The sequence below is a fragment of the Pistacia vera genome, unplaced genomic scaffold, assembly GCF_008641045.1.
Source record: "Pistacia vera cultivar Batoury unplaced genomic scaffold, PisVer_v2 Contig55, whole genome shotgun sequence".
Taxonomy (NCBI): domain Eukaryota; kingdom Viridiplantae; phylum Streptophyta; class Magnoliopsida; order Sapindales; family Anacardiaceae; genus Pistacia; species Pistacia vera.
This window is the reverse complement of record NW_022196390.1, coordinates 629,408-701,496: the sequence shown is the minus strand read 5'-3', so window position 1 is coordinate 701,496 and position 72,089 is coordinate 629,408. Positions and strand designations below refer to the sequence as shown.

The window sequence follows — 72,089 nt, the reverse complement described above, 5'->3', positions numbered from 1 at the left end:
ATTACTTTAGCCAATGGGTTTACTGTACCGATTATGGGTTGTGATACTGCTAATCCCACCAAATCTATGTCTCTCTCCTCTATTCTGTGTCTTTCTCACTTTCCCTTTAATCTTTTATCTGTTAGTCAAATCACTACTACGTTTAATTATAATGTTTATTTTTTCCCTACTCATTGTATCTTTCAAGATCTTGGGATGAAGCAAATTATTGGTAGAGGTCGTGTCTCAAGTGGCTTGTATGTGCTTGATGACATCTATACTCTAGTGCTACCACATGTTACATGTACCGGTTATTTGTCCTCATCTCTTTTCCATGGTCGTTTTGGTCATCATTCTCTTTCAATCCTGAAGAAGTTATGTCCTCGTTTATTGTCAATGTGACAACTTAACTGTGAAGTGTGTCAATTTGGGAAACACTATCAAGTGTCTTTTAATCCTAGAAAAAGTAAACGAGCTATTGCTCTTTTTGATGTTATACATTCTAACATTTGAGGTCCTTGTCCTGTTTTATCCAAATCTGGTTATAAATATTTTGTTACTTTTGTGGATGATTTTTCATGTGTTACGTGGCTATATTTTATGAAAAATCATTCTGAATTATTCTCTATATTTTGTGCATTTTATGTTGAGATACAAAATCAATTTGCTTAATCTATCAAAATTTTGCGAAATGATAATGCCAAAGAATGTATTTCTGCTTCTCTCTTTTCTTTTTTGTCCACCAGGGGTATTATTTATCAGTTGTCTTGTGTGTATACACCTCATCAAAATGGAGTTGTCGAACGAAAAAAATGGTCATTTGTTAAAGGTCGCTCGTTCACTTCTCTTTCATATGAAAGTCTCTAAAGAGTTTTGGGCAGATGTTATTTCCACTACCTGTTACTTAATTAATCATATGTCTTCATCTATTCTGTCTGGCCAAATATCTTACTCCATTCTTTTTCCTTTTCAACTTTTGTTCCCTCCACTCCCAAAATCTTTGGGTGTACTTGCTTTGTGCAAGACGTTTGCCCTCATCTTTCTAAATTAGACCCTAGATCCCTCAAGTGTATATTCTTGGGTTACCCACGATATCAAAAGGGCTATTGTTGTTTTTCTCCTACTTTAGGTAAGTATATTGTCTCGGCTGATGTTTCATTCTTCGAAACTACTCCTTATGTTGATAATTCCATTCCATCTTCTTAGTTTTCCACCCCTGTCTCATCCTCCAATCACTCAGATATACTCTCGCTGCCCTTCACCATAGCAAGTGGCACCAGTATCGGCATCTGAGACACCTGAGACATTGCCCCTTCTACTTGCCTTGGCCCCAGATTTGGATCCTTTTCCTTCTGACCTAGATCTTCCCATTGCTCTATGTAAAGGTAAACACTTTTGTACTTATCCTATTCCTCTTTTGTTTCTTATAACTCATTGTCTCTATCTTCCAAGTCGTTTGTTGCCTCTTTAGATTTTGTGTCAGTTCCCCGTTTAGTGTCTAAAGTAGTTGCTCATGATGGATGGTGAAAGGCTATGGAAGAAGAGATGTTGGCTCTTGAGCATAACAGTACATGGGATCTCATTGATTTACCTGGTGACAAAAAGTTCATTGTGTGTAAGTGGGTTTTCACGGTGAAGGTTAATCCTGATGGATCTGTGGCCCGATTGAAAGCTTGGTTGGTTGCTAAGGGTTATACTTAAACATATGGTATTGATTATTTGGAGACATTTTCTCCTATTGCTAAGATGACCTCTGTTTAGTTATTTATTTCTATTACAGCTTCCTATGGTTGGCCCCTTCACCAACTTGATGTTAAGAATGTCTTTCTTCATGGTGATCTTCTTAAGGAGGTTTACATGGAGCAACCACCAGGGTTTGTTTCTCAGGGGGAGTCTGGAAAGGTATGCAAACTGAGGAAATCTTTATATGGTTTGAAACAATCTCCACATGCTTGGTTTGGGAGATTTAGTGATGTAGTGACTGAATTTGGCTTGCATAGAAGTGCTTATGATCATTCTGTCTTCTATAGACAATCTAGTTCTGGTATTCTCCTACTTGTTGTTTATGTTAATGACATTGTAATCATTGGTAGTGATAGTGTTGGCATTCATAATTTGAAAATCTTTCTGGCTTCCAAATTTCACACGAAAGACTAGGCTCTTTAAAGTATTTTCTAGGAGTTGAGGTTTCTCGAAGTAGGAGAGGGATTGTCTTGTCTCAACGTAAGTATGTGTTAGATTTGTTGACTGAAACAGGTCTAATTGGAGCTAAGCCTTGTGATACTCCTACGGTTCCTAACATAAAATTGAATGCTGAGGATGGAGAGGTGTTTGATGATCCAGAGCGATATAGATGAACAGTTGGAAAGTTAAATTATCTTACAGTAACTCATCTAGATATTGGTTTCTCAGTGAGTGTGGTAAGTCAGTTTATGTCATCTCCTAGGACACCTCATTGGGATGCGATTCTTCATATTTTGAAATACCTCAAGGGGCCTCCTAGACATGGGATCCTTTATAGTAATCATGGCCACAGTAAAGTAGAAGGATTTTCATATGCAAATTGGGCAGGATCATCAGTAAACAAGTGTTCTGTGACTGGATTTTGTGTTTTTTTGGAAGGAATCTTATCTCTTGGAAAAATAAGAAACAACCTGTTGTAGCTAAATCAAGTACAGAATCTGAGTACCGAGCTATGGCATAAGTAACTTGTGAGCTTACATGGACAAGATATCTCCTTATAGAAGTTAAAATTGGTGATCAAGAGATTATGGACTTGTGGTATGATAACTAAGCAGTCATACATATAGCCAATAATCCAGTTTTTCATGAGTGGACAAAGCATATAGAAGTCGATAGTCATTTTGTGCGAGAGAAACTTGAATATAAATTAATTTCCACTAAGCATGTTTGAACAGGGGAACAACTAGCTGATTTCTTTACTAAATCTCTATTTGGAAAAAGAGTAACCTGTATTTGTAACAAGTTGGGCATGATAGATAGATATGCTTTAGCTTGAGGGGGAGTGATAGAAGTTATGTGTATAGAGTTAGGGGTATATGTGTAAATGTAAGGTAGTGAAAATATATATAGGGTGTAATATTATTTTATTATGATTATTGAAAAAACTACAGTAGAATATTTTATCACACCCTTAATATAAAATAACAAAGATAAAAATAACTGGAAAACGCTAGATTACCAAATTTAACACCAACCAGCATGATTTAATTAGACTACCAAACTATACTATTAAATACTAGACTATCTAGTCTAGCATAGTCTAGCATTTTACATTAAGAAAAATTCATTTGTTGTTTCNAGTTGATTGTCATTTTGTGCAAGAGAAACTTGAACATAAATTAATTTCCACTAAGAATGTTAGAACAAGGGAACAACTAGTTGATTTCTTTACTAAATCTCCAGTTAGAAAAAGGGTAATGTATATTTTTAACAAGCTAGGCATGGTAGATATATATGCTCTAGCTTGAGGGGGAGTGATAGAGGTTATGTGTATAGAGTTAGGGGTATATGTGTATAGAGTTAGGGGTATATGTGTAAATGTAAGGTAGTGAAAAAATATATATGGTGTAAATTATTTTATTTGATTATTGAGTAAACTACAGTATAATATTTTATCACAATAACTTTTTTCCCAAAGCCATCCTTGTTCCACCAATTTTAGTAAAAGCACTTTCACTAAAACAAAGAGAAACACTCCCTACTACACACTTCTTTGTCCCACTATTTTTAGTAAAATCACTTTTACTTAAAATAAGATTACTTTCCCCAATTCATTCTATTCGTTTTTAGCACAATTACTTTTCCCACAAATAGAATCAAACTACACCACCATTACCTAAATACCATACCATACCACACTTATTGACCAAAATACCCTTGGCCCAAATGAAACACAAAACCCATCAAACACTTAAGCGCAAATACATAACCCAACCCAATTGCTTCGACCACCATTACACATCACCGAAGAAGCTCCACCATTGCTCAGTGAGTATTGTTCCGACTAGAACATTGTTCATAGAATTACCCAAAACACCTTGTTTTTGCCCTTATTTCACCATAAACACTAGCCTAACCCATCCTATACCCAAATGGAAAATAGAAGTAGCTCTTTTTCACCTCCCCACTATGGGAACTTGCCAACATGAGGATGCAAGGAGAAGTTGATGACATTAAGCAAAACATGGACACCATGATGAAGATGATGAGTAACATGTCCAATGATATAGCCAAATTAACTCAATCATAGCCCATAAACAACCAATCCGTACACCACACACCCCCCCTCATGAAACTGTCAACCAAACGAGAACCCCCAAAAACAAGATTATCAATTGAACCAAAGAAGTCACGCACACTATCACCAAAGAATTATCATTGGGATACCACCTTGTGAAGAAGAATTTGAGGGCAACCTTGATTCCTCTAGTAAATCTGAAATGCATGGAAGAAGGAGGAGGAATTTTGATGATGATAGGGGTTTAAAAGTGGCTTTGCCTGAATTCAATGGGAGTCTAGAGCCTAATGACTTCATTGATTGGTTGCATGAAATTGAAAGAGCATTTGAGTTTAAAGGCTTCAATGAAGAGAAGAAATGTAAGGTAGCCATACTGATATTTAAAGATTATGCTTCTTTATGGTAGGAAAACACAAAAAATAAAAGAGCAAGGGAAGGAAAGGCTCCAATTCATTCTTGAGATAAGTTGAAGAGAGTGCTTAAGAAAAGGTTCTTGCTCGATCACCATAAACAAGACATTTATCTTAGGTTACATAATTTGAAGCAAGGAGATAGGAAGGTTAAAGAGTACATTTGGGAATATGAAGGAATGTTGAGGAGTGATATTCCTGAAGTACACCATTGCTAGTTCCTTGGTGGCTTGACTAGGGATATAGCACATAAGATTGAATTGTAAACCTACTATTCCTTTGAAGATGCGTGTAAGCTAGCTACAAAGGTAGAAAAGCAATTGAAGAGTGTGAAATCGGTAGCTCCTAAGAAGTTATTTGAAGAGAGTTCATATCAAAGGGATCACCTTCCTATGTTGCACCCACGGGTTATAGTAAAAGCAAGGTGAATAAGATACCAAAGGAGAAGCCAAATTTTGCCAAGAATGAAGTTCCAAGGGCTGACCTAAAGAATAAGAAGTGTTTCAATTGTTAAGGCTATGAGCACTTTCAAGCAAATTGTCCAAATCGGAGAGTTATGACCCTTAAGGAGATTGAAGCAATTGATGAAGGTTTTCAAGAAGAATTCAACAAAGAAAATGAAGAAAATGAGAGTGAGGATGAGGTCATTGAAGAGGCCGATCAGGGAGAGTTGTTGATGCTTAAAAGGTTGTTGCATACTCAAGTAAATTCCCAAGAAGATCAAGGAAAGCTTGTTTCACACTTAGTACACCATCAAAAAGAAAGTATGTCGGTGATTGTGGATAGCAGGAATTGTACCAATGTTGCCTCTACCACACTTGCTGACAAGTTAGGATTCCCTACTTAGTCATGCACATCCTTGTAAGTTGAAACGGCTAAGTAATAGTGATATGGTTCAAATTACTAAACAAGTGGTTATACCACTCTCCATTGGTATGAGGTATTCGAATGAGGTGATTTGTGTCATAATCCCCATGGACGCATGTAACCTCCTACTTGGTAGACCATGGAAATTTGATCAAGAGGTAACTCATGATGGCCGAAAGAATACTTACTCATTTAAGTTCCACAAGAAAACCATCACCCTAGCACCATTTGCCAACCCAAACACCATGCAAATCATAAAAGCCTTCTCCTAAGCAGTGCCCAATTAGAAAAAGCCTTCCAAAAACAAATGAAGAAATTCCATGTAGTTATGAGACTTCAGATTGTGAGAGCCATTGAGACGATGATTAAAAGCAAGACAAATAAGTATTGAAAGCCTAAACTCTTTCCGCCGGGTAATTTGGTGTGGGTCCATTTGGGAAAGGAAAGGTTTCCGGGCAAGGAAGAGCACATTGGTACCTAAGGCAGATGGTCCATTTGAAATCATTGAAAAGGTGAATGACAATGCTTACAAGGTAGAATTATCTAGTGACTATCGTGGAGTATTGACGACTTTTAATGTGGGTGATCTTAGCCCATACTTGGAGGACGATCTGGATTTAGGGAAAATCCTCTTCAACCCAGGGAGGATGATCTGTTTATAAGTCCTAAAACACTTGTGAACTTGAGTGGAAACGAAATTGCGAGTAATAACACACTTGCAAATTCGGTTGAATAAAAAATAGTCAATCCAAGTCCTAAAACACTTGGCACATGGCATGTGGATTACAAGAATTGTAGTTCGGCCCAAGCCTAAATAGGGAAGCTAACCCAAGTTGTCTAAGAATGTAAGTCAGATTCGGCCCAAGCTCAAGGAGAGAAATTATGCAAGGAAACAACTCAACCCATGTGCAAAAAGGAGACATCTCGGCCTAAGCTCATTTAAGCACAAACACATCAAGTAAAGTTCAAGTCCAATAAAGAAAAGGCCCAAACATTTAAGAAGTCCAAAACAGCCCATTATCCAAGCCCAAAGAGCATTCACATGCTATTTCATTTTGGGCCCCCTTCAAGGAATTCCAAGCCCCAAACTCATGTACTCTTATTAGCTAGATTTAATTAAGTATTATTATGTTTAATTTATTATCCTAGATGATATATTTATTTTACTTAATTAGTTATTTATCATTGTAATGCTACTATAAAAGCAAACTCTCTCTCATTTTGTAAGGTTGAACAATGAGATTGAAAATTAAACACTTGAGAGGAATGACTTTCCTTTTGTCTTGAAATCTTTGTCCAAGCCTTGACAAGGGATTTGGTGGTGATTCAACTTCAAATTGGTGAAGAAATCCTCTATGCTTAGAGATCTCTTCTTGTCTTTATCCCTTTTTATTCAAGTAAGTGTTCTTGTGTTTCATCTTACCTAGGCCGAATTTCTAATGGTGGGTAGTGTTGTTCAACTTTGGTTGTATGTGTTTTGTGTTGTGTTTGCATGATTGTGGAGTTGAAATACCCTGTTGAAGCATGAATGAAGGTTGTGAAAAATCTTGCTTGGCGGATTCTACATATGTGATGTTGTGATGTTTTGTTGAGTTTTCATGGTGGTTTTGGATCATATTCTTATAGCAAAATGCATTAATATATAGATAATTTGTAACAGAGACGGAGGTATGAATATATATTAAAATTAATTTATAAGGAAATATTGGGTTAACCCCAAGCAATTGGCTTCCTTAATTGACTATCTGGGTTTAAATTACCTTAGGACCACCTATCATATTTATGAATAATTTGGAATATTGAGCTTGTAGGATGTTCAATGAGTCACAGAGATTAGTTGAAGTACATACAAACTGGCCCTAGTATCCCGGTTATATATATATCACTTCACCCTTTTTCATTTTTTTCTACATCAAATTTAGTGAAATTCATGATTGTTTACTCCTTTTTAAAAGTTGTATCTGCAGAATGTTAAATAATTATATTTTATCTTTCTTCTTAATATTTAATTATCTCTTTCCTAAACATAAATTTTCATTTTAAATCCATATTTTAATATAAAATTGTTAATCTATAAAATGACACATCCCTTCATAAAATTGTTAATATAAAATTTTCTTCTTAAAATAATATATCCCTTCATATGTGAATTTTAGTATGTGTAGCATTACTTTTTTTCTTTATTGTGAACTTTTGTTAATCTATAAAAGGGTGTGAGTAAAATAATTTCCATACATAAAATATACAACCGTATGACAAGGAATTGATATTTAATTAAATGAAATTCCAGTTTACATTATGGTGAAAATATATTATTGATATTTAATGGAAGACGATAAAATTTTCAATTCCGCTTTGTAAAGTTTTTAGTAAAAGAATTATGAAAGTTAGTTACAAACTATTGATTCCCCTTTGTTGATTTAAGACGAAATCAATGCAATTGGTTTTTAAAAATCAGTTAAACAAGTGGCACCGGTCGTCTAACAGCTAAAGTTACAGAAGGTTGTTAAATTTGGTATTACTATAACAGAACTTGACCATCTCTGTTAATTGCTGTCTATTGACTCTATTCATGAATCAAAACACAGCGTTTTGATTTCACAATGAAGCTTAGACTTAGAGTATACAACAAACAAAGAATCAAACATTCTGCCCCTTGTTTACCAACTCATTCTCTTTGACACGTCAGTCTTCACTCTCTAGACCTTTCTTTATTTTGTTGATGAAATAACAATTTCCTCCATGTAGTTTGAGGAAAATACAACGCTCCAAGGTTTCTGAAAATTCACAAATATATCCAAAATAGTTGCCAAATCTTAACAGAATCTCAAATTGTTTTGAAAAGACTTTAATACCCTTTGTCTTTTATACTTCCCCTCCTATTTTATTTTATTCAAATTTTATTTTAAGTTTCGAATTTAATTATTTTTGATTTAGTCTGTATGTAATAATTTTACTGTTAATTAAAATAAACAGTAAATCTCATAATAAAAAATCTATTCACCTTCTCCTTTCCCACCTCATATGTGTTCTTTACATGTCATATTATATAGTTGAAGTAAACATAGAATATAAAAAATAAAAAAAGGTTATTATAGTTTTTATATGAGAGAAAATCATTCACCACCTGGAAATCATAACTCAAATGATGACTTTTCTAGTTTTAATCAAACTCTCTTGAATTATTAAAGAATTCATCATTAACTACTCCAAACCTTGACTCTGTTATAACTAGAGCTGGGCATTTGGGACCGGGCCCAAAAGCCCAGCTCCAAAACCCGATCCTAGGACCGGTCCTTGAGAGGACCGGTCTTAGGAGGCCTGGTCCTAAAACGTGACCAGGCCTAAGGAGGAGGGCCCGGGCCCTCCACTGGGCCCTCCTCCAAGTCCCAGGCCTGGGCCCAAATTTTTTTGTATTTTTTCAATATAGCTCCCTGCCAAATTACATCAAACCCCCTATTAATTTTAAAATAAATATAAATTACGAGGGTTAAAATGAAATTTTACAAAATTTATAAAAAAAAAATCTTCCAGGTCCAAAAAATTTATAAAATTTATAAATTTTACCCCTAAAAAATACTAAAAACCCCCTATAAAATTTTGTTTTGCCCCCAAAATATTAAAAAAATTGAGGGGGGAAAATGAAATTGTCCAAGCCCATGGGACCGATCCTAGGACCGGTCCTGGGCCCACGGGACCAGTCCTGACCAGGCCTAGGGCCTGGTCCAGGTCTTGGTTTTTCTCATGGGCCTGGGACCGGTCCCAGGCCCATGAGTGACTGGTCCCATTTGGGACCAGTCCCAAACGAGCCCAGGCCTGGGCCCGCAAGGGACCGTCCCTTGCCCACCTCTAGTTATAACTTATACTCTAATTGATAAATTTCTGTAAAATGATTTATTTACCCTTATTTTTAACATTAAACACTAACTATATATATATATATAATATATTATATAATCTATTAGAGAGAGAGAGTAGAGAGAGAGAGAGAGAGAGAGAGAGAGAGTAAAGTCTTTTTATAATCATAATGTTTGGACTAACTAATTTTATTACTATAAAGAGATTATAACTTAATGAAAGTGTACTTACAAAAATTATAGTTTTGATTTCTTATTTTATAATTCATGTTTTAGTAGTATGATATTTGGATTTCAATTCATATTTTAGTAACGTTAGGATTTCAATACAACGTTTTAATTGCCTACTTTTGAAACGGATAAAAGATTGTTTCTTAGAACCAGCAAAAATAAGTGTCATTGATGGAACTATAAATATAGACAATTGTCAATGGTTTTAAGTGCTGCAAAATTAGGACTACTAATGTCAATGAATTGTAAGTTACAAATGAAGTGGATAAGAAATAAAAGAGTCACTATAGAATTGAGTGATCAGATTCGACAAATTCACTACATTAATCAAATGGATATTAATGTCTTCTTTGATTATCCAAATGAGCAACAAATCGTGTATATTTTAATCAAAGGAGAAATCATTGTTGCAATTAGACGAGAAGAGAAAGGAAATAATTATAAGGATAATAATGCAGAAATACAAAAAGTCTTGTGCCATGAAGCTCTAAACATGCTTAAGAAACTATAAATATTTTAGCTTCAACAAGAAGGTATCCATGCTAATGAGCTATTACGTACTCGTAAGATAAAAGATGTGATAACAACTCTAAAACATAAATCATTGTCCCAAACAATTTTAAATAAATATTTTATTTCATTTTAAACCTTTAATTTTACATAATATATATATTTTTATAATATACAGATAATTATTACTATGTAAAGGCAACTTTCCTTAAGGTGGGAATTAGAAAAATTATAATTTATTACAATGTAGAGTTTATTCTTATTTATAACTATCTCAAATTAGGACTAAAATTTTTTATGACTATGTAGAATTTATTCTTATATAGAGTATCATTATAGAGAGATTTTATTATATATATACACACATATCGCACCAAAATCAGAACGCATCCCATTCTAAGCCACCACCATAGCAGGCCCACCGCTTTTCGGAAATATTTGTATAATCATCCATCAAGCAACCCACCACAATAGTGTTCACCCACACAACCAAGCCACACCATAATCCCACCCTATACATCACAGACCCCCACCCACCTCTCCAAAAGATACCCACCATGAAATAAATCAACCGAACACAACACGACCAAATAAACCCAAATTGACACCATCAATTATTTTTATAAAAAAAAAGAAAGAAAAGAAAAATGGTCTATATATACGATAATATATATGTATATATATATATATGTGTGTGTGTGTGTGTGTGTGTGTGTGTGTGTGTGTGTGTGTGTGTGTGTGTAATAATTCCATACTATAGTCTATATATATGATGATTCTTTAATAAAGACATCCTGATATAATTTTGTTAGAATCATGTCTTAGAATAATTATGATGGGTAGTCATCAAATTTCTGACCTATAATTTTTATATAATTAATTAATAATAATAATTTCAATTTAGGTACAATATTATATTAAAATACTAAAAATGGGACCGAAGTTTCACATCGATCAATTTAGGGATATTAAACAATGAAACTCTATTGAAATTTAACTATAAAAAGGAGAAATCACTTTCGTCTTCCTCTTACCTTACCCAGGAAAAAATATTTAGGTTCAGGAAGATTTTCATGGAATGTGGTTGTTTGATTTGACAGGTTGAAGTCATTGGGTCATGATGGGTTAAGACGTTATATTGTGTTATTTTATGTTATTATGTTTTCTTTGGTGCTTGTGATCACTTATTTTGTGTATCTCTTTCGGAATGGAAGAACAGTATTTTTGTTCATTATTCACTTGTTCACTCAAACACAAACTAAAAGCTCTCTCTCCCTAGCCAAGGCCACTCTCTAATCCTCTCAAGGTGGTGTTAAAGTGTGGAGGTTTCATCCTTTTGAAGCTAATCTTCATCTATCTAAATCAAAGGAGTAGGTATAATCTCATATCCAAGCTTTGTTTGAAAACCGGTTTTTTTTTTAATCCAATTTTTTTTATGCTTTCTTCTCCATTTCCACCACTCTTCATGCATGCATGCTGATCTTTCACATCCATCATAAAAGTTGTGTGGCCACTCCTTAACAAAATGGTATTGTTGAGCGAAAACATCAACATTTGTTAAATGTGGCACGGGCCCTTCTTTTCCAAGCTAGTCTTCCCTTAATTTACTGGAATGAATCCATACTCACTGCCACATATATTATTAATCGACTTCCCACACCCCTCTTAGATAATAAAACCCCATATGAGCTTCTTTTTCACAAACCACCTGAATATGCCCACATGAGAATCTTTGGTTCTCTTTGTTTTGCTGCTACTCTTTCCCATAATCGAAAAAAATTTGACCCTAGAGGTCGGGCTTGCATATTCGTTGGTTATCCTTTTGGAACCAAGGGCTATAAACTTTTGGATATTAAAACTAGCACCATTTTTATTTCAAGGGATGTTTCCTTTCATGAAGTTATTTTTCCATTTCAGACCACCAACTTACCCGTCTCCACTAATCCTTCTCTACCTTTTTTCTCTTCTTTCCCATCTCCTCCTCCTATTCTAAATCCTCCTACTGTTATGGTTCCAGCTCCACCTCTCTCACAGCCTACTCCAGTCACTTCCCCTCCACCACATATCCATAATTCCCCACCCTCCACTTCCACTTCCCCTTCCCCTTCCTCTATTCCTACTTCTTCTTCCTATCCAACCACAATTCAATCTCAACCTCTACCTCCACCAGTTCGAAAATCCACCAGAACCAAAAATGCACCTCAATACCTCAAGGATTTTCACTATCAGCAAGCCTTGCTTGACTCACTTTAACAATCGGTTTCCACAGCAGCTCCTTTATCAAATGGTAAGTGCTCTTTTCTCTCTAATTATTTGTCTTACAAATTTTTTAACCCTTCTTTTCAAGCGCTTTCTTCTTCCATATCCCTTAAATCCGAACCTACTTCCTATAAACAAGCAATCAAAGATCCTGAATTGTGCAAGGCTATGGATGCTGAAATCGCTGCACTGGAAAGTAATCATACCTGGACACTCACTGATTTACCTCAAGGGAAGGCTGCCATTGATTGTAAGTATGTCGATCGCATTAAATTCAAGTCTGATGGTAGCATAGAAAGACTTAAAGCTAGACTTGTGGCCAAGGGCTACACCCAACTATAAGGCATAGATTATCATGAGACTTTTTCCCCCGTTGCCAAACTAGTTACTGTTGAATGCCTTCTTAGTGTTGCTGCTATCAAAGGCTGGTATTTACATCAATTTGATGTAAATAACGCTTCCTTAATGGAGATTTACATGAAAAAGCCCCCGGGATACACTAAGGGTTCTCCAACTCAAGTTTGTAAGTTGCTTAAGAGCCTTTATGGCCTTAAGCAAGCATCACGGCAATGGAACTCTAAGCTTACATCTTCTCTTCTTGGCTTTGGTTTCACCCAATCCAAATCTGATTATAGTTTATTCAACAAGCATGATGGAGACACTTTTATAGCTTTGCTGATTTATGTTGATGATTTCCTGGTTGCTAGTAATTCCACTGCTACTATTGCCTCTCTCAAAACTTTTTTGAATAGCAAATTCAAGATTAAAGATCTTGGTACTCTTCGCTATTTCTTGGGTCTTGAAATTGCTCGATCTACTAAGGGTATTCATCTTTGTCAACGCAAATATGCGTTGGACATATTAGCTGATTCGGGTATGCTTGGTTGCAAGCCTCTCAAACTTCCAATGGATCAACATTTTAAGATCAGCAAATCTGAAGGCACTCCATTACTTGATCCCAGCATTTTTCGAAGATTAATTGGTCGCTTGTTGTACCTTACCATAACTCGACCAGACATCTACTTTGCTGTCCAATTACTCAGCCAATTCATGGATCAGCCCTCTTCATCTCATTTAGCTGTTGCATACCTCATTTTGATATACATTAAATTGGCATCAGCTCAAGGCTTTCTACTCTCCTCTACATCTCAGCTTCAACTTTAGGCCCACTGTGACTCGGATTGGGCCTCATGCCCCGACTCTCGTAGATCCACAACCGGATATTGTGTCTTCTTGGGCCAATCCCTTATTTCTTGGAAGACCAAGAAGCAATCAGTTGTCTCAAGATCTTCCGCCAAAGCTGAGTATCACTCCATGGCAGCAACTTGTTCTGAGCTTACATGGCTCCGATTCATCCTCCAAGATCTTGGCATTTCTCATCCTCAAGCAGCCACTTTATTTTGTGATAACCAGGCAGCTTTACACACCGCTGCAAATCCGGTTTTTCATGAAAGGCCCAAGCACATTGAGCTTGATTGTCACCTCATTAGAGACAAGATTCAAGATGGAAGTATCATTACTGCCCAAGTCTCCTCTCAATCTCAGTTAGCCGATACTTTCACCAAACCACTACCCTCTTATCTCTTACAAGCTCACTTATCCAAGATGGGAATAGTAAAATACTATTCTCCATCTTGCGGGGGGGTGTTAAATGATAAAGGATAACCTAGTAGTCGTTTACTTGTATTGTTAATTGTCGTTTTTACCCTGTTCTTATTCTTTTATATTTTCCCTGTATATAGGTTTATTAGCTGGCAGAATGCCATGGGCTTGGTTTGTTAGTCTGTTAGAATCTTTTCTGTATATATGCACGTTGTTGTGCATCATTCTGAGTGTACTGTTTTACTAAATAGTGGAATCATTTTCCAGCCATCGCATTGCTCTCTCTGTTTCCTTTGTTTGATGTTTCTTTACATAGTGGATTCGAGACTTATTACTCATGGATTTTTGAGCCGCTGCACTAGCATATCTACTGCCTATCCCGAATCTACTGCTTATTTTTTCTCTTGTCCGACACACCACACTTCACAAACAAATTCAATTCAACTAAAAATAAACAACGAAAAGCCAAAATTTACTCCTAAAAAATGATATTATCCTCTAGAATTCATCAAAATTTCATCGAGCTCAAAACAAACAGTGATTTTCTCAATTACACATCCATTTAAATACCATAAAGAAAAAAAAAAGAGCGAGAGAGAATTCGATGGACCTTAAACGTTCAAGCAGTCCATGTGACGTGAGCTATGATTGTGGCATCAGAAGATTGTGGTCTCGCCACTGGATTTTCTTTTCCCTCCAATTGTTTAGACGAAATAAAGTGAGAGAGAATGGGAAAGAACTCCCTCCTACTCTTTTGTATTAAAAGTGCGTTTGGTTTAAGAAATATTGTATTATTGGGGAATATTGTTATATTATTGGAAAGATAGATTATTAGGAAATTTTTAAAGAAATATTTTTGGTTGGTTGGGATAAATTGATGGGTATGTTATAATAATATGTTCGTTAGAAGGATAAATTCGTATTTTTCCCGTATCCGAATTTTATGGCCGAATTTTTATAAACGTATTTTTCACTGTTTGCCGTATTATACCCATAAAATTCCCGTACCCTTTTTTTGCCGTACCCGTATTTACTAACTAGGCCTAATTGTACTATGGAATTGGGTTATGTGAGGATTGTCTACATGGAAAACAAAATCTAGTGAGTTTTCAATCAATTAGTACAAGGGCAAAGGGGATTTTAGATTTAATTCACAATGATATGTGTTATGCCTGGGGGAAATAAGGGCTGACGTGGGAAAGTCACATGAAGGGTGACCTGCTCCCGTCAGGGCAACACGCACACGTCAGACCTGCTACATGATATGGGGCTCACACGCGTCCCTTTCCCCTACAATAAATCATGCGAAATCAGCTTGGGAAGAGAGCAATGGGACATAAAGCCGGATTATATCTTACAATCACACCAACCCATAGATTTAATGATAATTACACTTCAGCTTGGTATAAAATGGGAAGACCCCTTCTAAGGGGATTCGGCCATTTTATAAAGACTCTCTCTCTCCTGTAAACACATTGACTTTCATAATTCCTCTGTAAGTCAGTCCGCTTTGCGACCTGACCCCACTAATATCAATACAAATTAGTGGACGTAGGATTTGCTACCTTAGCATCCGAACCACTTTAAAAGCTTTCTTGCATTTAGTTCACTTGGTATATTCATTATCACGTGTGTAATCCACCAATCAGCAATACGCACGTGACAATTAGTGGTGCCAAAAATTAGCATCAACAGTTTGGCGCTAGAAGGAGACCTGATGTGTGTCTACCCTTCATCAGGAGAATCTTTGACCTACTGGTCCTGCAACAGCAGATGGCCCGCCAATCTGAGCCAGGACAAGCTAATCAGCGTACTGAAGAAGTTCCAGTTTCACAAAATGTGCGGGGGATGTCCCGCAGCTCCACAACTTGACCCTCCATCAGAAACTACCTGGAGAGGTTCGACAAACTCTCGACGGTCAACCAAGGTTGGACCGTTTGGCCAAGCATGTCATCTAACACAGCTAGGGCGGTGCAACCGCCAAAACGTCTGCAGGTCGCGCGAAAGCGCGGCAAAGGGCAATAGCCCTGCCGCGAGCACTGCAACGCGTAGGCTAAGGGTAAGCAAGTGGCGAAAAGTAAGCCTACGGGCTCCCAAGGACCAGCGAACGCAAAAGTGCCCCGAGCAGGGTATCGGCAAAGCTGAGACTCGGCAAAAGAGTGATCCCGAGCTATCCCATGCCACGTCGCAGACAAACCAAGCGAAAATGCTGGGCGCGATGGTTCTTATCACCACTAGCAGAACGACCCCGATCATCATCAGGCGGGTGGCTCCCACACCTCGCGGGACGGTTCGTACACCGCGAGGGTCGTGAAAATGCCCCGCACAATACACCGCCCTCACACGCCTCTAGTTCAGCGTGTGTCAGTGCGGCCGGAAATGCCGGCCGAGGCGAGGAGAAATCCAACCTCCGACCTTCCTGAACCGCAATCGAGAAGGCCGAACTCGCATGGGTGAAAGCAATCCCCATGGCTCCGTTACCACAATAAGGAGCTATACGAGCTCTGGACAGGTTGAGGGAGCAGCAAAATGAACAGGCGCAGGTCGCCTCTACATCCCCTTTCTCTCCCGAAGTGCTAGCTGCTCCCCTTCCCCAGGGTTCGAATGCCAGATATGCGGCGTTTGACGGGAACTATGATCCGCAGGATCATTTATATGAATTCAACGACCGATGGAACTCCACCAGGTTCCAGACCTTGCGAAATGTCGTTGTCTGGCCTGACGTTGACTTCTCACGCCAAACGATGGTTGAGGTCGCTCCCGGCGGGATCGATCAGTTCGTGGCCTCAAATGAGCGTGACATTCCTGCGGCATTTCCAGCCAATCGAAAATTCTCGATGCCTCTAAGCTACCTCAGCAAACATAAGGCAAGAAAGAGATGAATCCCTGCAGTCTTACATTGACCGCTTCCACAGGGAACTCAACAAGGTGGCTCATGCCCCAGAAGAGTCCATCCGAACTCTTATAATAGCTGGAGTTCGCCCGCAAACCGATCGTGGAAGGAGCTGCAGGCTGAGGACGATATTTTCCTCACCAATTCTACAACCTGGGCGAAAAGTATCTCCGAATAGAGAATTCATTGGCGGCACTTCGCCGTCGCGATCACGGCACTTCAGCAGTATGTCAGGTCGGGGAGACAATAGGCGAGCTGATCGCAAAGGAGACAATGACGATAGCAAAAAGGGAAAACCCCCGCTACGAGCAGAAAAAGTCCTATGCTCCTGTCCCCCGTCACGACCCGACCGCGACAGGACCCAATACACTCCACTGAATGTGTCCATATCTGCGATCCTCGACAAATCCGAGGAAGCCAGCTGCTCGGTGAGCCAGAACCCATGAAAACTCCTGCTACGGCCAGAAACAGCAAAAAATACTATCGTTACCATCGGGATAACGGGCATCACACTGATGAATGCCGAGCCCTAAAGCAGGCTATCGAAGAGCTCACTCAAGAAAGGCACTTCAAGGAGTACATGATGACTCCCCAAAAGAAAACCAAGGGGAGCGAAAGAAAAGCGACGTGATCGCAGCGGATACAGCAATGTGAACCTAATTTTCGGAGGTCCGCCACCTCGCTGGAAACACGCGAGGAGCACAGGAAAGGTTATGCTCGCGAAGCGCGTCATGACCCATCAAGGTAATGAGCACTTCGCAGCGACCTCAAAAAGCCAGGAAGGAGGAACCAGTCACCTTCTGCGAGAAGGAGGCAGCTCGCTTACCCATCCTCACGAGGATGCTCTGGTGTATCACACCCTGATGGTGTCATAATGTCTGCAGAATGCTTGTAGACAACGGAAGCGCTGTGAACATCCTGTTCAAGTCAGCTTTCGATAGAATGAACCTGGTCGAGGCCGACCTGAAACCAGCCTCAATCCTCTGTACGGTTTTACAGGGGATCACCTGATCCCCAAAGGAACGATCCAGCTACCAGTCACGCTCGAGATTACGACGAGGTGACTAGGGTTACTGAATTTTTGGTCGTGGACTGCCCGTCGGCCTTTAATGGAATCTTGGGGCGACCTCGATGAGAACCTTCAGGGCGGTCACTTCCATTTTCACCTCAAGATGAAGTTCCCCACTCCAACGGGGATCGGAGAAGTGAGCGGGGTCGCAATGCGCATCTCGCGAATGCTACGTAAAACGGTACAGATGGCAGGCAAGGGATTTCGCAATGTGTGCCCCGCCAGGCTATGACGATCAGCCGATCGAGCCACAGCTCGGTCCCGCGAGGATAACTTAGATCCGCGGATCCAAGAATTCCCCCCAGCGGCCCGGTTGAGGATCTATCCAGATTCCAGTCGATCCGAAAGAGCCAGCCGATTGTTAGGATTGGAAGCTGCCTCAACCCACAGCTCGCTTCCGAGTGGTAAGCTTCTTAAAGGAGAACATTGACGTGTTTGCCTAGTCGCACGCAGATATGGTCGGGATCAGCCCGGACATTACCTCCATTCGTTGAATGTTAGCAGTGAAGCCAAGCCAGTTCGGCAAAAAAGAAGGGCGATGGATCCGGAGCGGTACCCCGCGCTAAAATCAGAAGTGGAGAACCTTCTCCGGAATGGATCCATCCGCGAGGCTCTCTACCCGACCTAGGTTGCCAACCCGGTCCTGGTAAAGAAGCCGAATGGCGAGTGGCGGACTGCGTAGACTTCAGCGACCTCAACAAAGCTTGCCCAATGACAGCTTCCCCCTCGAGAATCGATCAGCTCGTTGACGCCACCTTGGGTACAGCTGTTGAGCTTCATGGACGCGTACTCGGGATACAATCAAATCCCGATGTAAGACCAGATGAGGAACACATGACCTTCATTACGGACCGGGGGCTATACTGTTATAAAGTCATGCCCTTCGGCCTCAAGAATGGCGGTCGACCTATCAAAGGTGGTCAATCGGATGTTCTCCGACCAGATCGGGAGGACAAGGAGGTCTATGTACGACATGCTGGTCAAATCCCAGGTCGCCTCAGAACATATTGCGCATCTCGCGGAGATGTTTGATATACTCCGACTCTACAGAATGAAGCTGAAACCCTCTTAAATGTTCATTCAGGGTATCATCAGGAAAGTTCCTGGGGTATATGGTCAATCAGCGGGGCATAGAAATGAACCCGAAAAGATTCAAGCTCTGCTCGATATGAAGAGCCCGACCCAAAAAGCAGGTCATGAGTCTGAACGAGCGGATAGCGGCACTTAGTCGCTTATATCAAGGCTAACAGACCGCTGTTTACCATTCTTCAATGTTCTGAAGGCCAATAAGAAATTCGAGTGGACTCCCGAATGTGAGCAGGCATTCCGAGTATAAAAGAACACCTTGGGAAGCCACCTCTCCTCTCTAAGCCTCTTCCACAGGAAATCCTGCATCTACCTGTCCGTCTCCCAGTTTGCGGTCAGCGCACTTTAATACGGGAAGAGGAAAGGGTTCAGTGGCCAATATATTATGCAAGTAAACGTCGTCGGATGCCGAGGTGCGGTATCCGGAAATGGAGCGACTAGCTTTGCTCTGCTGGTCGCGTCCAGAAAGCTGCGACCTTACTTCCATGCCCATACAATCACTGTGATGACAAACTACCCCCTCAAGCAGGTCCTTCAGAAACCAGAAGTCTCGGGTAAACTCCTCAAATAGGCCATGGAATTGAGTCAATTCGACCTAAAGTACAGGCCTAGGTCGACCATTAAAGGGCAGGCTGTCGCCGACTTCATCTCGGAATTTTCTTATCTCCCAAGCGAGCAACAGCCTAGCGAAGCCGCGCAAGAAAGTATTCAGAGCCTGTCGACTTGGAACCTCACGTCGATGGGTCTCAAACAGGAAGAGAGCTATGCGGGTCTCCTCCTTGTGAGCCCCGAGGGGGCACGAATTCATGGTATTCTCCTGGTTCGGGTTTAAGGGACCAACAATGAGGCCGAGTACAAAGCTCTGCTCGCCGGGTTACGACTTGCCAGAAATGGGTGCAACCACGATCAACATTTACAGCGACTCATGCTGGTCGTCAACCAAATTCTAGGGGAATACCAAGCCATGGAAAGAACATGGTCCGCTACCTGAAAGAGGCTAAGACCGCGTTGGGGAGGTTTTAAGCACTTTGAGATCGCTCAGATCCCCAGAGACAACAATTCTATAGCGGACGCCCTAGCAAAGATAGCCTCCTCGCTGGATTCAGAGGCTCCGGACAACATTCCTGTTCGTTTCGTCGGTGCTCCGACTATCAGCTCGACCGAACAGGCCGTAAATGTGGTTCAACCGGACTCCTGGATGACTCCCATTATCCAGTACCTTAAGGATGGGACCTTGCCAAGCGACAAGGTCGAGGCAAGGATCCTGCGAGTAAGGTCTGCTCGCTTCACACTCATCGGGGATCAGTTGTATAGAAGAGGATTCAGCGCCCCTCTCCCCGATGTGTAACCAGTGAAGAAGCAGATTACATCATGAGGGAAATCCATGAAGGGATCTGCGGTAACCACAGAGCTGCTCGATCCCTTGCGAACAAGGTTGTTCGTCAGGGATACTATTGGCCCCGGATCCAAAAGATACACATACTTTGTCAAAAAATTTGACAAGTGCCAGCGGTTCGCAAACATTCCGCGAGCCCCTCTCACGAGCTGATTACTATATCTAGCCCCTGGCCATTTTCCATGTGGGGGATCGACCTTATCGGCCCCATGCCAGTTGGAAAGGGAGGAGTCAAGTATGTCGTGGTCGCGGTAGACTATTTCACAAAATGGTTGAAGCCGAGCCGCTAGCGGCGATCGACCAGACGAAAGCTAAAAGATTTCGTTTTCAAGAACATAGTGTGCCGCTACAGAATTCCTCACACCCTTATCTCGGATAATGGGAAGCAATTCGATAATGAAGAGTTCAAGCAATTCTGCGACGAGCTGGGCATCCATAAAAAGTTTCCTCAGTCGCCAGACCGCAAGCGAATGGCCAAGTTGAAGCAGTCAACAAGACCATCAAGCACACTCTGAAGGCCAAGCTCGGGGCAGCCAAAGGAAATTGGGCTGACGATCTCCCCGAGTCTTATGGGCGTACAGGACAACTCCAAGAACCTCCACCTCGGAAACCCCTTTTTCGCTAGCCTATGGCTGCGAAGCGATGATCCTGTAGAGGTCGGAACTGTTTCTTCGGAGGGACTTGTATGATGAGGTTGAAAACGAAGCTCTTATGAGGGCAAGTTTGACCTCGTTGAAGAACGTCGCAGTAAGGCTTCGCTAAGGATAGCAGCCTACCAGCAGCGAGCAAAGAGGTTTTTTGATTCAAATGTCAAGCGAAGAGACTTCCAGGTCGGTGACCTTGTGTTGAAGGAAGTTCTCCTCGGAACCAGGGAACCGAGTGCAGGAGTGTTAGGACCTAACTGGGAAGGTCCATATCGGGTCGATAGGTGATCAGACCAGGGACTTCCATCTCAAAAGACTGAATGGTTCCAAAGTGCCCCGAGCTTGGAACGCCGAGCACCTTCGACCCTACTATCAGTATCCCGAACTCATTCCTTGTATAAGTTAGTTCGTTTTTGTTAAGTTCCTGTATTTGTAAAGCATTATCTTGTTCGCTTAGCGTCCGAGCTTACCCTGTTCGCTTGTAATACACGAATGACATTGCCTATGTATTTAAACTAACATGGCGAACAAGTACATATGTATGAAAAAGCAAGTTGTAATTAAAAAAAACAAAATGTATTTCCATTGTATGTACAAACAAAAATCAAGCCCACTTCCAATGGAGCAAGGCCTATTACACTACGGCTGGTCGGGGGGTCCTTCGAAGCAGAACCCGAACCCCCTGCCTGGTCGGACCCCTTGGCGGCCGCCGCTGTTGCTGCTTCGTCCTCCTCTGCCAAGAGCCGCAAGGTCTCTTGCCAACCTGGTGGGAGGACGGACATGTCCAGACCCGGGTTCATTGGTCGCAGGTGTGTAAATGGCCCCGATCGCCCAGTCGGCGGCCTTTTCCTCCGTTTCCTCCAACTGAACCCGCACTCCTCAGTCAGCGAAGCGACCTTTCTCTACTCTCTGGAGTTCAGCTTGAGAGCTCGCTTCTCCTGTTCGGAAGCCTCCCTTTCCTGCTCGGCCTTCTCAGCCCAATCGGAGGTCGTTTGAATCACCTGGTCCTTCTCCCCGACCTCCTTGGAGAGCCTGGCGTTCGTCCTTTGCAGCTCCTTCACCTCCTCCGCGCGTGCGCTCGAGCTCCGCCTTCTGGAAGTCCACGGTTCGCAAGGCGACATCCTTTTGCATCAGGTACCTGTTCGTCGCATCGAATGCCTCCTTCCTTTCAGCTTCGGCAGACTCCAAGCTTTTCTTAAGCTTCGCGATCTCCTCTTGATCGCTAGACTCCTTTGCGGCCCCCAGCCGGGTCTTCTCCATAGACATCCTCATTGCAAGCAAAGCCTGAGAATAAGAATGTGATCAGAAATGAACCAGTTTTAAGAATAGCTCGCTCACCTCGCTTAGATGCAGCTCGTTTACCTTGCTAAGATGCTGGAACGACGTGGTCAGAAGGTCGTCGCCCGTGTCAGTGAACTCGTCAAAAGACTCCGATAGTCCACACTCGAGCAGAGATAGACTATCGGTTGCAGATACTCGAGCAGGCCCCCCAGTGAGTCAAGCACTGGTGTATCCTTCGCGATCGCCTCGCCCACGGGTTCCTTTCCCAGCCTCCTTGAGTCCTGTCGCGACCTCAAGGGCTCCTCCTCGGATTCAGTCTCAGACTCGTCGGCCTGAACCTGTTCCTTTTCTTCGACCTTTGAGCTGGAGCCTTACGCTTTGGACGGGCCGGGGGCCCTGAGTGACCTGCTTCGCCCTGGTCGCTCCTTGCGTGGTTGGGCCGTGAGGGCGCGATAGCCCGTGTTGGTTGTGCTGGGACGGGACGAGCAGCTTCGGTCACCCTCTCATTCCTCGATCGAGGAAAGACAAAGGTGCCCGGCGAGACTGCCCGGACTCTTTCGGAGGCATAGTTTCTGCACAAACATAAGTATTAGTAAACAAACTTATTCTACGACCAGAAAGGAACCGGTATAACTTACCTTCTGGGGGTTCTAACGACGCCTTGTCGCTGAAAAAACCGTACTTCCGCAAGTTCGCGGTTGTCACAAGCTTCCTCGTGTCACGGCTCTCCTCGTCCAGTACTCCGAATGATACAAGCCTGTCTGGGTCGGCGAGTATCGCCTGCGCGGTCGTTCTATTAACTGCAAAAGAAAACAGGTCGTTATTATGGATCAGGCGAGCAGATAATAAACCCAGCGAAAGAAAACCTACTTGGATCCTGAAAATGGCAGTAGCCGTTATAAAAGAAAAAGAAGAACTTTGTCTCGTAGGCCCCCGCATTGTTGGGATAACTGTGTATCCCCATGGCAATAGTAGGTCGCCGAGACAAATAGTACGAGTCCTTGTCCGTACTCTTCTTAAGGTAGTAGGCGACGCCGAGCTCCACCGCCGTTGGCTCTCCCAAGCCGCTCTCGCAGCACGCGATGTACATCGCGACAGCGATGACGTACGCGTTTGGCGTCAACTGCATTGGTGCGATCCCAAAATGATCCAGGACCGACCTGATGAAAGGATGAAAGGGAATCCTCCCTCCGCCCTTGAAGATCTCTTCAAAGATCGCGGCAAGGCCATCGGCCGGGCGCCGTGACGGTCTGGTGTGGTCGAGGAACACCTCCGCGCGGATGTCAAACTGCCTCTTTATTCTATTATATTCCTCGGAGGTAAGAACCGAGTAGACATCGAGGGCTGCGTCCTCGGGAACTTCCCGCGAGGACGAGCTGGCTCCTTCCTCGAGTCTGGATGTTGACGGTTCCATTCCAGTCTGCAACATCAGACACGGTCATTTAGGCCTTCGTGCTCGTCCCGTGCGGCGGCATGGGACAAATTCTTAAAACCTAGCAGTGACTCGAGCCGCCATCCACGGCTCAAGTCCAATGACGGCGTCACGTCCCCGGTGAAACACCGGGAGACCCAACGCCATGGTCCATCCAAACCAGTGCAAAATAAAAAAAGGAAAGGAGAACCTTACTCTTTGGGATGCGAAGCTGAGGCCGAAATTCGTTTCGGTTGCCTGAAAAGCGCCGATCGGGAGAGAATGGTTCCTGGTTTGCAAAGGTTTGTCACTCAAATCGAAAGAAATTTCGGTGACCTCATCTGAAAAATACAAGCTTTTATATGGATTNACTATACGCCCTAGATAGTTTAGTGATAAAAGCACTAGATTAATCCTTAACATCTTACGGTAATACCTTAATTTGGCGTGTATCGACGCTAGGATGTGATTTGAGAAAGCAATAGTTAGATTTTTGGCATAAAATAGGATAATTACAGTGAAATTGGATATCTAGACCTTTGTCCATTTGATTCTCAGTCATTTTATTACTGTTTTTCTTTAATTGGTAATTTTACTGTTATTTTAGAATTATTAGTTAATTAATTAATTTTGTTACTTTATTTGGTTGATGCATGTTATTAGATTAATTGATAGCTTACAATTCTCTGTGGGATCGACCCTTGCTTTTGTATACTATACTGCGATAGCGATTTGTGAACTTACAAGGAATAGAATTTGTCTATCAGTTGTCCTCAAAGCAAATGGTTGAAGAAGGTCCTAATTGTACTATGGAATTGGGTTATGTGAGGATTGTATACATGGAAAACAAAATCGAGTGAGTTTTCAATCAATTAGTACAAGGGCAAAGGGAATTTTAGATTTAATTCACAATGATGTGTTTGGACCTACTCCTGCTAAGGTGATTCATCTCGACTCTACAACTGCTTCATCAAAACTCTGCAATTACTTCATCAGTGAATAAAGAGGTACGTGTAAATCTCCCTACTTATTTTCATTTTTATAAGCCTGGAAAATTATTGTTATTGCGGTCAGAAGAAATTAGAACTTTCTGCAATTTTTAATTGCTTGTGTTGTTCAACTTGTTGCAGCTGTCTTGGGGATTCTGTCAAAGTTTTCGGCCCAGGATGCTAGTGAAGGAACTATTCATGAATTTTTTCATCTGTTTCAATTTAGATTCCTTCATGTTAATTGTTTCCAGTTTTGTCTTCTTTAATTTTTAATTTTTTTATTTTTTTTATTTTTTTTGGTATCAGATGGTGCAAAGAGATTTTATTTTATATCTTGATTCATGTTAATCATCTTTGCCCTCGGTGATGCTTAGAATTATTCCAATGTACAAAATTCGAAAGAACAATTTATTTGATTAAGAAAGAAATTCTTATAGAACTGTCTTTAAAGCCTGAGGACCAGGAAATGACTTCCCAGAACAGGGCTTTTGGGGAGAAGGCGTGCCTGAACTTCTTCACCACTGATTCCTCTTGCCAAACCAATTCTTAAGTTTTCCCTGAGGCTCACGAGAAATTCTACCTCATAGTAGGTGAGATCTAAGGTAAATATTCAGCAAAATGAGGGAAGAGAGAGAGCGTGATTTCACCAAAATTCTGCAAAAAATTTAATATCCATGTTAAAACATAATTAAATGATTTTAGCTAGTGCTAGAGAATCATATAAGTGCAACAATAGTGACTCCCTGTACCAATCCCCGGGGCAAAATAAAATATAAATAATCTAAAACCAGTGTAAAATTACACAATTTTTTTTTATGGAAGATCCTACGTTTACAACTTTTTTTTACAAACATTTTCTCACAACTCTAACGTGACAGGTCGCAATTGGTCAGCTTGCAATAAGAACTGACCAATTACGAGCTACTACATTGAAGGTCCTAAGAGAAAGTTTGTAAAAAAAGATTGTAGATTTAGCATTACTCATTTTTGATTTAGTGTTTTTTCTGGGTCAAACACTTTAAACCTTCAGATATTGAAAACAGAGGGTGAATTTAAAACTTTAAAACTCCATATATGCACACAAGACTTTAAAATTTAAACACCTTTCAGGCTTAGTGTGAGTAACAATTTGACTTAGAAGTCTAAACAAGTGACATTACAAGCCCAAATGTTATAATATAGTAATGTTTTCATCCAAAAATAACCACTGTTAACCTAATCCATTATTTAACAAACAAGATCTGATAAAAAGGCCCTTTTGATTTATCTGATTATAAATAAAATAAACAAAACAATAATTAGATATAATAAATATAAAAAATTCTGGGCCGGTTTGGTGCAGTTCTCTGCTTTGGTCCTGTTAGTGATGGCTTTTCCTTATTCTTGGGCCATGTGCTGGCAGTGGAGGGGTCTTTTTGGGCTTGTAGTTGGTTGCTTGCATAGCTTCTGAAGTTTTGCTTTTATTTTGCTAAGGGCTGGTTGTTTTTGGGTTTTGCATGTAGAGGATTTTATATCCTTTTGTCTTTGGGCCTCTTTTTGGTTGAGCTCTTGGGCCTTTTTTTAGTTTGAACTTTGAAGGGGAGTTCCCTCTTGTAGGGTGTATTTTTTTTTATTCTTTCTATACAATTACCGTTTTAACTGAATAAAAAATCCAAAAAATAATTTCACAAAAATATTTTTTATCCAACTAAATTAAAATAATAAGTATTGCATCTAGAAAAAGAAAATTTTTAACTACAAATTTTTTTTAATGCCATAATAACTAAAATTAATAATAAAAAATGCAAATTATAAATTTAAGAAATATAATAAAAAATCTTTAAAAAAAAACAAAAAAGGTAGGTGTACTTTATTAGATAAATTATTTGTTTACTTTGTCCCTTAGTCACCCATGATTATTTTTGCTATCATACGATACAAAAAAGATAAACTCTTATTTTTAATATATGATTAAATTTCAATGCATTTTCAACTTTACCCCTTCATCTAATAGATTAAGCTAATGATAGTTACTTTTGAATGAAAATATTACTATATTACAACGTTTGGGCTTGTAATGTCACTTGTTTAAACCTATAGGTCTAACTATTCCTTACATTAAACCTAAAGGGTGTTTATGTTTTAAAGCCTATGTATGCAAGTATCAACTAAAGGGCAGGGTTTTCACTAAATAACTTATGCTAAGAGCAAGAATTTGAGAGTTCGAATGATTAATGAAGTTATCAGCTTGGTGGTTTTTACTGTTATGCTTTGAGAAATTTGTATTGAAACCATATGTCTAAAGATCTGTATTCAGCTGTCATCAAGTTTATTCACTCATGCATTTAACCGTCATAACCTAAGCATTTGTAAAATATTACAGAAAACCAAAAAGCAGGATCTTTTACCTCCCAAGCCCCAACATACGTGGTTTAAGAACTTCCTCATCTACCACTTCCAGGCTCTCTAGAGGAGTTTCTGCTAGCATAGCTTCTGCAGCATCAGTAAGATCGAGATACAGTATATCAATAGAAGCCCTCTCACAACGACCCTTCCTTGAAAGAATGGACTGCAAATTTGATAAAAGTTGTCATAAGATAACTTTTCAATCAAATTTAATGATCCATTCACATTGCATGTTAACCAACAATGCATTCTGATATGTAATCAGATCAGCTTTACCACGGACTACAGGGACTTGGACTAGCTCAATTTGTGGACAAACTTCCTCTGCCTCATCACCTCTCATTGGACTGAAAATCATGCATGAGATTTCTAAATCTAATGCATTTCTAGAAAGTATTTCGTCACCAAATAAAAAGTTCCTCAAAAAGTAACTAAAACTCACTTACCGCTTTACACCATATTTCCGGGGAGTAATGTTAGCCTTACTCATTCTCTTTATTCACTTCTCTTACTCACTTTTGTAAATATAAAACATAGTAAAGGTACCATAAGCATAGTAAGTATACCATATATCATTTTAACAAAAATAAATAAGAGAAGTGAATAGGGGAAGTGAATAAAGATAATATTTTTCATTTTCGGGCCTCAAAGTTAACAGTAATCAGGGCCCATGTTTCCACTCATTGTACTGCACCGCAGCAGAAGGCAAACCCTTAGATGCGGTTGCTTTCCTGCTCCACTGCATTTGAAAAATATCACATTTTCAGAGCAGAACAAACTACAGCATAACTAATGCAAGGAAATGTGAACAGAAAAGACATGTAAGTTTTCAAACAGAAGAGCATTTTCCCAAAATCAAGTAAATCATCACCTTTAGAATCCAACGATAAAAAATCCAACTTCAATACTGTACCTTCACTATCACTATCACTATCAGAAGCAATTCTTACAAGTCAAACGCATTAACGAATCCTCAATCTTTAAAAACTAGTTTTTTTTTTTTTTTATTTCCAATTATTCAACCATCAATAACATTATTCCTGAAAATCATCTATCTTTTTTAATGTTGGACAGATTTTCCAAAATTAGGATTTTATATTATTTTCCTCTTTCTTATTTGGTTTTCTAATTTTAATTAGGATTGTATTTGGAGGTTTAGTTTTTTAAGGATTTTAATTAAGACATGAGTTATTTCGTAGTGGATTCGAGACTTATTACTCGTGGAATTTTGAGCCGCTGCACTAGCATATCTACTGCCTATCCGGAATCTACTGCTTATTTTTTCTCTTGTCCACCTCACTTCACAAACAAAATTCAATTCAACTAAAAATAAACAACGAAAAGCCAAAATTTACTCCGAAAAAATGATGGGTCCGTTTATTTTATTATTTTAGATATGATTTTAAGAATAATATTGGATAGTTGAATAGAGGAGTATTACGAGTTAAAATTTAAAAATTTACATAAAAAAAACCCTTAGGTTTGTTAGTTTAACTAAACACCCCAATATATTAAAATTTTGTAAAATAACAAAAATACCCCCACCCTCCCATAGTGCCAGATTCCGACCGCTACCGTCGTAATCTAGCGAAAAAATGGCGTTACAACGCAGAGTGGTCTAATCTGGCGGGTAAGGCGTCGATATGACCTTTTCCGGCCAGATCCCAAATCTACGGCCGAAAAGTCTAGATTTGGCCGTCAGTGACGGCCAAAGATATGACTGTCGTTGTCGGTCAACAATGGCAATTTCTTTGGCCATCAGATCTGGCCTTTTCCGACTAGATCCACTGTGGATTTGGCCAAAAAATTCTAGATCGGTGAATTACCGGCCAGTTTCAGTCGTTTGTAAGCCGTTGTAATAGATTCCGGCTACCACCAATGGTGGTTGCCGAAATTTGGCAAGTATGGGTGGGTCGAGGTGTTTTTGTTAATTTTTAAACTTTCTCTTTTCTGGGGGTATTTATGAAATTAATAAACTTAAGGGGTCTAAAAACAATTCAAAATATATACTAATATTTCTCAAATAACAAAACAAACAAATATTTTGATAATAGGATTAAGAATATGGGTAAAAATAATGAGCCAAACGGAGACGATATTATCCTCTAGAATTCATCAAAATTTCATCGAACTTAAAACAAACAGTGATTTTCTCAATTACACATCCATTTAAATACCATAAAGAAAAAAAAAAAAAAGAGCGAGAGAATTCGATGGATCTTAAACGTTCAAGCAGTCCATGTCGATGTGGCGATGATTGTGGCATCAAAAGATTGTGGTTTCGCCACTGGATTTTCTTTTCCCTCCAATTTCTTAGGCGAAATAAAGCGAGAGAGAATGGGAAAGAACTCCCTCCTATTCTTTTGTATTAAGAGTGCGTTTGGTATAAGAAATATTGTATTACTGGGGAATATTGTTATATTACTGGAAAGATAGATTATTAGGAAATTTTTAAAGAAATATTTTTGGTTGGTTGGGATAAATTGATAGGTATGTTATAATAATATGTTGGTTAGAAGGATAAATGAGTAGATATATTATATATATTACTAAATTACCATCATTTATATATAATAATATAATATTATTTTTATTATTATTTTTTAAATTATTTCTTTTAACCCCCATATTTGAAATTTTGCTAAAAAACCTAAGCTATATAAAACTTTAATTTGTAACAAAATCACCTTCATTCACCCCAAGCCACTGCTTGTAGCCAATCACAACCACCGACAGTTGCCATAATGGCACATGACCGGTCAGATCTAGTTGATCGTGTACGAGTAAGGCCTAAAGATCCATGGCAAAAAACGGATAGATTTGGCCTTGGCTTTGGCCGTGAAACGACTACATCTGGTCGTTTCCGGCCATGGATCACAAATCCATGGTCGGAAACGTCCTTACCGATACATGACTGACAAGATCCCACCGGTCTTGCACCAATATGACAACTTTTGCCAATGGCCAGCAGTGGTGGCTAGCTGCCAATGGTGATCTTGGGTGACGGAGGGTATTTGTTAATTTTAAATTTTTTTGTGGTTAGGGTGTTTTAGCCAAATTCTCAAATGTAAGGGGTCTGAGTTAATTATTATTTGGTAGACATATGAGAGCAAATATGTCCAAAATGATAAAAGATTAAGGGCAAAATAGGGTCAAAATTAAGATTAATTTGGTAATCTTATATTAACATCCTTTAGGAAGGTAATCTGATTACCCTCAATATTACCAACAATAAACACTATTTACAATAAAAGATTACGTAATATTTTATTACTTGACAACCAAACGAGGGAATTTTGAAAATTAAAGAAAGATTACAGGATTAATCTTATATCACCCCGAACCAATCGCAACCTAAGGGTATTTTATATTACCTCCTCTAAGGTTTGAGTAAGTAAATGTTACCCCATATTTTTAAAAATATTAAGTTTATTCCTCGTTAAATCTCATAATTTTTACAAAGACACCCCTGAGTTTCTCAAAACCTACCCCCCATTACAGACAGTATTCCAAGTTTTCAACAAAGACCTAACATTCTCCTTGGTTAGTCTCCTTGTTTCTCCTGTTCTTCCTTTGCCATGGCCGGAATGGAAACCGATTGGAATAGACTTTGTAAAGACCTCCTCTTCTCCATTGTCAAACTCTCCTCGCACGAATCGATATCCTTCGTTTGCGCGCCGTTTTTCGCTTAATATTCCTCTTCCTTCAAAACATTACCCAGTCCCACACTCCATTCTAACTAGCACCGACTTCCTCAAAGACCCAAGTCTATTGAAAATGACGTCTTAACCCTTAGGGACTCCACTATTTACGCCATCAAGCCCCTCAACAGAATCTCCAATACCCAGGACGACGAAACTCCTCAAACGTGGGTGGTCACAGTCCAAGAGTCAAACTCAGGTAGAATCCGAATCCTTGACCCAATGCCAAGTGAAGATTTTAAAAACTTTTTAAATTGCTTTTGCTTTTAGAAAATGATTTAAGATAAATTAAAATGACAAAAATATTTTTTTAAATAAGTTTTTTCATTAAAATATATTAAAAATAATTTTTAAAATATAAAAATAAAAAATTGGTCAGCAAGGTATTTTCGAATGTGGCCAGGCATCGTCACCGAAAGCGCATCCAACGGCACCACCCACTCCATTAAGTAGACCTCCAGCCTATCTACCTAGTGGAGTAGACAGAGCAGTCAAAAGCTTCGGTGTTTCGCCGCATCTATCATAGCTATGATTGCTTCTATCCAATGGAGTGGGGCAGAGTGGGCAGTGTTGTTAGACGTGCCTCCGATGATGGCATTCGGCCACTGTCAGCAGTTGACATCTGGCAGACATCTTACTAACCAGTTCTAAACTTTTTAAATATATTTATTATATTATTCATTTAATTGAAAAATTATTTACTAAAAAATTAATTTAAGATAACCTAGGGTGTTTTTTGTAATTGACCATTTCAAAAGTGGCTTTTGAATTATAAAAGCTACAAATATCTGCTTTTGGATTTAATAAAATAAATTATTCCATAATTAGCTAATTGTATAATCATTTTTCAAATTAGTTTACCAACTACTTTTTGGATTATAAATTATGAAATAAATGATCATTGAAGAAGCTACAGCAACCTCAAATTCAATCTTAGAAGGAAGAGATGCTATGGTCCAATTTTAGAAACTCGCAAGTGTTTGATTTATTACTTAGAAACTTTTAGGGGTTTATTGTAATTACACCTCTAAGAGGTGCAAAATTATAAAGGGTAATATTACTGCGTAAGAAAGTGATAATAATAATAAACGGATTTTGAAGTAAAACTTAATATATAAGTTAACTTAGGTCTAGAAACGAGCTGAGCTGCTCACAAGCTGTTCGAGCTTGAGTCGAGTCGAGCTCGAGTAGCTCATGGGTCTAGTCGAGTCAAGTTCGAGCTTAATAATATTTGACTCGAGTAACTCATGAGTTTACTCAAGCTCGACATATTATATAATTTTTTAATTATATATATGTATATATATGAATTAAAATAATTAAAAATTTTGACTTGATTATAACCGAGTTGAGCTTGAGCTTGATTTTGACTCAGTTGTAATCTAGTCGATCTCAAGCCGATCATATATCAAAAAGCGGTAGTCCCATGTAGTAGTCTTACTTTTTTATAAGATAAAGGAGTAGAGAAATTGATAAGAAGGAATTGGAGCTTAACTTGCTCATTGCTCTCTTAGTCCACAAGACTATGGTGTGTGATCCTCCTTCAGTAGAGGTTGCTGGCCAAGTTTATCGACTGTACTTTCTGTTCTAGTTTAGGTCCATGATAGTTGAAAAGTACTTTGAACCCTTGTGACCCATATACAAGCTTAGGTCTACCTCAAAGCACCAACCTATGGTTCATTGAGTTTTCAATAACTTGGACGGGCTGATTTGATGGGCCCTGGTTGCTAATCCACGTAGGAATTATTAGTATGGAGCTCGTTAAAATAAATTCCCTTGTTACTCTCTCAATTTTTTTTTGAAATTGTGTCAAGACTCTTGAAGATTCAAAGGATGTTTAATGTTTTTCTAGAGTTGGAATTAGCAGATTTAAGACACTACTATTTTTCCCATTAAGCTGAATCACGATAATTTTAAAATTTTATTTTTATTTTGACCTCTCTTATTCATTAAGTGCTACACTTTGACCCCTTTTAAATTTACTTTTTTTTTTTTTTTTTAAATTGATTAATTTTTTATAGTTTGATCTTCCTCCTTTTTCTTAACATTACTCTTTAAATACATTCAAGCCTCAATATTTTATAAAATTTATATAAATAATTATTTATTTAGTCCCTTTAAACACTGAAAAGAGATTTCAAAAAAGAAAAAAATCTTAATATATATATATTTTTATTTACGTTTATTGTTAGTATAAGTGAGCACTTTTTTTTTTATCATTTTTCAATAGTTATACATTTATTTTATATATATTTACTAAAATTAAAATATAATCAATTATTAAGTTAATCAATAATATAATTAGTTCAAATATAATTTTAAATTTGTAAAAATATTTTATTTCGGGTAAGTATACATCCAACATCACTTTAAAAATAACAATGCTAAACACATATAACTAAAAAATTTCGAAAAACATAACTAACTTAAAAATAAATCTTTCCCAACGCTATTCACAACTTATTATTTTGACATCATAATAAATGATTAAGGTGTAATTAAATAACAAAAATCTCAATATCGTTACGGTTTAGGTGTTAAAACAAACCTTAAAGAACAAGTCTATAAATATCTATAAACTCATAATAGTGTAAGTTTTAATAAGTCATTAAAGATTTATAGTATCTATAGAATACAAATAAGATGCTAATATTTCATTATCTTATAGTATGTAACTTCAACATTTTCACTTTGACTTTGCTTGTCTGCGGAAAAGGCCAGGCCGATAGGTGTAAATGAACATGTGCCATATGAGGGAAAATTGCGAAGCCATAAACAAGAGCATGAGCGAACAGGCTGATACGCCCACTAAACCAAGCATCAAATATGCCTTTTTCTCATAGAAAATCTGATAAACAGTGGTGCCAAACGCTACCATCATTGATGTTATGGAGATGAACATGATAACAACTCCCAATATGAACTTTCTGGGAAGGGTCTCAAGAAAATCATCTTGTTTGTAGCGTGCAGTGATGATGGACATGAATATTATGGCGGCCGCAATCGATGAGAACAAGGAGAGTGCATCTGAAAACCCAAATGTCATGAACACACTCAATTTATCGTAGCCACTAGTTCCACTGAACGCTGCTTGAAAAACTAGTGTGGCAGTCACTGTTGCGGCTACTATGCATGATGTCGCTGCTTCCTTCATCCATTTCTCACCTTCTATAACAAGTTTCTTATGGGACTTATGGAATACCACTTCCGGAGTTTCTCCTACGCAATTTATTTCGTTTTTGCAGTCACCAGGTACAATATTCTCTACTTCCTGTATAACATAAACTTCGTAATTACAAAATAACATAAATATATATGAAAGAACAGAAATAACGAAAATGTATATGAAACCCAAAACAATGTCTACTAAGTTATGAGGACTTAAGTGTCATAAATTAAATTCTACACTCATTCCCTAATAATGTATGAGTAGGATGTGACAACTGTCTTTGAACATCACCCAAAACATGTCTACTTGGTTAGGAGGATGAAAAACTGAATCTAAGGCGCATTCACTGGTAATGTATAAATTAATTTTGTGTAAGGAAGCTTAGATTCATTAACGAGTTAAACTAATTTAACATCGTTATATATATATATCTTAGTTTTCACTCCCCCCATAGTCATGCAGTAGTGCAAAAAGCAGCTATTTCAATGTTTATATCAGAAGTCTTACCTTATACCACTGTAACTCACACTGCATTTGAAAAGCTGCACCAGCAATGACATTTAGTTTATTTTCAGGAGCTAGCTTTCCAGCTAAATGCAAGATGTTGTTCTTGTCCACGTCTTGAGACATTAATAACAAATGTTTGTGATCAGTCATTTGATATATGAGGTTAAATACTTTCTCTTGACGATTCATGACTGCTAAGTGGAACAGATTTTGATTCTTTTCATTCGTAAACCAGATTGCATCAGGATATGACTTTATAATCTCTTCCACAATTTCACAGACCCCCATTTCTGCCCCTAAAAGGAGAGGTCGTTTTAGTATCAAAGAAGTTGTTCTATAATCGTTTTTATCGTCTGCAATTACCTTGCACAAGTGTTTGACAAGTTCAAGTACTTTGTAATCACGCATCAACTTTGTCTCTCTTATTTTTTTCGTATAACTTGTAACTGCAAATTAAACAGATTCAACTGTCAACAATGACAGTAACTGTATACATAACCCAGTAAAATACTGTAAGTCATAAGTTTGTTCCTCCTTTTGGAATTTAAAAAAATAAATTTCAATCCTTTTTCATTTGAAATATCTTCATTTGTAAAATACTAGTCGAGCAATATTGTTTATTAATAAAAAATCAAAAGAAAAATAACATTGATGTCAGAAAGAAATATATGTACTCACCCTTAGAAACGCGGACGTATCCCCAAAACGGTAGCCTTTTGTTCCTCCACTTGGAAATGCTGATGGCTTTTTGGTTATTTCACTCAACAGAGATTCACCACCATAAAATGTCATTGTCGCTAAACTTGGATATAATTTAATCAAGTGCAAAGCCAAGTCTGAGACATAATGATCGACATGAATTTATTAGCTAGGATCACTAATTTCAAATTTCGACATGAAGAAAATTACTGAAAATATGTCTCAATAAAGTAAATGAAACTTTCATCGGCATGTATTGAAAGTTAGCGAAAGAAAGAATTAACTCACCATAATATTCAGCAGTTATAAGCAACTTTACGAAAAGAACGCCCGATGTAAAACGTGTTGCAGAATTGTAATTCAAACCTTTGATGCTGATTGGCGACAAATAGTTTACCATCTTCTTTTGACCATGTCGAGCGGCCTCAATCAAAGGTATCCTTTTAGAATTGTTTATCTTATAAATTAAATTTTGATCTTCATCTTTTATCAATATCATGCTAGCTGCTCGGACATTGCCAACAATTGCAGCGACGGAAAGGACCGTGTTACCCTCTTTATTTTTCATTGACACTTGATCCATTGACATCTTATTCAATAGATACTCCACAATATGATTGGCCTTGCCTGTCCCAACAGCTACATGAAGAGCTGTGTCTAAGTTTACTGTAATCCTCGCTTCTAACGCATTCTCATCCTTATCACAGAGTTCTCGTACAGATTTCAGATCGCCTTCGAGTATATTTTTATATAACGGCAGGTATTTCTTGAAATCCTCTGCAATAAAAAGAAACAGAAAACTTTTAAGACCTTTTTTTTTTTTTTTTGTTGGAATTTTATTTATTTACTTCTGAAAATTTATTTTAGTTTTCTGCTACTTACCCGGCTCTCTCCCTTCTGCTAAGGCGGTAGTCTGCGACGAAGAAGAAGCGATTATAAGCTGTAATGAACAAGAGATCCATATTGTAGTTTGACAGCGCGTACCTGAGGAATGCCTTGGAACTCTTCTTTCAAAGCGTCCCATGCCTCTTTCGCCTTCTGAGCACGAGAAATTTTGCGGAAAATATTATCATCCACCGCTTGTTGAAGGATGAAAAGTGCTGTTGCATCATTTTTCCTAATTTCTTTCAACTGCTTCTGATATTCTTCAGATAGAGTGGAGCCGGTGATCTCTAAATAATTTTCATAATTAACAATGTCCCATAAGTCTTGGGACAAAAAATATGTATTCATCTTAATACTCCAAACATCATAATTTTCCCCAGTAAAGATGGGGATGGGAAGAGCAAGTGGACTGGTGTTTCCTTTGGCCATGGCGAGGAATTCAAGGTATAGTATTGAACCATGTTTCCTATCTATATATAATGAGGACATTGCTCTTATAATTAAGTTAATACCACAGTTAGTATTTATCTAAGATGTGGTATATGTTTTTTAGTGGTAAAATAACTTTCACATTGTTGATAAGTTCTTTTAAGTGTAATAATACATATATAAATAAATCTTAAAATAATTATATAAATTGATGTGATAAAAAATAAATAAAAGAATAAATATGATAAGTTTAACTTTTTATATTTATTTTTTTATACATAAATTTTTATAAGATTTATACATCTGCATTATTAGTGTTTTAATTAATATACATCAACAAAAAAGCATCCATCCCTAAGCAGTAATGTTTTAGACAAAATTGACCATTTTATTACATCCACCGACAAGGCCCCAGGGACCACCATGTTGAAAATCAATATAAACAGTTCATATAGAAAATTGAGCATCAATAATTGAGTCTTCCCAACTGAATTTCAAGGCGGCTTAGACCCACATAATAAATGCCCTTAATTTTCCAGCCACAATAAAATCAGATAAGTTTAATGTGGCACACAATAAATGCCCTTAATTTTCCAACAACCACAAGTTTAGATAAGTTTAATGTGGCAGCTGACGTTGCCTGAGTGATCTCACTCCTCTGTCAGTTAATGACCTCAACAATACAGCTGCAGAGCTGCTAGCTCATCCTAAATCAACTAGATGCTTTATATAATTAATTATAGACCGAAATACATTTTTCTGGGGGTGGGCAAAAAAAGGGTAAAAACAGAACTGACGGTACCCAAATATCAGTTCTAATTCTTACCCATAACTGAAAGTCAAAAAATGATAGAGCCATTGAAAATTACACATCGAATTTATATAATGAATAACGTGACAAAATCCTGATCATTTATTGATATTAACTGATAATAAATCAATAGTCAGAATTTTATTACGTTATTCAGTGTACAGATTTGATACATAACCTTCGGTGGCTGTAGCATTACTCTTGAAAGTCATAGGGTGATATTGTGCGGTTATTCTTATGGGGTGGAATCGAGAACCAGAACCGAAACCGAGACTTAAATAAAATTTTAGGATAATATAAAATCTTTTCTGATATTTTACACTTCAAAAAAATGAAGAAAAAAAATGCGACTGGGAGCAAGAGCATTCAATATCTCGATTTGGGGATTAGGGATGAAGAAGAACAAAAAATTCTGCCTCTCAATTCTTCGGCTGAATCTGACTTCAAATCAACTGTCTCTCGATTCTCTTCCATTCGCATAGTTTTACAATCAATTGTATCCGGCGAAGGTACTTTTTCAGAGCATCTGACATTATAGTTTCATTTAATAAATTTGAGGTTTAGATTTTCGTCTAATAAATTTGAGGTTTGGGTTTTGCTTTTTGTTGCTCAAGAGACAAAGAAACATGGGACTTGATCTCAAAGCGAAAAACAAAAAAATTTGTTTTCGTTTAATTGTGTTGGATCATAGTTCTTCTGAAAATACTGGAATTGGATGGGATTTTATTGATTTGTTGTTTTTTAATTTAAAGACAACGCTTTCGAAAGGAGATTTGCAGATATCATGAAATAATTTAGTTCTCCTTAATTAGTTCCTCTGAAATTTAAGGATAACGGTTACTGTTATGTTATGGGTGTAATGTCTATGGATTTGTAAGGATATTTCTAGACTTTCTATATAATTTACGTTTAATCTAAACCTTGATCTTATGTATCTGCCGTTTAAGTTTAATTTTTTTATTTCCCTATCTCTAGCTCACTAATTGCACCAGATATATTCATTTCATTACTTTTTGCTTGTTTATTTTGTATGTATTCAGCTACCTCTTTTAAGGATATATTGGGGTTCAAAAGATGCTTGCTCTTTGTGTCAATTTTTTAAGTTTTATTTTTAGGATTTTGCCTTTAGTATGTTCTATGTCTATGTGCATAGTCAAATGTATGTCATCATCTTCTATGATATTAGTTCTATAATTTTAATTTGCAGGTTATCTTTGCTTGAATCAGTAAGTTGACTAGATATGGTGGTTGAAGTTCATAGTCTTCTCATTTATTGTTCTCTTTCTGAGTTCATGTCCTCTTCCCTCAACAATACTTGACAATTTTGCTTAATTTACAGAAACCATATCTTCTTCAGTTCAATTTGTAGCATAAACTGAAACCATGCATACAAAAAAACTGCAGTAATGGAATGTTCTTTGGTTTCTTTGAAGTGTTCTTATTTATTCATTTAATTTATTTTTAGAGGGACTAGAGTACAGCTTCCTGTCAGAATTTGATGCTTAAGGGCTTGCTGCAATTTCCTGCTTCTTCACCTCATTTGATTCTTTGAAAATTTAAACTTTTGTGCTTCGTAAAGTAATCAAAAGGAATTCGTGGAATAACTCAAATTATTGATATTTTGTAACTTTTTATATACATAATATCCATAGATACTGAAGTTTCTTTATACTCTGCTAATTAAAGTGTTTTGTGTTGTCATGGATGATATTTCTATTGTACTTCAACTTTCAATTTTTTGAAAATTAGATAGACAGCAAATTGGGATCACAATTACAACTCAATAGGATATTTTTATTGGTTTAAATATTATATTGATAGTTATTTAACCACTAGTCCTTTAAATTTTAGTTATTGGGTATATAAATAATTCAACAGACAATGAGATGAGCATTCAATATAATTGTTTATAACGCTGAAGATCAAAAGGGTAAAATTCTCAAATAGCCATCAATTATTAGTATTCCAATTCATCATTATTTGGAACACTTATTTCTCAATTGATTGGTCAATTTGACAACATTTCAGAAAACTGTTAGCGGTGTAATTATAATTTTGAAGGGTTTATTTGTCATTTTTTTTAAAAGGATACCCAGAATCGGAGCCGAAATCGGAACCGCTAGTTCCTGTTTCAGTTCCAAATCTAGTTCCGATTCTAGTTTTGGTTCTGGTTCCGATTCTTATTCTAGTTTCTTTGATTTTGCGCGGGTACCTGCACCTGACCACCCTACATTTTTCCACCATTCAACGTTAGTCTTCGTCCATGGAACATTCATTTCGACCAGATTTGATGGTTGGAATACCCCTTTTACCCGTACAAATTTTTATTAAATAAAGTAAGAAATTACTTTACAACCCTAAGTTAATAAAATTATAAATGACCCTTATAAATGTTTTAAATTTCAGAACTAACACCCTCTTCTTCGCCACTTACTTCTTTACACCAGAACACAAAATAAAAACTTTACACCATCAATCATCCCCAAACACATAAACATCAAAACTTCACCTCGTCTTACATCTCCAAATTCATCATTAACCATAATAAAAATTCCGAATACACCCCTATTAGTTATAAAAATGACAAATAAACCCTACAAAAATTATGTACATCCCCATCTATTTACATAAATTACAAATACAGAGCTAGTGCAGCTTTACTCTTTTCACAATTTATTTGTGCCATAAAAATGTCTTTAAACGAGTAGTTTTGGACATAATTTAAATTGAATTTGTTAAATGCCACTTCTAATTGGCAAAGCAAGTAGTTGTTTCTATTAATTTACCTCTTATCAAATTAGCTTTTTTAGGTAAATTCTTTATGATGAATAATTATAAATAAATCTTATTTATATATAACTTCAAATTTCATAGCCCAGTTGAGCAAATCCCAAATTAAAAGAGTTTAAACTTGTCTTAAAATATTAATAAAATATAACATAGAAATGTATTCCTTGATAGTAAATACATAATTTAGTTGTGTTTGTTTCTAATGAAAAATCCAAAAGAAAATGAAAGAAAATCCAGGGCAAAAACAAGGCCATATAAAGAGATAAAAAAAAGTTTCGATACTTAAAAAGAGAAACTGCAAACGAAAGTCACTTAACCACTAGTACCACCCATCCTTCTCTCTCTTCCTCACATTCAAATTAAAGAGTAGTTAAATCTCCTCCTTTTACCAATGTATAGGCAAAATATCGTATTCGGCCCTAACAAGCCCAATAACAAAAGGCTTTGTGCAAGGCCTAATTTCTGTTGGTTTCAAACCAAAGCCTATCTTATAAACTGAGATACTCTACAATTTGGGCCTTCTTATCCATTAAGGTTCATTGACAAAGCTAATGTCTAGATATCATTTACGACTCTGAGTCTGATTAGGAGTCTGACTCCTAATGAATATGGATCCCATGATGACTCCTCATTTCTCAAGGATCCAAGTCTCTTGAGGATTCATCAGTAAGTAGAACTCCTAGTCCTACAAGTGATCCTATTCCTTAGGACTACGAATCCTATGAGAATACTTCCAAGGGATTCCTAGTCTTACACAAAGACAAAGTTGAACACTTGGTATAGTCCTAAACTTAACGCCTCACAGACCCTGAGTCCTACTAGGATTCCTACATCCTTGAGGTCCAAAGTTCACACAAATACTTACACAAAGACAAAGTTAATAGACATAATGGTGATACATATGTAAACTAAACATACAAACTCCAATCCAAAAAATAATGTAACATAACTATAATATAAAGTATTTTTGACATTGAAATTTTCTCTCTCTTTTTTTTAATTGTTTTATGAACCTGGGTAAATCTTACGATTTTCTAAAAGTAGAAAATAATGACCTTTGGCCATATAGGTGCTCATGAGGGGATTCAAAACTTATACTATATTGGAGTAAATCATAAACTTGATTGTTCGACTAATTTCTCATAAGTGAGTAAGTGGCTTGTGACATTTATATTTAAGTTTCTATTAAATTATATGATTTTATAATATTTCTAATTTCATTTTTAAAGAAAGACTTATAAATTTTAGGTTAATAAACATAAAGGTGATGCATGTGTAAACTAATCATACGAACTCCAATCCACAAAATAATGTAGCATAATTTTGTTATTACCACATCATATATCTAATATTAATTTAATTTCTCTTTATATGTACTCATTTATTCTTTTTTGTACTACATCAATTTGTTTATAAAAATCTATATACAAATCTCTTATATTGAGGATTATTTAACGAAAATCCTTGGATCAATAGATAATATGAGATGAAAATATAAGTTTAACCCTATTTGGGCCTATATAGACCAATTTCACAGGCCCATAAAGAAAACTTGTAAGGACTATATATAAGATTTCATAGGTCCGTATAAAAAATGGGCTTTTCATTAAAGCCTATAGTTGATTTTTACTGTTGCAGCAAATTTGTAAGATTTCATATTTCTAAATAAGCCCACATCTTTTATTTTAGGTGAGGATATAATTGGAATTAAATGAGTAAATAAGAACACTTCAAAGAAACCAAAATTATTTAGTATTTTTCAAAATTATTTAGTATTTTTCTTTACAACATGAATTAATTTTTGGGTTTCATATATTTTAGGCCTAAAGCAAAAATAACTATCATTTAATCTTTTTGAAAAGTTCTTTATTAGTTTCTTTCTTCTTTTTTCTTTTCTAAGTTTTATATTTGATTAAACTATTGCAAATTTACATTGTTTAAATAGAAAAATAATAATATAACCAAGAAATAATTAGAACTTCAATCAAACAATGGGTTTATATTAATTTTTGAAGTATTTTTAGAGCTGACAACTTCATATAAATACAGCCAAAGAAGCAACACTAAAAGACTAGCTTCAAACCTTTTTCCTTAATTATCTCATAAAACGTTCTTTCCTTGCGGATGATGCCGGAGCCGTATGTGGAAACCATCAGGTCCCAGACGAGGGGGAACTCTGAAGATGTAAACAGGTACAGAGGGACTAAAGCTGACACGAACATTGGAGCAAGTATCCAATAAGCCTTTCTGTCGCAGAACACCAGAAAAACAGTGGCACAAAACGCTACCATCAACGATGTTAGAGAGAGGAACAACATAACAAGACCCCATATTAACCTTTTTGGCAGGACATAAAGAAAATCATCTTCTGCATAGCGTGCTGTAAGGATGGACAAGAACATTATGATGGCAGCAATTGATGAGAAGAAAGAGACTGCATCTGAAACACTGAAGGTGGTGAAGGCTATCTGTTTGTAAAAATTTGGTATGCCAGCATCATTGTAATCACCAGGTACAGTGATTGCTGCTGCAAATACTATTGTGGCAATGAGTGCTGCTGCTACTGAGCATGAGTTTGCTACAACTTTCATCCAATCCCGACCTTCTTTAACGAGTTCCCTATGTGCCTTTGTAAATATCATTGCTGGAGTTTCTCCAATACAATTTTTGTCCGCTTTGTACGCAGGTGGTACAATTTTCTCTATTTCCTGCATAAGATAAACTTCTTAATTACAAAAATATAAATATGAAAAATTGCGAGTGTACTTAATAAAATCATTACCCTTTAGCACCACAGGACGGTCACATTCCCCTTGTGTTGCCATAATAATACTATGTTGTCTAATATATTATCTGATTCAGTCATATATTTCCATATTGAGATGTCTAATTGTCAATGGGGAGGGCTGGATACTAAGAAATCCATGCCTATGCTCATCTCTTTTATGAATACTCAAATCCAACCTATTATCCATTCTAAAAAATGGGGCGGGTTTGGGTTACTTTTTTAGACAAAAAAATTTTATCGCCCCATTTGAGATATATATATAATTAATCAAAATGATAAATAATAATTTTAATTATCTAATACAAAATTTATACTCAAAGTTTAATAATTCAAGCACAAAAATTATCAAAACAAATTATAAACTAAAGAAATAAAATGGTTTTGATTTTAATTATAAGTTTATAATAAATCTGATTCCAATTAATGTAAATTATAATTCATCAAATAATTGATGACGTGTACTACTTAATTTGACAATATAAAAGAAATAGAGACTCTAGAGCTGGGCATTTGGGACCGGGCCCAAAAGCCCAGCTCCAAAAACCGGGCCTAGGATCGGTCCTTCGGAGGATCGGTCCTAGGAGGCCTGGTCCCAAAACGGGACCAGGCCTAAGGAGGAGGGCCCAGGCCCTCCACCGGGCCCTCCTCCAAGGCCCGGGCCTGGGCCCAAAAGTTTATTTGTCTTTTATCAATTTAATCCTTTGTAAAATTACATTAAAGCCCTAAAGTCAGTATAAATTCAAGGATTAAAATGAAATTTTACTAAATTTATTAAAAAAAAAAAAAAAAAATAACCGTTGGCTGCAACGGTTATAAATTTTTAATTCATAACCGTTGCAGCCAACGGTAACTGCCAAGTGCCAACGGTTACATTTATTATTTATATAATATAAGTTTTTTTTTTTCATTTTCCCCCCCACAACTACACTATAAATAACCCTAAAACCTTTAATTTTTTTCACACCAATCTCTCAATCTCTCATTCTTTCATTCTCTCAATCTCTCTACTCCAAATCTCCAACCAATTTCTCATTCAATTTATATATATAATTTATTTATATTATTCAAATTTTTTTCTATTTTTCTCAATATCATATATTTCAAGTATATTTAATTTCTTTTTATTTTAATTATTATATTTTTTTATATAAATTTTAATGTCTTCCCAAATGAGTTTTACGTTCCATCACCGAAGAAATTGAAAGCTTCAATCCATTTTCACCATTCCCCAGAGGATTTGCAGCTGTAATTCCACACCCACAATTCGGCCGGGACGAGGTGTAGCCAAACACATGTGAGCTGCGACGGGTCAACGGGCACGGACATAGCCCAACCCACCCTGACCGTGCAAAGAGGGTCGTGTCCGATGTCTGGCGAAATATTCACCAAATCAAAACGGCAAAGACAAATGGGGAGGAGAAGGAAGAATCAAGAACTGTGGGATATGTAATTTATGCGGAACCATTATGCGGCTGAGAAGGGGGCTTCGACGATGCGACGACACGTAGAGAAGAAGCATCCCCAAATAAGTGCATCTCAAGCGGATAGGTAGACAAATTCAAACCAACTTAATTTTAATCCACGATCCTCAACTCTCTAACATGGCAATACAATACACTGTTCAAGAGAGGAATAATAGCAAGATATATAGTTGCTACAGACTCTCCCATTTGTTATCTGAAAATCCTTTTTTGGTTTAATATGGTTAAAACTGCATTTTGCCAACATATACCCCTGTTAGTAGAACTCAAGTAGAAGAGATATATAAACTTTATAACAAAATAAATAATAAACTATAAAAAAACGAATTTCAAAATTTAGGATATATATATTGCAATTACATCAGACATATGGGCTTGTAGATCAAAAACGATTTTTAATGTATAGTACATTTCTTAGATCATAATTGGGGGGGTTTACAACAAAAATGATTAGGTTTAAACATATATGAAAACATAGTGCTGAAACTATTTATTTTACGAGTTTGAAGTTTGCAAGAAGATTATTAATGATAGAGTTGTAGCGCTAACGCTTAAAATTTGCAGTTGCTAACACCGCAGCAATATCTTTATTGAAAAGAAATTGGATCCGTATGGTGAAGGCAAATTTATCAACAGAGATTGTGCTTGCACATCATCAATTTGATAGTTTAAAGCAGGTTTAGATGCTATACATCAAGGATTGAGAGGGTGCGTAGAGCTCATCGGATTTATTGACGGCTGGGTAGCAATAAAAGATAGAGAGGAGTACGTCAATATGTAAGCAAGAGGGACCCCGGTTCGACCTTTGACAGTTATGTCAAACAGCCATATCCGTTGGGACTCTAACTACTGTGTTGGAAAAAGCGTTGCACAAAGCCGCGAAACTAAATGTACAGATTTCGTACAACCGGAAGACTATCCAGAGGAAGTGTCGATTCTGATGATGAGGGGGGTTTGTGAAATTTCTTTTTATTCATTTCTTAAAATTTTTTTATGATGCTACTAATACAAGTGGTATTATTATCCAAACTACTATTTAGTGTTAGATATTTAGTCAAAGTGCTAAAACTTTTTATCAATATAGACACTATCAACAATTTAGTGAAAATTGTTCAAGTATGAAGAATGAAATATAAGAGATATTGGTAGATATTCCAGTTCTTATTGGATGAGGCCTTTTTCTAGATCTAGGTTTAAAAGTATCGTGTTACGGTTAACAAAAAAGTTTTGTGTATTATGAGTTAGGCCAATTAGTTAGGAATGATTTACGTTCGTTTTATTTGACTGACTTTAAAAACAAATGTGGATAGGCTTTTTTTCTTTGATATGAGAAACAGCATATACAATGCATGTAGAAGTGTGGAAGTGGAACGGTAGGGAGAGGCCGATCAGGACCTGTGTAGCCCCCCCTCAATGGTCGACCAAAGTGGGCGGGTATGGGGTACGTAGCGGATAGCTCAGCCCTCTAGCTCAGCTCTGCTACATACATAGACAAATGAGAATTTTACTCGCTACCTTACAGGTGGACTTGACCTTATGACGAGAAGCCAACAAACTTGACATGGATATTTTCAATGGTGGAAACAGGAAGAAAGCAATCACCATATATCACCAAATGGCACGTGACATTTATCGGTGCACGGTTTTCTACAATCGCACCGAGTCAACATTTTCAACGAGTGGTCGGAGTGTTGGAGAAGACAGAAGATGTTCTTTAAGCAATGAAAATGGAGAAGGATAACGGTTACGGGATGATTGGACTCAGGAGAAAGAAAGACTACAACAGCACCCTGAGATCCCGAATAGCGAACTCTGAGGAATACAGAGTTTGAATAATGAACTAGTGGATGCAGAATAATTTAATAAAAAATAATTTAATTATTATGTAGCAGAGTGGGATGTGTGAAATGGATATATTCATATTATGTTTAAAAATATAATTAACTATTAATTTTATTATTTTTTAAATAAATTAATGAAGTTTTAGAAACTTACTAAATAACCCTAAAAAATACTTAAAAAACACCGATAAAAATTTAGTTTTGCGCCCAAAATATAAAAAAATTTGACGGGGGTAAATTAAATTTCCAAATCCCCATGGGAAAGGTCCCATGTGGGTTTGGAAAAATAATTACGGTCAGGGCATTTAGGCATGGTCCGGGTCCTGATTTTTCTCATGGGCCGGACGGTCCAAGTCCCATAAGGGACTGGGTCCACCAGTCACATAGGGACGGTCCCTTACCCAGTATAAGTAGAGACTCCTTCCATACAAAACACTAATATGACCCATTAGACAAGCCCACTTATATTGTCCTATTGAAGATGTTTCGCTTCCCCAATAGTATTTTTTAATTGGCCCCAAATGTTTCATAGAAGAGTTCACCTTGAACCATAGTAACTCAAATTGCATCTGGAGGGCTGCACCAGGAATGACCTTTAGTCTATTTTCAGCTAAATGCAAGATGTGTTCTTGTCACCTCTTCAGAAGTTAATAACAAATGTTTCGACATTCAGTCCATATATGGTTAAATACTTTCTCTTGACGATTTATGATTGCTAAGTGGAACAGATTTTGATTCTTCTCATTTGTAAACCAGATTGCATCAGGATATGACTTTATAATCTCTTCCACAATTTCACAGACCCCATTTCGCCCCTAAAAGGAGCGTCGTTTTAGTATCAAACAATTGTTGTAGAGTCAAGTTCCTTCTGCCATTACCTTGCCAACTTTCTGACAAGCTCAAGAATTTTGTAATCACACATCAACTTTGTCTCTCTATTTCTTCGTATAACTTGTAACTAAATTAAACAGATTCAACTGTCAACAAGACAGTAACGTATACATAACCGAGTAAAGTCTTATGTCATAAGTTTGTTCCTCCTTTTTTTTGAAAAAAAAAAAAAAAAATTTCAATCCTTTTTCATTTGAAATATCTTCATTTGTAGACTATATACTCTCGAAAAATATTGTTTATTAATACAAAATCAAAAGAAAAATAACATTGATGTCAGAAAGAAATATATATACTCACCCTTAGAAACGCCGACTAATCCCCAAAACGGTAACTTTTTTGTTCCTCCACTTAGAAATGCTGATGGCTTTTTGGTTATTTCACTCAACAGAGATTCACCACCATAAAATGTCATTGTCGCTAAACTTGGATGTTCTTTAATCAAGTCTAACGCCAAGTCTGAGACATAATGATCGACATGAATTTATTAGCTAGGATCACTAATTTCAAATTTCGGACATGAAGAAAATTACGGAAAATATGTCTGAATAAAGTAAATGAAACTTTCATCGGCATGTATTGAAAGTTAGCAATTTCACTCACCATAAAATTCAGCAATTATAAGCAATTTTACGAAATGAACACGCGATGTAAAACGTGTTGCAGAATCATAAGCCAAATCTTTTTTGCTGAATTCCAATAAATAGTTGATCATCTTCTTTTGGCCATGTCGAGTGGCCTCAATCAAAGGTATCCTTTTAGACTTGTTTGAATCTTGAATTAAAGTTTGATTTTTATCTTTCTTCTTTATCATGCGGGCTGCTCGGACATTGCCAACAATTGCAGCAACGGAAAGGACCGTGTTACCCTCTTCATTTTTCATTGACACTTGACCCATTGACATCTGATTCAATAGATACTCCACAATATGATTGGCCTTGCCTGTCCCAACAGCTACATGAAGAGCTGTGTCCAAGTTTACCGTAATCCTGGCTTCAAACGCATTCTTATCCCCATCACAGAGTTGTTGTACAGATTTCAGATCGCCTTCGAGTATAGCTTTGTATAATGGCAGGTATTTCTTGAAATCCTCTGCGATAAAAAGAAAAATAAAACTTTTCAGACTTCTTTTTTTTTTTTTTAGGTTGTTGTTGGTTGGAATGTTATTTATTAACTTCTGAAAATTTATTTTAGTTTTCCGCTACTTACCCGGCTCTCTCCCTTCCGCTAAGGCGGTAGTCTGCGAAGAAGAAGAAGCGATTACAAGCTGTAATGAAGAAGAGATCGAAATTGTAGTTTGACAGCGCGTACCTGAGGATTGCCTTGGAACTCCTCTCTCAAAGCGTCCCATGCTTCATTCGCCTTCTGAGCACGAGAAATTTTGCGGAAAATATTATCATCCACCGCTTGTTGAAGGATGAAAAGTGCTGCTGCATCATTTTTCTTACTTTCTTTCAACTGCTCCTGTTGTTGTTCAGATAGAGTGGAGCCGCTGATCTCTAAATAGTTTTCATAATTAACAATGTCCCATAAGTCTTGAGACAAAAAATATGTCTTCATCTTAATACTCCAAACATCATAATTTTCCCCAGTAAAGATGGGGATGGGAATAGCAAGTGGAGTGGTGTTTCCTTTGGCCATAGCGAGGAATTCAAGGTATGGAATTGAACCCTGTTTCCTACGTATATATAATGAGGAATTCAAGTTTTATATTTTATAATATTTATAATTTTAACTCAATTTAAATTCACATTGACCCTATAAAATTTATAATAAATTTATCAACTTAAATATTTTTAATCTACTTGCTAAAAATCTTGGCCAAGTCCCTGCATCCATACTTACTAATGTTTATCACAAATTTAGATAAGTTTTCCATTATTTATTTCATTGCTCCAATAAATTATCATTTCTCTCTATCATACATTTATCTAAGATGTGGTACATGTTTTTGAGTGGTATAATGACTTTCACGTTGTTGACAAGTTATTTTAAGTATAATGGTACATGTAAAAATAAATTTTATAAGGATTATATAAAATGATGTGATAAAAAATAAATAGAAAAGTGAATATGATGAGTTTGATTTTTATATTATTTTTTATTATATTAATTTATACATAAATCTTTGTATGGCTTATTTGTAAATCTGCATTATGTTATTTTAATTAGTATACATAAACAAGAAAGCAGCCATCCCTAAGCAGTAATGTTATGTTGAGACTAAATTGATTATTTTATTACATCCACCAACAAGGCCCCAGGGACCACATGTTGAAAATTAATATAAACAGTTCATATAGAAAATTGAGCATCAATAGTCTGCCAAAATGGATTTCAAGGCGGCTTAGTCATCCACATGATAAATGCCCTTAATTTTCCAGCCACCACAGATTCAGATACGTTTAATGTGGCACAAAATAAATGCCTGAGTGATCTCACTCCTCTGTCAGTTAATGACCTCAACAATACAGGTGCAGACTACTAGTTTGTAAATTCGCGAAGTATTCCGTATAATTCGCATATTATTGGTGATCAGTTATATTTTATAAACACAGTCGGATTATTAGTAAATTATATGCCTCAATCATATTATTTGGAAATTATTTTTGTATTCAAATTTTTTCTAAATTTTTATAAATGTATTTTTCACTATTTTTCGTATCATATTCATAAAATTCTTATACATTTTTTTTCCGTACCTGTATATTTGAAATGTTATATAGATTTTAACCAAGTGGTCCATGAAAAGTGCTAAAATTAGGATTGATATTACCATATTTTTTAAAACATATTATTGACAATGTGTCGTATTAAATCTGTATATACCCGTATCATATTTTTTTCGTATCCGAATTTTATAGCCAAATTTTTACAAACGTATTTTTCACCATTTGCCGTATCATACTCGTAAAATTCTCGTACCGTTTTTTTACCGTACCCGTATTTACTAAGCTACTAGCTCATCCTAAATCAACTAGATACTTTATATAATTAATTATAGACTCAAATACATTTTTGTAGGGGTGGGCAAAAAAATAGGATAGAAACAGAACTGACGGGTATTTAGGTATCAGTTCCAGTTCCTATCCAGAATAAAAAATCATAGGGTCGGTTTTGGTTCCCAAAAACTGGAACTGACATTGTGCGGTTCAATCCAGGGCAAAAACAAGGCCATATAAAGAGATAAAAAAAAGTTTCGATACTTAAAAAGAGAAACTGCAACGAAAGTCATTACCCACTAGTACCACCCATCCTTCTCTCTCTTCCTCACATTCAAATTAAAGAGTAGTAAATCTCCCCTTCCAATGTATAGGCAAAATATCATTCGCCCTAACAAGCCCAATAAAAAAGGCTTTGTGCAAGGCCTAATTTCTGTTGTTTCAAACCAAAGCCTATCTATAACTGGATACTCTACAATTTGGGCTTTTATCCATTAAGGTTCATTGACAAAGCTAATGTCTAGATATCATTACGACTCTGAGTCTGATTAGGAGTCTGACTCCTAATGAATATGGATCCCATGATGACTCCTCATTTCTCAAGGATCCAAGTCTCTTGGAGATTCATCAGTAAGTAGGACTCCTAGTCTTACACAAAGACAAAGTTGACCTTGTATTATTCCTCAGTAAGTAGGACTCCTAGTCTTACACAAGACAAAGTGAACACTTGGTATAGTCCTAAACTTAACGCCTCACAGACCTGAGTCCTACTAGGATTCCTACATCCTTGAGGTCCAAAGTTCCACAAATACTTACACAAAGACAAGGTTATAGACATAATGTGATACATATGTAAACTAAACATACAAACTCCAACCCAAAAAATAATGTACATAACTATAATATAAAGTATTTTGACATTGAATTTTTCTCTCTCTTTTTTTAATTGTTTTATGAACCTGGTAAATCTTACGATTTTCTAAAAGTAAAAAATAAGACCTTTGGCCAATAGGTGCTCATGAGGGGATTCAAAACTATACTATATTGGAGTAAATCATAAACTTGATTGTTCGACTAATTTCTCATAAGTGATTAAGTGCTTGTGACATTTATATTTAAGTTTCTATTAAATTATATGATTTTATAATATTTCTAATTTCATTTTTAAAGAAAGACTTATAAATTTTAGGTTAATAACTAAAGGTGATCAGTGTAAACTAATCATACAAACTCCAATCCACAAATAATGTAGCATAATTTTGTTATTACCACATCATTATCTAATATTAATTTAATTCTCTTTAATGACTCTATTATTCTTTTTTGTACTACATCAATTTGTTTATAAAAACTATATACAAATCTCTTATATTGATTATTAACGAAAATCCTTGATCATAGAAATCGAGCATAATATGGATGAAATATAAGTTTAACCCTATTGGGCCTATATAGACCAATTTCACAGGCCCATAAAGAAAACTTGAAGGACTAATATAAGATTTCATAGGTCCGTATAAAAAATGGGCTTTCATTAAAGCCTATGTTGATTTTTGCTGTTGCAGCATATTGTAAGATTTCATTTTTCTAAATAAGCCCACATCTTTATTTTAGGTGAGGATATATTGGAAAAATGATTAATAAGAACACTTCAAAGAAACCAAAAATTTTTTAGTATTTTTCTTTACAACATGAATTAATTTTGGGTTTCATATATTTAGGCCTAAAGCAAAAATAACTATCATTAATCTTTTTAAAGTTCTTATTATTTTCTTTCTTCTTTTTTTCTTTTCTAAGTTTTTATTTGATTAAACTATTGCAAATTTACATTGTTTAAATAGAAAAATAATAATATAACCAAGAAATAATTAGAACTTCAATCAAACAATGGGTTTATATTAATTTTGAAGTATTTTTAGAGCTGACAACTTCATATAAACAGCCAAAGAGCAACACTAAAAGACTAGCTTCAAACCTTTTTCCTTAATTATCTCAAAAACGTTCTTTCCTTCGGGATGATGCCGGAGCCGTATGTGGAAACCATCTCTGAAGACTAAACAGGTACAGAGGGACTAAAGCTGACACACATTGGAGCATATCCAATAAGCCTTTCTGTGCAGAACACCAAAAAACAGTGGCACAAACGCTACCATCAACGATGTTGAGAGAGGACAAACAAACAAGACCCCTATTAACCTTTTTGGCAGGACATAAAGAAAATCATCTTCTGCATAGCGTGCTGTAAGGATGGACAAGAACATTATGATGGCAGCAATTGATGAAAGAAAGAACTGCATCTGAAACACTGAAGGTGGTAAGGCTATCTGTTTGTAAAAATTTGGTATGCCCATCATTGTAATCACCAGGTACAGTGATTGCTGCTGCAAATACTATTGTGGCAATGAGTGCTGCTGCTCTGAGCATGAGTTTGCTACAACTTTCATCCAATCCCACCTTCTTTAACGAGTTCCCTATGTGCCTTAGTAATATCATTGCTGGAGTTTCTCCAATACAATTTTTGTCTGCTTGTACGCAGGCGGTACAATTTTCTCTATTTCCTGCATAAGATAAACTTCTTAACTACAAAAATATAAATATGAAAAATTGCGAGTGTACTTCATAATCATTACCCTTTAGCACCACAGGACGGTCACATTCCCCTTGTGTTGCTTAAATAATACTATATTGTCAATATTTCTATTCAGTCAATATTTTCCATATTGAGATGTCTAATTGTCAATGGGGAGGGTTGGATACTAAGAAATCCATGCCTATGCTCATCCTTTTATGAATACTCAAATCCAACCTATTATCCATTCTAAAAAATGGGGCGGGTTTGGTTACTTTTTTAGACAAAAAAATTTTATCGCCCCATTTGAGATATATATAAATTAATCAAAATGATAAATAATAATTTTAATTATCTAATACAAAATTTATACTCAAAGTTTAATAATTCAACCACAAAAATTATCAAACAAATTAATAACAAAAGAAAAATGATTTTGAATTTAATTAAAGTTTATATAAATCTGATTCCTTAATGTAAATTATAATCATCAAATAATTGATGACGTGTACTACTTAATTTGACAATATAAAGAATAGAGACTCCTTCCATACAAATACACTAATATGACCCTTAGACGACCCACTTATATTTGTCCTATTGAAGAGTTTTCGCTTCCCCAATAGTATTTTTAATTGGCCCCATAATGTTTCATAAGATTCTACCTTGAACCATAGTAACTCAAATTGCATCTGCAGGGCTGCACCAGAATGACATTTAGTCTATTTTCAGGAGCAGCTTTCCAGCTAATGCAATGTTGTTCTTGTCACCGTCTTCAGAAGTTAATAACAAATGTTTGCGATCATTCATCCATATATAGGTTAAATACTTTCTCTTGACGATTTATGATTGCTAAGTGAACGATTTTGATTCTTCTCATTTGTAAACCAGATTGCATCAGGAATGACTTTATAATCTCTCCACAATTTCACAGACCCCCATTTCTGCCCCTAAAAGGAGCGGCCGTTTTAGTATCAAACAAGTTGTTGTAGATCAAGTTTACCTCTGCAATTACCTTGCACAACTTTCTGACAAGCTCAAGAATTTGTAATCACACATCAACTTTGTCTCTCCTATTTCTTTCGTATAACTTGTAACTACAATTAAACAGATTCACTGTCAACAAGACATAACTGTAACTAAACCGAGTAAGTACTGTAGTCATAAGTTTGTTCCTCCTTTTGGAATTTGAAAAAAAAAAAAAAAAATTTCAATCCTTTTTCATTTGAAATATCTTCTTTGTAGAATACTACTCGAAAATATTGTTTATAATACAAAATCAAAAGAAAAATAACATTGGTCAGAAAGAAATATATATCTCTCACCCTTGAAACGCCGACTATCCCCAAAACGGTACTTTTTTGTTCCTCCACTTAGAATGCTGATGGCTTTTTGGTTATTTTCACTCAACAGAATTCACCACCATAAAATGTCATTGTCGCTAAACTTGGATGTTCTTTAATCAAGTCTAACGCCAAGTCTGAGACATAATGATCGACTGAATTTATTAGCTAGGATCACTAATTTCAATTTCGGACATGAAGAAATACGGAAAATATGTCTGAATAAAGTAAATGAAACTTTCATCGGCATGTATTGAAAGTTAGCAATTTCACTCACCATAAAATTCAGCAATTATAAGCAATTTTACGAAATGAACACGCGATGTAAAACGTGTTGCAGAATTTAAGTTATTGGGTATATAAATAATTCAACAGACAATGAGATGAGCATTCAATATAATTGTTATTTGTTTATAACGCTGATGATCAAAACATTAGAGTAAAATTCTCAAATAGCCATCAATTATTAGTATTCCAATTCATCATTATTTGGAACACTTATTTCTCAATTGATTGGTCAATTTGACAACATTTAAGAAAACTATTAGGGGTGTAAATGTAATTTTGAAGGGTTTATTTGTCATTTTTTTAAAAGTGGGGTAATTGATATTTGTCAGGTAACCAGAATTGGAACCGGAGTCTGTAACACAGGTTCCAGTTCTAAGTTCTAGGGAATCGGAACTGTTGGTTCCTGTTCCGGTTCCAAATCAAAGGAACCATCTATTCTGGTTTCGGTTCTAGTTTCGATTCTAATTTCAATTCCTTTGATTTTGGGTGGGTACTTGCACCAACCCACCCCTACATTTTTCCACCATCCAGCGTTAGTCTTCGTCCATGGAATATTCATTTCGACCAGATTTGACGGTTGGAATACCCCCTTTAAGCCGATAAATTTTTGTTAAATAAAGTAATAAATTACTTTACAACCCTAAGACCCTTATAAATGTTTTAAATTTCAGAACTAACACCCTCTTCTTTGCAACTTACTTCTTTACACCACAACAAAAAATAACTTAACACCATCAATCATCCCCAAACACATAAACATCAAAACTTCACCTTATCTTACATCTCCAAATTCATCATTAACCATAATAAAAAATTACGAATACACGCCTATTAGTTATAAAAATGACAAATAAACCCTACGAAAACTATAATACACCTCCGTCTGTTTACAGAAGTTATAAATATAGAGCTAGTGCAGCTTTACTCTTTTCACAATTTATTTTTGCCATAAAAATGTCTTTAAACGAGTAGTTTTGGACATCTTTTAAATTCAATTTGTCAAATGCCACTTCTAATTAGCAAAGCAAGTAGCTGTTTCTATTAATTTACCTCTTATGAAATCAGCTTTTTAGGTAAATTCTTTATGATGAATAATTATAAATAAATCTTATTGATATATAACTTCAAATTTCATAGCCCAGTTAAGCAAATCCCAAATTAAAAGATTTTAAACTTGTCTTAAAATATTAATAAAATATAACATAGAAATGTATCCTTATTAGTAAAATACATAATTTAGTTGGGTTTGTTTCTAATGAAAAATCCAAAAGAAAATGAAAGAAATCCAGGGCAAAAACAAGGCCTATAAAGAGATAAAAAAAAGTTTCGATACTTAAAAGAGAACTGCAAACGAAAGTCATTAACCACTAGTACCCCCCATCCTCTCTCTCTTCCTCACATTCAAATTAAAGAGTAGTTAAATCTCCCCTTTTCCAATGTATAGGCAAATATCTATTCGGCCCTAACAAGCCCAAATAAAAGGTCTTGTGCAAGGCCTAATTCTGTTAGTTTCAAACCAAAGCCTATCTTATAAACTGGGATACTCTACAATTTGGGCCTTTTATCCATTAAGGTTCTTGACAAAGCTATGTCTAGATATCTTACGACTCTGAGTCTGATTAGGAGTCTGACTCCTAATGAATATGGATCCCATGATGACTCCTCATTTCTCAAGGATCCAAGTCTCTTGAGGATTCATCTATAGACGCCTATCGTCTTACACAAGACAAAGTTGAACACTTGGTAATTTTCACAGTAAGAGGACTCCTAGTCTACACAAGACAAAGTTGACACTTGTTATAGTCCTAACTTAACGCCTCACAACCCTGAGTCCTACTAGGATTCCTACATCCTTGAGGTCCAAAGTTCACACAAATACTTACACAAGACAAGGTTAATAGACATAATGGTGATACATATGTAAACTAACATACAAACTCCCCCAAAAAATATTAACTAACTATAATATAAGTATTTTTGACATTGAATTTTTCTCTCTCTTTTTTTTATTGTTTTTGAAACCGGTAAATCTTACGATTTTCTAAAAGTAGAAATAATGACCTTTGGCCATAGGTGCTCATGAGGGGATTCAAAACTTATACTATATTGGAGTAAATCATAAACTTGATTGTTCGACTAATTTCTCTAAGTGAGTAAGTGCTTGTGACATTTATTTTAGTTTCTATTAAATTATGATTTTATAATATTTCTAATTTCATTTTTAAAGAAAGACTTATAATTTAGGTTAATAACTAAAGGTGATCAGTGTAAACTAATCATACGAACTCCAATCCCAAAATAATGTAGCATATTTGTTATTACCACTCATTTTCTAATATTAATTTAATTCTCTTTAATGTACTCATTTATTCTTTTTTGTACTCACTCAATTGTTTATAAAATCTATATACAAATCTCTTATATTTAGTATTAGTACAATCCTTGGATCATAGAGACATAGATAATGAGATGAAAATAAAATTAACCCTATTTGGGCCTTATAGACCAATTCACAGGCCCATAAGAAAACTTGAGACTATATAAGATTTCATAGGTCCGTATAAAAAATGGGCTTTCATTAAAGCCTAAGTGATTTTTGCGCAGCAATTTGTAGATTTCATTTTTCTAAATAAGCCCACATCTTTTATTTTAGGTGAGTGATAATGGAATTAAATGAGTAAATAAGAACACTTCAAAGAAACCAAAATTATTTAGTATTTTTCTTTACAACATGATTAATTTTTGGGTTTCATATATTTTAGGCCTAAAGCAATAAACTCATTTAATCTTTTTGAAAAGTTCTTATTAGTTTTCTTTCTTCTTCTTTTTTCTTTCTAAGTTTTATATTGATTAACTATTGCAAATTTACATTGTTTAAATAGAAAAATAATATATAACCAAGAAATAATTAGAACTTCAATCAAACAATGGTTTATATTAATTTTTGAAGTATTTTTAGAGCTGACAATCATATAAATACAGCCAAAGAAGCAACACTAAAAACTAGCTTCAAACCTTTTTCCTTAATTTCTCATAAAACGTTCTTTCCTTGATGCGAGATGCCGGAGCCGTATGTGGAAACCATATCTGAGGACGTAAACAGGTACAGAGGGACTAAAGCTAACACGACATTGGAGCAAGTATCCATAAGCCTTTCTGTCGCAGAACACCAAAAAACAGTGGCACAAACGCTCCATCAACGATGTTAGAGAGAGGAACAACATACAAGACCCCATATTACCTTTTTGGCAGGACTAAAGAAAATCATCTTCTCATGCGTGCTGTAAGGATGGACAAGAACATTTGATGAGCAATTGATGAGAAGAAAGAGACTGCATCTGAAACACTGAAGGTGTGTAAGGCTATCTGTTGTAAAAATTTGGTATGCCAGCATCATTGTAATCACCAGGTACAGTGATTGCTGCTGCAAATACTATTGTGGCAATGAGTGCTGCTGCTACTGAGCAGAGTTTGCTACAACTTTCATCCATCCCGACCTTCTTTAACGAGTTCCCTATGTGCCTTAGTAAATATCATTGCTGGAGTTTCTCCAATACAATTTTTGTCTGCTTTGTACGCAGGCGGTACAATTTTCTCTTTTCCTGCATAAGATAAACTTCTATACTCAAAAATAAATATGAAAATTGCGATGTACTTCATAAAATCATTACCCTTTAGCACCCAGGACGGTCACATTCCCCTTGTGTTCTATAATAATACTATATTGTCTAATATTATCTATTCAGTCATATATTTCCATATAGAGATGTCTATTGTCATGGGGAGGGTTGATACTAGAAATCCATGCCTATGCTCATCTCTTTTATGAATACTCAAATCCACCTATATCCATTCTAAAAAATGGGCGGGTTTGGGTTACTTTTTTAGACAAAAAAATTTTATCGCCCCATTTGAGATATATATAATTAATCAATGAATAATAATTTTAATTATCTAATACAAAATTATACTCAGTTTAATATTCAACCACAAAAATTTCAAACATTATAAACAAGATAAAAATGATTTTGAATTTAATTAAATTTTATAATAATCTGATTCCAATTAATGTAAATTATAATTCATCAAATAATTGATGACGTGTACTACTTAATTTGACAATATAAGGAATAGAGACTCCTTCCATACAAATACACTAATACCCATTAGACGAGCCCACTTATATTTGTCCTATTGAAGAGTTTTCGCTTCCCCAATTATTTTTTAATTGGCCCCATAAGTTTCATGAAGTCACCTTGAACCATAGTAACTCAAATTGCATCTGCAGGGCTGCACCAGGAATGACATTTAGTCTATTTCAGGAGCTAGCTTTCCAGCTAAATGCAGATGTTGTTCTTGTCACCGTCTTCAGAGTTAATACAAATGTTTGCATCATTCAGTCCATATATGAGGTTAAATACTTTCTCTTGACGATTTATGATTGCTAATGGAAACAGATTTTGATTCTTCTCATTTGTAAACCAGATTGCATCAGGATATGACTTTATAATCTCTTCCACAATTTCACAGACCCCCATTTCGCCCCTAAAAGGAGCGGCCGTTTTAGTATCAAACATTGTTGTAGAGTCAAGTTTACCTTCGCAATTACCTTGCACAACTTTCTGACAGCTCAAGAATTGTAATCACACATCAACTTTGTCTCTCCTATTTCTTTCGTATAACTTGTAACTCAAATTAAACAGATTCAACTGTCAACAAGACTAATGTATACATAACCGAGTAAAGTACTGTATGTCATAAGTTTGTCCTCCTTTTGAATTTGAAAAAAAAAAAAAAAATTTCAATCCTTTTTCATTTGATATCTTCATTTGTGAATACTACTCGAAAAATATTGTTTATTATACAAAATCAAAGAAATAACATTGATGTCAGAAAGAAATATATATCACCCTTAGACGCCGACTAATCCCCAAAACGGTACTTTTTTGTTCCTCCACTTAGAAATGCTGATGCTTTTTGGTTATTTCACTCAACGAGATTCACCACCATAAAAGTCATGTCGCTAAACTTGGATGTCTTTATCAAGTCTAAGCCAAGTCTGAGACATAATGATCGACATGAATTTATTAGCTAGGATCACTAATTTCAAATTTCGGACATGAAGAAAATTACGGAAAATAGTCTAATAAAGTAATGAAACTTTCATCGGCATGTATTGAAAGTTAGCAATTTCACTCACCAAATTCGCAATTAGACAATTTTACGAAATGAACACGCGATGTAAAACGTGTTGCAATCATAGCCAAATCTTTTTGCTGATTCCAAAATAGTTGATCATCTTCTTTGGCCATGTCGAGTGGCCTCAATCAAGGTATCCTTTTAGACTTGTTTGAATCTTGAATTAAAGTTAGATTTTTATCTTTCTTCTTATCATGCGGCTGCTCGGACATTGCCAACAATTGCAGCAACGGAAAGGACCGTGTTACCCTCTTCATTTTTCATTGACACTTGACCCATTGACATCTGATTCAATAGATACTCCACAATATATTGGCCTTGCCTGTCCCAACAGCTACATGAAGAGCTGTGTCCAATTTTACCGTATCCTGGCTCAAACGCATTCTTACCCCATCACAGATTGTTGTACAGATTTCGATCGCCTTCGTGATAGCTTTGTATAATGGCAGGTATTTCTTAATCCTCTGCGATAAAAAAAAATAAAACTTTCAGACTTTTTTTTTTTTTTTAGGTGTGTTGGTTGGATTGTTATTTATTAACTTCTGAAATTTATTTTAGTTTTCCGCTACTTACCCGGCTCTCTCCCTCCGCTAAGGCGGTAGTCTGCGAAGAAGAAGAACGATTACAAGCTAGATGAAGAGATCGAAATTGTAGTTTGACAGGCGTACCTGAGGATTGCCTTGGAACTCTCTCTCAAAGCGTCCCATGCTTCTTCGCCTTCTGAGCACGAGAAATTTTGCGGAAAATATTATCATCCACGCTTGTTGAAGGATGAAAAGTGCTGCTGCATCATTTTTCTTACTTTCTTTCAACTGCTCTGTTTGTTGTTCATAGAGTGGAGCCGCTGATCTCTAAATAGTTTTCATATTAACAGTCCCATAAGTCTTGAGACAAAAAATATGTCTTCATCTAAATCCTCCAAACATCATAATTTTCCCCAGTAAAGATGGGGATGGAATGCAAGTGGAGTGGTGTTTCCTTTGGCCATAGCGAGGAATTCAAGGTATGGATTGAACCCTGTTTCCTACGTATATAATGAGGATTCAAGTTTTATATTTTATAATATTTATATTTAACTCAATTTAAACTTCAATTGACCCTATAAAATTTATATATTTATCAACTTAAATATTTTTAATCTTGCAAAATGTGCCAAGTCCCGGCATCCATCTTACTAATGTTTATCACAATTAGTAATTTTCCATTATTTATTTCATTGCTCCAAAAATTATCATTTCTCTCTATCATACATTTATCTAAGATGTGGTAATGTTTTTGAGTGGTATATGACTTTCACGTTGTTGACAAGTTATTTTAAGTTAATGGTAATGTAAATAATTTTATAAGGATTTATAAAATGATGTGATAAAAATAAATAAAGTGAATGATGAGTTTGTTTTATTATTTTTTTTTTAATTATATTATTTATATAATTTTGTATGTTATTTGTAAATCTGCATTATGTTTTTTAATTAGTATACATAAACAAGAAAGCACGCCATCCCTAAGCATATGTTATTTGAGACTAAATTGATTATTTTATTACATCCACCACAAGGCCCCAGGGACCACATGTTGAAAATAATATAAGCAGTTCATATAGAAAATTGAGCACAATAGTCTGCCAAAATGGATTTCAAGGCGGCTTAGTCACCACATGAATATGCCCTTAATTTTCCAGCCACCACAGTTCAGAACGTTTAATGTGGCACATAAAAATGCTGAGTGATCTCACTCCTCTGTCAGTTAATGACCTCAACAATACAGTGCAGACTCTAGTTTGTAATCGAAGTATTCCGTAATTCGCATATATGGTGATCAGTTATTTTATACACTGGGATTATTAGTAAATTATATGCCTCAACATATTATTTGGAAATTATTTTGATTCAAATTTTTTCTAAATTTTTATAAATGTATTTTTCCTATTTTTCGTATCATATTCTAAATTCTTTAACTTTTTTTTTTCCGTACCTGTAATTTAAATGTATATAGATTTAACCAAGTGTCCATGAAAAGTCTAAATTAGGATTTATTACTATTTTTTTAAAACAGATTATTACATGTGTCGTTTATCTGTATAACCCGTAATATTTTTTTCGTATCCGATTTATAGCCAATTTTTACAAACTGATTTTTCACCATTTGCCGTCATACACTCGAAAATTCTCGTACCGTTTTTTTACCTACCCGATTTACTAAGTCCTAGCTCATCCTAAATCACTAGATACTTTTTAATTAATTATAGACTCAAATACATTTTTGTAGGGGTGGGCAAAAAAATAGGATAGAAACAGAACTGACGGGTATTTAGGTATAGTTCCAGTTCCTATCCGATAAAAAATCATAGGGTCGGTTTTGGTCCCCAAACTGGAACTGCATTGTGCGGTTCTAGTTCTGATTCCTACAGGGGTGGAACCAAGACAGAACAGAATGGGACTTAAAATTTTTTTGGGATAAAAAGACTTTTCTGATATTTTACCCACTAACGAAGAAAAAAATGCGATTGGGACAATTACCTGCTTCTTCATCTCGTTTGATTCTTTGAAAATTTAAATTGCTGTGCTCGTAAAGTAATCAAATGAATTCGTGGAATAACTCAAATTATTGATTTTTGTAACTTTTTATATACATATATCCATAGATACTGAAGTTTATTTATACTCTGCTAATGAAAGTGTTTTGTGTGTCATGGATGATATTTTTATTTGTCTTCAACTTTCAATTTTTTGAAAATGAGATGAACATTCAATATAATTGTTTATAACGTTGGAGATCAAAACTTAGAGTAATTCTCAAATAACCTCAATTATTAGTATTCCATTCATCATTATTGGAACACTTATTTCTCAATTGATGGTCTATTGACAACATTTTATAAAACTATTAGGGGTGTCATGTATTTTAAAGGTTTTTTGTTATTTTTTTTAAAAAGGGGATTGATATTTTTGGGTACCCAGGAACCAGAACCTGTAACACAGTTTCGTTCCAAGGAACAAGTAGCAATATCAGCAAAATATAATTTAGCTGTGTTTGTTTCTAATGAAAAATCCAAAAGAAAATGAAAGAAAAATTTATTAGTGATTAATCTGTCGTGATCAATTCATGTATAAAATTTTGTTTTATTGCTGGTTTTATAATTATCTGTTCTTGTAGCATTCCCTTTCTCACTCAAATGAGGATTGATTTTTGGAGTTAATGAAACATACAGAGTTTGTAGAAAGTGAAATTTCTTTTTGAAAAGCTGATAGAGAGGGGTTAGAGTAAAATTATTGACTCTATTGTGCGTTCTCCAATTGCAAACCGTATTGTAAGAAACAAATTGGCCTATTCGGAGAATGGACATAGTTGATAACATAGCTGGCCCCTTAAAAGAATGTGAAACGTGGGATAGTTCAGTGATTCTAGTCATATCCCAAAAAAAAATTAAATACATTATTCTATTTTGTTTGACTTTAGTCCACCCTTAATTTTTATTGACAAATATTAAAAAATTGTGACCTATTCTCAATTTTAGAACTAAAAATCTTGGCCCACTCTCCCCTTTAATACTAAAAAAAACTTGCCCACCGGCGACCGCCCACCTTCAATTTTTTAATAAAACGTGTAAAAATAGAATTTCCTTTGCAGTTGTAAGTTGCAAACCCTCAGTAAGTCAGACCGGTGGTCGCTCGCATCATCCACAACTCCTCTGTTGTACTGGTGCTTTCTCTAATTCTTCTTAAACAAAATTCTATCAGTTATTTTCTCCCTGGTTAGTATTTTTTTCTTTGAGTATAATACTTTTTTGTTATTTGTGTGTATTAGTATAATAGCATTGTACATTAAATATTTTATTGAGAAAACTTTTAGGAAAAAAGGGGAAGTTTTTAGATTCCAATATTTTGTAATAGGTAAATAATTGTTTTGTGATCCCAAAATTTGGAAGAAAAATAATATATAGATAATAGAAATAGAAATATAGATAGAATCAAAGAGGGTTTTATTTTTATGTATTGTTTAAGTCTTTAAGACTTTAAGTTGATAATTAAAAAACTTTAAGCTGGAAAATTTAGAATTTCTATAGTTATTATAGAATTCAATTCGTGAGATAATTTATTTCTTTGTATTTATATAATTTTATTTCTTTGTATTTAGATATGGAAAAATATTTTAAAAGAAAGTCAACTGTTGAGACATCTCAACTTTGTTCTGGTGTCAATGATCATGAAAACCAACATTTTTCAAAGAAAAATTGCTTCGAAGTTGACTTGGAAAATCTTCTTTCGGATCCTGGCTTTCGACCAAGAATTACGTTTTATCATCCTAATGTTCGAGACCAAGTTAAAATGCGTTATCTACAAAAGGGTCCTTGTCAACCTCGCAACCATAAGTTTCCCAAATCAAAATCTGGTGATCATGAACGGAGTTTCCAATGTTCTTGGTTTGATAAATATCCTTACTGGTTGGAATATAGTGTTGAGAATGATGCTGCATATTGTTTATGTTGTTATCTTTTCAAACCAGATAAAGGTGAGCAAAGTGGTGGTGATTCTTTTGTTATGGGTTTCGCAATTGGAAGAGACTTGAAAAATTTAAATATCATATTGGAGGTCCTAACAGCTATCATAACCAAGCTGTGAAAAATTTTCAAGCTTTGATGAACCAAAAGCAGCATGTAAGTACAATTATTAATAAGAAATCTAACCAACAGCGAGAAGATTATCGTATTCTGTTGAAAGGATCAATTTATGCTAGTCAGTTTCTTCTTCGGCAAGGATTGCCTTTTCGTGGCCATGATGAGTTTATTAATTCAATGAATCGAGGAAACTTTCTTAAACGTTTACACTATACAGCTGAGCAAAATGAAGAATATAGATTAGTAGCATTGGAGAATGCTCCTAGACATGATAAATTGATTGCTCCTAGTATCCAAAAAGATATAATCAATGCATTTGTAGTTGAAACCATCAACAAACTAATTAGTGATCTTGGAGATGCTTTTTTTTTCTATACTAGTTGATGAAGCTCGTGATGGATCCAACAAAGAGCAGATGACAATTATCTTACGTTATGTAAATAAAAGAGGATGTGTTGTTGAGTGTCTATTGAGCATTAGGCATGTCACGGATACGACTGCTTTGTCACTAAAGATGGGAATCGAAACATTGCTCTCTAAATACAATTTGAGCATATCAAGATTACGTGGATAAGGTTATGATGGTGCGAGTAATATGCAAGGTCAGTTTAATGGGTTAAAAGCACTTATATTGGAAGATAATGAATATGCCTTCTATGTTCATTGTTTTGCTCACCAACTTCAACTAGCACTTGTAGTTGTGGCAAAAAAGGATACAAATATTGAGAGACTTTTTTTGAAAGTTTCTTGTGTGATAAATATTGTTGGATGGTCACTTAGACGTAGGGATCTTCTTAATGAGAAACAAGCTTTGAAAGTGAAAAAAGCTATTGGAAGTGGTGAGCTTTCAATAGGGCAAGGTCTTAATCAAGATACTAGTCTTAAGCGACCAAGGGAAACACGGTGGGGTTCACATTATGGGACTTTATTGAGCTTGATTAATTTGTTTTCATCTGTTATTGAAGTGCTTGAGGATCTTACTGAAAATTCTTATAATAGAGTTGAAGCAAGTGATTTGGTGGATTATATGACTTCTTTTGATTTTGCTTTTAACCTGCACATGATGAAAAACATTTTGGGAATCACATTTGAACTTTCACAAGCATTGCAAAGGAAGGATCAAGATATTATAAATGCTATGTCTTTGGTTCACTTGTCGAAAAGAAGATTATCGTTGATAAGAAATAATGGGTGGGATAATCTACTTGATGAAGTTTCTCATTTTTGCATTGCTCATGATATAGATATACCAAATATGCAAGAGACATTTGTTGCATGAGGGAGATCGCGGCGTAATGTTCAAGAGATGACAAATTTATTTCATTATCGTGTTGAGTTGTTCTATGCCATAATAGATTTGCAACTATCAGAGCTTAATAGTCGTTTTAATGAAGGTAATACAAAATTACTTATTTGCATGGCCTCTCTAAATCCAAGTGATTGCTTTCAAGCATTTGATAAGGGAAAATTAGTTTGTTTTGCTCAATTTTATCCACGTGAATTTTCTTCTACTGATCTTATGGCACTTGAACTTCAACTTGATAATTACATTGATGATATGAGCTCAAATAGTGTTTTTTCATAACTAAATGATATTACCAGTCTTGCTCAGAAAATAGTTGAAAAGAAGAAGCATCTTATTTACTCATTGGTATATTTGCTCATCACATTGGCTTTAACCTTACCAGTTGCAACTGCAAGTGTAGAAAGGGCATTTTCTACTATGAAAATTGTGAAGACTCATTTACACAATCAGATGGGAGATCGGTTCTTGAATGATAGCCTAATTCCATATGTTGAGAAAGATATGTTTGACAGTGTTGATAAGGAGATGGTCATGCAACAATTCCTCAATATGAAGCCCCGCCGAGGACTATAGTAAATGTAATTTTTTTTTTGTTTTTTGTGACAATATTGACTGGAAAAACAAAATACGAATGTTATAGATAATTAGTTTTTATTTGGCCACCCTAATAGAAATTTCTGGATCCGCCCCTGTTGGAAAGTGAAGTTCAATGGAGCTACTTTAGCACCAGGTAGCCCCAATTGATCACTGCTAGCAAATGAGTGTCTTTTCTTTAACCGAAAGCAAAAATGAATGGAGCTTTATACCAAAGCAAGCGAGACTTCATCAATTCATACGTTGGAATGGCAAGGATTTGATGTACATATGTATTTAATTGCCCACTAAGACAAGTAAATGTTCAAACTAATGCTTATGGGCCTTACTTTTCTTGTTCAAAATGATCATCATGGTCATTGGCCTGCCTGCTAATAATAGACATTGACAAAGCTAATGTCTAGACATCGTTCACAACTCTGAGTCTGATTAGGAGTCTGACTTAATAAGAGCTTGAAAATACACATTTAGTTAGTGGTTTATGAGGATTAATTGTGAGAAATTAGGCTTAATTTGGTAAAGTTGTTTAATATCTTCATAATTGCCTTTTACGGGATCACGGGGTGTTTTTGAGTGTTTTTCAGGCTACTAGGGCTTAAATGTTATGCTCGAATGAAGAATCATGTTGGCAATGGAATGAGTGATGAGTTGAAGCAAACAGATCAAGAGTCGGAGTTGAATTGAAGAAGTTATGGAAGTTGAAGTAAAGAGAAGATTCTAGACTACGTTCCAGCTTGAGCATACCTCGGTATTTTGAGAATATCTTGAGCTGTAGAACTCAGATTAAGACAATTCTTAGACTGTTGGAAATTTGATTCAAAGGGCTACATTTCATATGTTTACCACTTGTCCAAATTTCATCGTTATTAGGTTCAAAAATCACCATCTCTGAAGTACAGTGGAAGAAGGCCAATAGCAGCACACTTTTTCCAGTAGCTACTGTGCCGCAGCACAGTGCCGGGCCACAGTCATGGAAGTTAAAAATTGGTTATCCGTTTTTAGGTAGGAGAATAGGGTTAAGAGTCCAAAACCAAATAGAATCAAGAAAAATAAAACCCTAACCCTTGTGGGATATAAATAGAAGTCTTTTAGCATTAAAAAGGGGATTCTTGGGTGAGAAGAAGAGGAGAAAAATCTGCAAAGAAAAAAAGTAACAGAAGTTATGGAGCTTTGATTCACAATATAGAGAAGTTTTCCTTGTTCTTTTCTTATAAACTCATAATGATTGTTTTGATAAAGATGATTGTTTCTTTCATGTTTATTATGAACTAAATATATTCTCTAAGGCTAAGATGTAGCCCAATCTCTTGATTATGTATTTATCTTTGATTATTAATTTTTATTAAGAAATCTCCCTAAGTTTTACTATTATTCCTAATGTTTTTTATTCTTAAGAGCCCAAGAATTAAATGAACTAATGAACTAGGTTGAGATCGAGAGATGATACTTAGTTGGTCTACAGTAGTACAACCATAAGTTGAGCAAACGCTAGAAATAGGTTACCGCGACCTGTGAGGTTTCGGTAAACTCCATAGAGCGTAATGATCTCTAATTGCTTAATTCTGATTAGAGATAATTCGGGTTAGTAATTAGGGGTTAATTTGATAATTTTTCGAGAAAAAATTATTGGAAATTTAGGGAGTTTGACCTATAGAAAGAGCTTAATAAAATTAGCATAAGAGATCGATATATATGAATAAGAGTTGGTGTGAAGTCTATACTCTAGGTCTAATCATCTTGTTTTTACCCAAAGGTTTATTTTAATTGTTCTCTTTTCAGTTTTCTTTTTAAATTCAATTGTTTATTTAATTTAGGTTTTCCTTAATAAAATTTGGATTGATCAAATAGTAATAGAATAGTTTAATTGGTAATTGATAATAGTAATTCTCTTGGGTTCAATATCCGTATTTTATACACTTTATTACTTGTACGATTTCATACACTTGCGAAAATCAACAACACGATTCCTAATGAATCTGGATCCCATGATGACTCCTCATTCCTCAAGAATCTAAGTCTCAAGAGGATTATAAGTAGGACTCCTAGTCCTACAAGTGATCCTATTCCTTAGGACTACGAATCCTATGAAAATACTCCCAAGGGATTCCTAGTCTTACACAAAGACAAAGTTGAACACTTGGTATATTCCTAAACTTAACGCCTCACATACCCCAAGTCCTACTAGGATTCCTACATCCTAGATGTCCAAAGTTCATACAAGCACTTACACAAAGACAAAGTTAATAGACATAATGGTGATACATATGTAAACTAAACATACAAACTCCAATCCGCAAAATAATGTAACATAACTATAATATAAAAGTATTTTTGACATCGAAATTTTCTCTCTCCTTTTTTTAATTGTTTTATGAAACTTGGTAAAATCTTACAATTTTCTAAAAGTAGAAAATAATGACCTTTGGTCATATAGGTGCTCATGAGGGGATTCAAAACTTATACTATATTGGAGTAAATCATAAACTTGATCGTTCGACTAATTTCTCATAAGTGAGAAAGTGACTTGTGACATTTAAGTTTCTATTAGATTATATGATTTTATAATATTTTTAATTTCATTTTTAAAGAAAGACTTGTAAACTTTAGGTTAATAGACATAAAGGTGATACATATGTAAACTAATCATACAAACTCCAATCCACAAAATAATGTAGCATAATTTTGTTATTATCACATCATTTATCTAATATTAATTGAATTGCTCTTTACGTGTACCCATTTATTCTTTTTTACCACATCAATTTGTTTATAAAAATCTATATACAAATCTCTTATGTTTAGGATTATGTAACGGAAATCCTTGGATCAATAGAGACAATACGAGCGATAATATGAGATTAAAATGTAAATTTAACTCTATTTGGGCCCATACAGACCAATTTCACAGGCCCATAAAGAAAACTTGTAAGGACTACATATAAGATTTCACAGGTCCATATAAAAAATGGGCTTCTCATTAAAGCCTATAGTTGATTTTTGCTGTTGCAGCAAATTTGTAAGATTTCATTTTTCTAAACAAGCCCACATCTTTTATTTTAGTTGAGGATATAATTGGAATTAAAAATATTATTCTTCTTCCTCCATAATTTTATTTCAAAAGTTTTATATTTAGCCGTCACCAAAAAATTAAATGAAATGAAATAAGAATTTATAAATTCACAAATAAATCAAAATTCATGGTATTTTTCAAAATTATTTAGTATTTTTCTTTACAACATGAATTAATTTTTGGGTTTCATATATTTTAGACCTAAAGCGAAAATAACTATCATTTAATCTTTTTGAAAAGTTATTTATTAGTTTCTTTCTTCTTCTTTTCTCTTTTTTCTTTTCCAAGTTTTATATTTGATTAAACTATTGCAAATTTACATTGTTTAAATAGAAAAATAATAATATAACCAAGAAATAATTAGAACTTCAATCAAACAATGGGTTTATATTAATTTTTGAAGTATTTTTAGAGCTGACAACTTTATATAAATAAAATATATTAAAATCTTAGAGTAAAACATAAAATTAAACTTTCTTTATCCAATGCCACTGCCTTTACAATAAGCTTCAATAGCATGCCGAATTTTCCTAATTCGATAAAAATATTGTCGAAAATTAAACAAAATTTATATTAATTTAATAGGAGTTCAGTTTTATTATTCATATCAAGAAGACTAGTATTTTAGTTTCCTAGATTTCGATTGTCTTATCTACATTAGTATTATGAACATCAGTTTTAGTTTTAAATATTTTACATAATTAATTAAACTAACTTCTACAATTGATATTAGTAACTAATAATATTAGTATATAACTAATGATTAATTATAATTTAATGATATATTACTATAATAATTAATATAAAGAAAATGTAAACCAAAAACTTTTATTTAAACATCGTATAAGTGAATTTAATTCAATGAAGTGTTACGTGAAAATAAAAAGACGAAAAAAGAAAAAAAGAGAACACATCATATTATTTCCTAACAAGAAATATTTATATGGGATAATCTAGAACAGGGAGCATCAAGTGGTATTTTTGGAAGGAGTACTAATACAGCCAAAGCAGCAACAGTAAAAGACTAACTTCAAACCTTTTTCCTTAATTATCTCATAAAACGTTCTTTCCTTGCGGATGATGCCGGAGCCGCATGTGGAAACCATCAAGTCCCAGAGGAGGGGGTAATCTGAAGACGCAAACAAGTACAGAGGGACTAAAGCTGATACGAACATTGGAGCAAGTATCCAATACGCCTTTCTGTCGCAGAACACCAGAAAAACAGTGGCACAAAACACTACCATCAACGATGTTAGAGAGAGGAACAACATAACAAGACCCCATATTAACCTTTTGGGCAGGACATAAAGAAAATCATCTTCTGCATAGCGTGCTGTGAGGATGGACAAGAACATTATGATGGCAGCAATTGATGAGAAGAAAGAGACTGCATCTGTTTGTAAAAATTTGGTATGCCAGCACCATTGTAATCACCAGGTACAGTGATTGCTGCTGCAAATACTATTGTGGCAATGAGTGCTGCTGTTACTGAGCATGAGTTTGCTACAACTTTCATCCAATCCTGACCTTCTTTAACGAGTTCCCTATGTGCCTTAGTAAATATCATCGCTGGAGTTTCTTCATTACGATTCTTGTCCACTTTGTACGCAGGCTGTACAATCTTCTCTATTTCCTGCATACGATAAACTTCTTAATTACAAAAATATAAATTTCAAAAATTGCGAAATCCATATAGAGATGTCAAATTGTCACCTTATTCAGTCATATATTCCCATATAGAGATGTCAAATTGTCATCTTATTCAGTCATATATTCCCATATAGAGATGTCAAATTGTCAGTGGGGAGGGTTGGATACTAAGAAATCCATGCCTATGCTCATCTCTTTTATGAATACTCAAATCCAACCTATTATCCATTCTAAAAAATGGGGCGGGTTTGGGTTTGGGTTACTTTTTTAGACAAAATTTTTTTACCGCCCCATTTGAGATATATATAAAAACTATTTCTTTGAATAAATTAATCAAAATGATAAATAATAATTTTAATTATCTAATACAAATTTTATACTCAAAGTTTAATAATTCAACCAAGAAAATTATCAAAACAAATTATAAACAAAAGAAATAAAATGATTTTGAATTTAATTATAAGTTTATAATAAATCTGATTCCAATTAATGTAAATTATAATTCATCAAATAATTGATAACCTATACTACTTAATTTTACAATATAAAAGAAACAAATTAACATAAGCTCAATGTTCATACAATTTTAAAGTTGATTAAAATATATGATGTTAGTAATCATATATTAAACATTCAATAACATTCCTTATTTTCATATTCACAAGTTGAGAGATGACAAAAAAACAATTTGAAGTTAATCAATGTAGGACTAAGGTTATAGGGGTTAGGTTTTTTTTTTAATTAAAAAGTAAATAATAATTTTAATATTAAACAATTATTTATTCATATTTATATACTTTTGGGGCAAATGGGGCAGGTCAGGGTCAAAGTTAGCATTCTCATGCCTGCCCCAAAATAATTTGGATGGAGATACTTAAATTCAAGTCCAACTCACCCCAAAATTTTACTAACGAAACCCAAACTCTTAGGAGCCCCAAACCCATGGGTCATTTTGACATCCCTCATTCCATATACAGTACTAATAGACTTTGTCAATAGAAATAGAGACTCCTCCCATACAAATACACTAATATGACACATTAGACAAGCCCACTTATATTTGTCCTATTGAAGAGTTTTCGCTTCCCCAATAGTATTTTTTAATTGGCCCCACAATGTTTCATAAGAAGTCTTACCTTGAACCATAGTAACTCATGTTGCATCTACATGGCTGCACCAGGAATGACATTTAGTCTATTTTTAGGAGCTAGCTTTCCAGCATAAGGCAAGATCTTGTTCTTGTCAAAGTCTTCAAAAATTAATAACAAATGTTTGCGATCATTCAGTCCATATATGAGGTTAAATAATTTCTCGACGATTCATGATTATTAAGTGGAATAGATTTTTATTTTTTTTCATTTGTAAACCATATTGTATCAGGATATGAC

General features: G+C 35.5%; 3 protein-coding genes across 4 annotated transcripts; 1 reads left to right on the top strand and 2 right to left on the bottom strand.

Moving 5' to 3' along the window:
- Nucleotides 1-33,517: 33,517 nt before the first annotated feature.
- On the bottom strand, nt 33,518-34,138 carry LOC116107929. The gene has a single exon (XM_031394201.1). The coding sequence runs from the start codon at nt 34,136-34,138 to the stop codon at nt 33,518-33,520; it is 621 nt and encodes a 206-aa protein (XP_031250061.1).
- A 133-nt stretch (nt 34,139-34,271) lies between these two features.
- Nucleotides 34,272-48,755, bottom strand: LOC116107923. Of its 2 annotated transcripts, XM_031394195.1 has the most exons (6): nt 48,434-48,755; nt 48,332-48,362; nt 47,726-48,214; nt 47,423-47,581; nt 34,871-34,953; nt 34,642-34,803 (listed from the first exon to the last, which is right to left on the bottom strand). In XM_031394195.1, the coding sequence occupies exons 1-6, from the start codon at nt 48,680-48,682 to the stop codon at nt 34,762-34,764; spliced, it is 1,053 nt and encodes a 350-aa protein (XP_031250055.1). In that variant the 5' UTR covers nt 48,683-48,755; the 3' UTR covers nt 34,642-34,761. The 2 variants fall into 2 exon arrangements, with proteins under 2 accessions (XP_031250054.1, XP_031250055.1); XM_031394194.1 differs by having other exon boundaries at nt 34,272-34,953.
- Nucleotides 48,756-64,676: 15,921 nt separating this feature from the next.
- Nucleotides 64,677-65,360, top strand: LOC116107928 (zinc finger MYM-type protein 1-like). The gene has a single exon (XM_031394200.1). The coding sequence runs from the start codon at nt 64,677-64,679 to the stop codon at nt 65,358-65,360; it is 684 nt and encodes a 227-aa protein (XP_031250060.1).
- Nucleotides 65,361-72,089: the final 6,729 nt, after the last annotated feature.

Excerpts from the sequence above, each read along its gene's own strand:
- LOC116107929 (XM_031394201.1), bottom strand. The coding sequence starts at position 34,138 with ATGTTATTTTGTAATTACGAAGTTTATGTTATACAGGAAGTAGAGAAT.
- LOC116107923 (XM_031394194.1), bottom strand. The coding sequence starts at position 48,682 with ATGAAGACATATTTTTTGTCTCAAGACTTATGGGACATTGTTAATTAT. Across the intron at positions 48,363-48,433 it reads AGTTCCAAGGCAATCCTCAG|ACTACCGCCTTAGCGGAAGG; the intron begins GTACGCGCTGTC and ends TCTTCTTCGCAG. Across the intron at positions 47,582-47,725 it reads TATAATTGCTGAATTTTATG|ACTTGGCGTTAGACTTGATT; the intron begins GTGAGTGAAATT and ends ATTATGTCTCAG.
- LOC116107928 (XM_031394200.1), top strand. The coding sequence starts at position 64,677 with ATGCAAGGTCAGTTTAATGGGTTAAAAGCACTTATATTGGAAGATAAT.